We start from the raw sequence: 72,089 nt of genomic DNA on the forward strand, positions 1-72,089 counted from the left end.
CCCCCCCTTAGAGCCTTGTGCGGAACTTGCTCCAAAAAAATTTCGTTTCTTTGCTTTTGGAGAATGTTCCACCACATTTGCCTTAAACTCCGTTGGATGCTTACCAGCCCTGCTTTTCAGAATTGCGGTTGTCCTCTTCAATCCTCAAACGCACAATCAATTCTTCTAAAGACATTTCTTTGCATTTATGTTTGAGGTAGTTCTTAAATTCCTTCCAGTCTTGTGGTAATTTTTCAATTAAGGTAGCAACTTGAAAGGATTCACTGAGAGACATGCCTTTTGCATGAATTTCATGCAGAATGAGTTGGAGATCTTGAACTTGGCTGATCACAGTCTTAGAATCAACCATCACAAAGGCCAAGAATTTTCCAATCACAAATTTCTTTGAGCCAGCATCTTCTATTTTGTACGTTTTCTCCAAAGACTCCCAAAGTTCCTTTGTTGTTTTGATAGGACTGTAAACGTTGTATAATGTGTTGTCAAGTCCGTTCAAGATGTAGTTCCGACAAAGGAAATCAGCATGTTTCCAAGCATCAACTGCAGCAACCACTTGCCGGTCAGTTTCATCCTCATTCAGAGTAGGAGCATTCTCACGAAAAAAACGAGTCAGGTTCAGAGTTGTAAGATAAAACAACATTTTTTGTTACCATCTTTTAAAATCAGTTCTTGAGAACTTCTCTGGCTTCTCACCGTGATTGACTGGCCCAGTCACAATAGGAAGGGTTGGAGCAATTGCAGCCACCACACTAGTACTTGTTTGAGCATTAGTTTGACCAGTTTCACTAGCCATGAATTCTAAATTATAAAATAAAATTAGAATTAGAATTAGAATTTTACACTGCACAAAAAATTTAAACCAAAACCACAGAATTAAATTTTGTAAAATAAAATAAATAAGAATTGTAACTTTTATTTTCAATTAATTTGAAAATAAAATAAAATTTTATTTAACCAAATTAATTCCACACAGAAAATTAATTTTTTGTAACACTTCAATAATTAAAATACTAAAACAGAATATTAATTAATGAACACTCAGAAATAATTTCTGAAAACCAAAATTCCACAAATAAATATTCTGAATTGTTAATGACACCAGTATATTACTACTAGTTGTCAAAGAAAATAGATAGCATATTACTACTATCTGTCAAACAGTATGTTACTACTATTTGTTTTCCAACCAGAATATTATTTTGTAAAATCACAGAAAATAATTTTTGTAAAAAGAAGAAAAAGGAAAGGAAACAAATGAAAAATTCTGTATAAACAGAATAATTCTAATCGGTCTTCAGATTGTTGGAACAATCTTTTGTGTATAATAAATAAATTGAAACAAATCAAACAAATAAATAAATTACATACCGAATTTATTTTATTGAACCGAATAAATATTTAAGGATCAAGTCGAGTGTGTGACACTTTATCCTTAAGACAGATTCGCCAAGCTACAGTGCTTACGGATAAGTGGCGTCTATCTCCTAGGATACAATGGTCTTCACAAATTGTAGTAGCACTCCAAACAACTTGTACGGCGAACAAAACCTTGTGTTCTATACTCTCTTTAATTTTCTTAAAAACTAATATAAAGAGAATTTATGCAAAGGTACAAAATCTGGATAGCAAAATGAAATTTTCAGATTGTTTTGGATGCCAAAAACAACTGGAACAGCCTTCTATTTATAGGCAAAACAAGCAGACCCGAACAGGTACCAAATAGAAGTGAACATATGCAAATTCAAACTGTATAAATACAGTTTGAATTTCAAGCAGATCTGACCATTTCAACAGATAACTGCACAACAGTTAAATCTGTTCTGCGCAGTTTGAATCTGTCCGGGTGCAACAGATTTGAAAACTGTTTGGACAGTTTAATCTATTCAAAAAAAAATGGACTGATTAAACTGTTGTGGAATTGAACTGAAAGAGGCACAATTTTTGGACACAAAATTTGAATTCAAATTTGAATTAATTTCCCGCAATAATTTTTTGGAAAAAATTCAAACAGATTTTCTCTAAAAAATTAATGTTAGAACCAACCCGACCCAAAACCCACACCCGGCACGGCTTGGCTTGTCGAACGAACGGCGGCGGTGGGCGCGCGTGTGTGGTGGTTTGAGCCAAGATTCATTTTGTCCATAACTCCTCCCTTCTATAAACTTGGGGTGCCCCTTAGGGCCCAATCCAAGGTTGTACACTTAGAGCTTATATACTCACAAAAGCTTTCTTAAAGTTTCAATGTGAGACAAGCCTTACAAGGAAACCCACATTTAATTCTTTAAATGTCCATTCCACGAACCCAAAAACGACATCAAGTTTCCATTCACTCATAAATGGTTTTGACGAACCGTCTTCACCGTGTGACTTGCCGTGCAGCAAGGAACACGTTACCTCTTTGGACCCACCTCAAAAGACGTGTGGACCCCACACAATTTTGGGCTCAAAGTTGGCCCAAAATAAGCCTATAAAAAATCAATTTTCCAACGATACCCGGCAACGACATGTTTGTCGAATTATCCATACTTCATAGTCTCAAGATAATTCTAAATGAGGATTTTTATATTTTTATATATTTTTTTACAAAGTATATATTATTTAAAATTTATTTTTTTTATTGTTGAGATAAAAAATTATTTATTAAATACTTAAATTTATTTTTTTTTATATTTAGAGAACATATCGATTTATAAGGTATAGTTTTAGGTGTAAAATGAAATTTCAGATGAATTTTAATGCCACGTCAGCATATTCAATCTAATTATAGACAGAATGTGATGGTAGAGATCAAATTAACCAAAATTTTAAAAATTTAAATGAAAAATTAATATTAATTAAAATTTGAGAGTCCAATTAAAAAATACGTGAAAATTTAAAAGGAAAACGTGTTTGGAAGGGTTTTGGAATTATAGTTCTACCTCTACATTCTAGTATGATGTTTGGTTTGAATTTTGGAAAATTAATTCCAACCCTCCTTTTGAAAACTTGTTCCAGGCAAGTTTTTAAATTTTGAAATTTGACCTATTGGTCATTCGGCCAGTTGACTTGAATAGTGCGATGATTTATATATATATATATATATATATATTTTTGATAAAACACTACTTTTGAAATTTTTAAAATTTTTTATGAGCTTTTAATAGATTTTTGAGTTGTGTGTTTGGTTATGAGTTGTAAGTTTTTGTATCAAATATTATATGTCATATCAAAAATTCTTCACTCAATTCAAAACTCTTTTAAAAACTCATTCGCCAAACAAATTTTCCACACTCAAATCATAATTCCAATATTCACAAACTCAAAATATAACTCCTATTCTCAAATCATATTTAGAAAACTCTACCAAACGCTACCGAAATTTCCTCTTTGTTTTATCTTTACCTTTACTTTTGGCATTGCAATTTTGCTTTCAATGTTTCCTTTTGGATCCAAACTCAAGAAGCCACTTGCTCCTTCTGCTTCTTCACTCGAAAAGATCTTTGTTTTCAATTATTTTTTTTTGATCGACACCACCACCAACTGATTTCAAGATTCTCTGCTCAGTCAACATTTTTTTTTCTTGCAAAACACCCACAAAGTCTTTTCTGATTGAACTCCGTATTCAGAACACAAAACTTGAGAGATGCGAAAGAGGAAGACAAAGAAAGAAAGAGAGGAAAAGAGAGAGAAAGATAGAGAGATGCAAATAGACAGAGGGATTTGGGAGGGAGATGGGTGAAAATTATTTTGTCTTGGAGAAACTGAATCAGCTAATGATCAGTAAGGTGTGCAATTTGACCGCGGATCAAATAGATCATATTGACTCCTTTTACAATCGGCTAAGATTCCTAGCAATCATTCTCAAGGATATGGACAAGAAGCAACAACATCATGAGCTGAACCATGAAGCTAAAAACCTGCCGATGCAAATTTATTATGTGATCTGCAAAACAAGACAACTCATCCATTTTTTTATGTTGAAATTCCAGGGCAAAGGGACAGCAACAACAACGGTGATAACTTTTTGATATTTTAATTGACATAAATATCATGGAAGAGATTAAGACGATCGAGGCAAAAGTGGTGCAGTTTTATGACTAGATAAATCAGATCAACTCCTCTTACATAATGATGAAAAGTCTTTCCATCATGGAGTCCATGAAAAAGCAACATACTAGAGGGAAGAAGCAGCTACAAATGATATCAATTGTTGGGATGCCTGGACTCAGTAAGACAACTTTAGCCAGAAAACTGTACAATGATCCTTACATTACACACTACTTTCATATTCGTGCATGGACCTATGCTTCTCAATTACCCAGAAAAACAGATATGTTGTTAGACATTTTACGTTCTGTTAATGTCGTCTTTACTGATGAATTTAAAAACATGACCAATGAGAAGCTAGGTGAAAAATTGTACAAGCAATTAAAAGGCAAGAGATATCTCATTGTCATTGATGATTTATGGGATATTGGTGTCTGGGTCGATCTTAAAATGTATTTCCCCAATGACAACAATGAAAGTAGAGTTATGTTAATTAGTCGCCTCAAAGAGGTGGTTATGCATGCCTTACCTGATTGCCATCCTCATTGTTTGCTTTTTCTCACTGAAGAAGAGAGTTGGGAGTTATTACAACAAAAGGTGTTTCAAAATGAAAGTTGCCCTCCAGAACTGATTGAAATCGGGAAGCAAATAATGAAAAATTGTGGAGGGCTTCCACTTGCAATTGTTGTAACAGAAGGATTTCTTGCAAGGGACAACAAGGCACAAGAGTCGTGGAAACAACTTGCCCAAAGTGTAAGCTCATACATTATTAGTGATCCAAATCAGTACTTGGACACACTAGCACTGAGTTATAATCATTTGCCTCGTCAATTGAAACCATGCTTTCTCTATTTAGGAGCATTTGCAGAAGACGAAGAAATCCCGGTGTAGAAGATAATTTGGTTATGGATAGCTGGGGGGTTTATACAAAAAATTGGCAGAAAAGCTTAGAGGAAGTAGCAAAGGATTACTTAATGGATCTAATTCAGAGAAGTCTAGTAATTGTTGCTAAAAAAAGGTTTGATGGTCGACTTAAAGCATGTCGTATGCATGATTTGTTGTGTGATTCATGCTTGAAGAAAGCCAGGGAAATTAGTTTCCTACAGTGGATTCACAATTATGAAGATGCTTGTCCTCCTTTTTCAAGTAATTACAAAGCAAATAACCAATGTTGCCTGCTTATCTATTTTGACTTCTTGGAATGTTAGAATAATATATTATTATTTAGGTTATTATTTTGTAATTTTTCTATGCCTTACGGCTCCCTTGTAATTATTGATCTTCATTAATATAAATAGGGGATGATATCCTAATCATTCCCTAATCTTGACATTCTCTAAATTTATCACGGTATTAGAGCCTAACCCTAAAACCTAAATCCATACACCACACAGCCACCATACCTTTCTAGCTCTGTCGCTTACTACTGAAGGGCTCCTTGGCCCACACGCTAGCTACTGAACCTACTGGAGAACAGCCTAGCCCCTTTCAATCACTGTCGCAGGTGCCCATACACTTGGTGGTCCTACCGACAGACCTTCTGGTCTGAGATGACCAGTGAGGCAGGGTCATTTTGCCTTGCCGACTGCCACTGGCAGTCTCTCGGCCCCTGTCGACAGGACCAAGGCATTCTCTGGCTTCCTTAGACTTCAGCTATTGTCGTGGCCTCTGTCAGTGTCGTCTCTCTTGGCTGAGTTGTATTCCTATTTGTTTGACTCCTGCTTCTGTCGTTGGGTATGTGATGAAGTAGTGACCTTTGTTTGACCTCTGTTCCTATTTATCCTCTGTTTGTTTGTTTTTCCTTCTTAAAAAAATTAAAAAAAAAAGAAAGTGTAAAGCTGGTGAGTGTTTAATTCTTTAATATTCTTAGTGGTCATCGTGCTTACAATTCCTCCACCATCTTTCGGGTTTGTGATTGGCACTAGTTTTGTTGAGGGTTAGTTAGTATAGTATCCATGGCAGATTCCACTAGTGTTTCGACACCTGAGAGTTCTATTATACCTACAACTATGACTGATAACCCCAATCCTAGTATTAAAATCACCACCTCTCTATTCAATGGTCAGAATTATCTAGTGTGGTCGCAGGGTTTGACTATTTTTTTGAAAAGCAGAAGGAAGATAGGATATGTTGATGGCAGAATACATGCACCCACCACTATGGACCAGAGTTATGATCAATAGGAGATCACCAACTCCCTAATTATGGGTTGGTTGATACATTCTATAGTCCCGGAGATTGGAGAGGGCTATCTATCTATGGACACTACATAGGATATCTGGGAGACAGTGGCTACTACTTATTCCCGCAAAGGGAATTTCTCACAGGCATTTGAGTTGCGCCGCTCTATTGAGAGCTCTATTCAGGGGGAGCAAACTGTTCTTTAGTACTTCACCTTCCTCACCCACGACTGGAAATGCCTTGATCACTTGCAGGACTATAAGCCTGTTTGCATTGTTGATTCAGTCAGGTATAGCAAGTTCATTACATAGGAAAGAGTCTTCAAGTTTCTGGCCAGTCTTAATATGGAGTATGATCCGATTCGGAGTCGGGTTTTGGGTATGGACACTCTTCCTTCACTTTAGGAGGCATTCGCCTATGTACAGAATAAAGAGAGTCGCCGGTCTGCTATACTGTCCCTTGTCTCTACTGACCGCTTCGCATTACTGTCTACCCCTAGAGATGGCCTCAGCCTGACTCCCATCCCTCTGTATGCCGCCAAGGAGTCTGTATTCTGTGATTATTGTCGTAAACCATGGCATACTCGTGAGACGTGTTGGAAGCTTCATAGGCCTCTATCCAGGGGTCGAGGTGATCGATCTGGTTCTAGAGGAGGTCACTCAAGCCAGTCTAGAGGACGGGGCTCTCATCCACGGGCTCATCAATCTAGTGCAATTGATACGCTTGATTCTACTTCTGTTTCCGTTGGGTAGCCTTCTGATGGTTTATCTGGCATGACTACCCTTGAGCTTGAGGATGTTCTGCGTCAATTGCTAGACCACTGGTCTTCTACTGCTCTCAGTACATCTTCCTCGTCGTTTGCCCGCTTAGGTAACTTAGCCTCTTCTCTATGTGTTTTCCTGTCTCATAAGTCTTTGCCCTGGATTATTGATTCTAGTGCCTCAGATCATATGTCTGGCTTCTTTGACCTTTTCTCTGCCAATAAGCCCTCTTCAGGTTAGGTCAAAATTAGGATTGCCGACGGTATTGTTTCCTCCATTTCTGGAAAAGGTTTAGTCCATGTCATTCCTACCATACTTCTATCTTCTGTACTCCATCTTCCTAATTTTTCTGTTAACCTGTTATCATTGAGTCATAGTACACAAGATTTGAATTGTGGTGTGATGTTTTTTTCCTGATCATTGTCTGTTTCAAGACCTTGTCACGAGAAGGACGATTGGCAGTAGTAGTGTAGAAAATGGTCTCTACTTCTTGGATCAACCGGACAAGCTTGCTCATTCTTCCACCACGAGTCTTACTACTTAAGATGATTTATGGCTCTGGCATCGGCGTCTTGGGCATCATTCTTTTTATTTACTTAAGTATTTATTTCCATCTGGTTTTGCAAACAATAATGTGTTTGAATTTCTTTGTGAGTCTTGTCAACTTAGAAAACAACACAGAGCTTCTTTTGCTCCCAGTTTTAATAAAAGTTTAGTTCCTTTTTTATTAATACATTCTGATATCTGGGGTCCATCTCATGTTCTGTTTGTGAAAGGTTATCGATGGTTTGTTACATTTATTGATGATTTTTCTCATACTACTTGGGTGTATCTCGTGAAAGACAAGAGTAGGTTTTCTCTATGTTTCGCAATTTTCATAAAATGATTTGTACTTAGTTTGGGGCTACTGTTAAAATCTTTCGTTTTGATAATGGGAGGGAATACATAGATTCTGGGTTAAGGCAATTGTAGCTCGACTTTTCATGCCCCATTTCGGAAGACGAAGAAGCCCTATAGTTCGAACTTCTACGGTTCTGAATCTGATGTCATAAGTGCAATATGAAATAGATAAACACAAAAGAGTCCAAATTCGGCAAATCTTTTTGGAAAATCAATTTTGAATCAAAATGCCAAAACTGGACTGCTTTGCCAGATAAAGAGTCGTCACCTAAATAATTTTTTAGGAATTTAGGGAACCCGAGACTTGTGCCAAAGGCCACGTGTACGTCATCACCAAGAGTTGTTTCGGCTCGGGAACTTATGTACGAGGGGGAAAGGTCATAAATTGAGCACCCCCGCTCTCCCGATCAAAGATTGGCCTCTACTAATAATAATGTGATTCTTATCCACATTATATGCTCTTGTTCCGATTATTAAACTATCATTACTATGTGAGCGCACAAGTATAGACTAATTAGCAAAAATTGGAACATTTTGATTTCATGTATGTTTGAAAATTGTTTTGAATGTGCCACTTGAAAAAGTGGGCTTAAATGTGCATTAATCAACAATATTCCAATTCAAGCAATTAGCCTTTATCCACAGGCATTCAAATAGTTTATCATTTAAACACTTAGCCCCACGGCGAACATGCTTTACATGGCAACAACCACACTCATGCAATATGCTAAAGCAAGTAAAGGCTCACCTAATACTCCAAGCCAAAACAAACAAAAGAGTTAGAAAAAATGCATGATCGTAACTATACAATATGACTAATGCATCATATGCGATATGCAATTACTAGGCTTGGCTACTAATGTGGCATATGAAACAACTTGATAGCATGCAGTTTCAACACATATTCAAAGAAGTATTAAACTAACAATGCAAGTTAGAATGATAAACTGAGCCATAGGTGTATGCAAGACAAATGAATGCAAACATGAAAGATGCTAAACAAAACATGATGTCCTAATCTAACCATCATAAGCAGATAAATAAAATGGACAAAGACATAGGGTTGGAAGACATACACATTATTACAATTGATGCCCTCACGAAGGAGGGTCCGAATAAACTAACTACCTAAGTTAATTAACTAGCTATTACAAACCCAAATGAATAAATTAACTAAGCTACTTAACTAATTATTATAACAACAAACTAATAAACTATTCTAGCTAATTCACTAATTATTACAAGACAGAATTAAATAACTAGTCTAGCTAACTAATTGTTTACAACACGTTAGAAAATTAACTAGTTACAACTAATTAATCACAAAAAATATCTAAACTAAGAAACTAAACTAAACGACCTCAGTAAGCGAGGAATGCTCATGCGTGCGCACGGATTTCCACCCGAAAAGGCCACTGTTTTGCTGCCAGGAAGCCTCTGTTTTACAGTAGAATACTTGCACTGTTTTCCACCTCAAGACCAACTTTGTTCTGTGTCAAAAGTACATTGTTGGGTTTTGCACAGGTGGCCGGCCGACTAGAAGTGATGGCCTGCCGTCCACAAATGATGGCTTGCCGGCCACTGCTGCCTGGTTCTTCTTGCTGTAACAGAGAGAAAACAGAGCAAGCACAGGGTATTCTCAAGGGTTGTTTGCACAACTCACCCCTCCTTATCATCAAATAGCTCAAAGGAGTAACGGATGCAATTTCATTGCATGATGGCTTGTGCGCCAAAGTGCGCAAGTTCAATGAATGCAACAAAAGAAGACTCTCAGAACCACCTCCTTATCATGAATGATTAAAGGAAGTAGCTGACAATGAATCTTGAGCCGTTTTCATCACTGACAAGTATGAAACGACTCAAGACTCAAGGATTCAATTAACGTCCGATTGAACCCTACCAAGTTATTTGCTGCCAGGAAATAGCTGGCACAAAATATCTGCAAGAATCTAGATTCCAGGAACAAATGGCCGGTAGGCCACAAAAAGTGGGTTACAGGCCACCAAAAGTGGCCAGCAGCCAAAAAATTGGTTTTTTGACCAGACTTCAAATGGGCATATCTCCCTCATCCGGACTCGGTTTTAGATCATTCTTCAGTCTAAATTAAAGCCCCAAAAGTTTAATTTTCAATGGTAGCAGCCTCGCATTGAAATTCTAAATTTGTAAAAAGATATTTTTATTTTAGTGAAGGCTACTCAGTTTTGTCCTAACTGGATTGATACCTAACTTCTCCTCAACTAGTTTTCTTCCATCCCCTCTTATTTTCTTCAACTCTAAACCTCTAAATAAGATGTTTTTAAAGATTTTTCAAAGAGTTCACCTCCCTTCCATTTATTTCCACTTTGTTCTTGCTCGGTTTATTGAAAAGTACAATTTTTAACGAAATGCGAGTCTCGGAACATCGTAAAAACATTTGAAAAAATATTTTGAAAAAGCGGGTTTTAAGGTCTAAAATAGTTTTGGTCTAAAATGGGGTGTAAGGTTAGGATTAGAAGCTCTTCTTGCTAAAGAAATCGAACATCTGTATTGCATAACTTTCATCATCAAATGATCAATCAGTGGTGCCCAAGTCTTATGGGCGGTCAAAAATGGGGAGTCTACAGTTGTCCCTTTTTGATAGAACTCGAAGTCATGAAATGACGTGAGTGAATGTCAAAGCCCGAAGATGACCTATTTTGACAAGGCCGTAAGACTTGGGTAAACAAACAAAATGAAAATGCAATTGGTTGAACTAGAGGGTTGCCTATGTATCCTTTTGTAAGGAATCAAACCAGCATAGTTCAGGGGCAGAAATGCAAAAAATGATACACAATGCAACAAAACAATGTGAATGATATACAATGTAATGAAATAATCAAACCATAAGCAGTGCTTGCCACACAAATATCATAAAGGAATGGAGATGCAAATCAAACTACGTTTTACACAAAAAAAGGTGTTGGAACCCTCAAACCAAAATTCCTGTGGAATAGGCGTGTGCACATGCAGAACTATGTGTTTCGCAAAAAGAATACAAGTAATTGGGCGGTGTGATATCAGTGAGGAATGATCTGTTGGGGAAGGATGTTGATCCTAAATGCTAAATGCAACAAGACAAAGTATAATGCAATGGATGCAATGAATGCAGGTGATAAAATTGTATGATGTAATGGATGTAATGGATGTAATGGATAATGAATAAGGTGACATACTCCAACCACACTGGAATTGTGAGAGGAAGAAGAACAAATCCCAAACACACTGAAATCGTGTGAGGAAGGAAACACTCAAACCACGCTGAAATCGTGAGAAGAGGTCCTACCGCTCAGGGTCGCATCTCATGCGTCCTGAGATAAATTCCAAACACGCTAAAATTGTGTGAGGAAATGAACATTCTAACCACGCTGAAATTGTGAGAAGAGGTTAGGAGAAAACTTCTCAGGGTCGCGCTCCACACGTCCTGATAAACATTCCAAACACAATGAAATCGTGTGAGGAAGGGAGAACATTCTAACCACGCTAAAATCATGAGAAGAGGTCCTGAGAAAATCGCTCAGGCTCGCGCTCTACGGGTCCTAAGAAACATTCCAAACACGCTAAACTAAAATTGTGTGAGGAAAGGAACACTCTAATCACGCTGAAATCGTGAGAAGAGGTCCTGAGAAAACCACTCAAGCTTGTGCTCTACGCGTCCGGAGAAACATTCCAAACACACTGAAATCGTGTGAGGAAATGAACACTCTAACCACGTTGAAATCGTGAGAAGAGGTTCAGAGAAAATCGCTCAGGCTCGCGTTCCACGCGTCTGGAGAACCATTCCAAACACGCTGAAATCGTGAGAAGAGATCCTGAGAAAATCGCTTAGGCTTGCGCTTCACGCGTCCTGAGATAAATTCCAAACACGCTGAAATCGTGTATGGAAAGGAACACTCTAACCACGCTAAAACCGTAAGAAAAGGTCCTGAGATGATACGATAGATGCAAAGAGTATGATGAGGTTTGTGTGCGATAAATGCACATGATATGTGTGACAAGCAATGAACTGGATAATGCTAAGAAAATGCAGTAAACAAACAATGCGGCACTTTAGAAAGCACCTCATAAGGTGAGTGGCGTTGAACTGCTCTACTCAGATGGGAATCTCCCCTTTGTGTTCTTCGAACTCTTACCTTCAACTCACAGTTCAAAGGTTCTCAAATACTGGCAAGGGGTAAAATCTGCATGCAGAAACCACAGATGCCGATCATGCTCACGACTTTCCTTATTCTCCAACGGGGTGGCAGCCTAGGTTGATTCAGTATCCAGAATTGAGGCGCAAACATGCTATCTCAATCTATGGGGTTACCATACAGATTTGAAGCCGAGGATACACCCCTGGGTATTCAAACTAGACTTTAGTCTCAGAAATTCCAAACCTTTGTGTTCTAGGCATCGCCATTCGAACTCTAGTTTCCACCGTCATAGTGGATCTCCTACGAACTCATTGCAAACACATCTAGGATGCCTCTGGTGGGAAATGGTGCTTAGGGAGGGCACTTTGATCACCATTCTGACTTGAAGCAAGCTTGAGCTTGAGGTTGAGGTACACTCATACCGCAGAGAAATGGCAAGGCCTGAGAAGGTGCATTGGGAATGCAATCTTGGAAATTGCTGAAGTTGAAACAAACTCAAATGCTCTAATTTTCTCTCTTTTTTTTTCTCTTTGTAGTCTGGAACCTATGTAGCTTCAGATAGACCCTTGTTCTACTGCTCCCCTTTTTTGATCGAGGTTGGACCTTTCAGTTTATGAAAGAAAGAATTCTGTTTTGTAGATCATGTTGGAATGACACAGCACTCTGAGCACAAAATGATTTATTTTTGAATTTGAACCTAAGAATGAGTTCTTAACTGGGTAGTGAGTCCACGATTGACCATAGTCAAAACGACTCAACAAAGGAAAAACAAAGTAAAACAACCTAAACATATCTATTCATAGAAATAAAAAACAACCAAAAACATGACTCACAACAAGAATCGAGACAAACAAAACAACAGCCACAACACTTGGATGTTTTCCACCGGTGGAATCACCTCTCAGTTCACGGAGAGCCCACTGCTTCTCCAGGTATTGTTTCCCATTCTTTCTCATTTGTGATTCTCACATCACTTTGGCACTCAATCTTTATTTTCGCTGAAAAGCCCTTACTTTTTCTCTCAGTGCACATCTCTCTATTCTTTAATCTCTCTTATTTTTTTATCCCTTCCTAGGTGTGGTTGATGGACCCTATGAGGGGGGGTCGGATTTCCTGCTCCATTTCTAATTCATGCTTCGCACTTGGCTCGATACCTCGCTGCTTAGAGAATGAGAAAGCTTTCAGCCCCTGCTGCTAGCTTCAGTTGTGCCCTTTCGATGAGTGCATTGACAACGGGGAAAAGACAGAAAACCTACTTCAACTATGCCCCCAGTTTGTTATTTTGACCCTTTTTTTTTTGGCTTTCTGCTAAAACAATTTTGACCAACATGAGAGTTAGATTAACATACTTGTTCGACTTTCTGTTTTGAAATCATGTAAGTCAAGCTATAAGCATTGAAAATTTCCCCTTTTTGGGTTCAAGAAATGGTCTAGTTTTGGAAAAATGGAATAATTTCGAGAAAAGTAGTCAACTTTACTAAAAATCCTCAAAAACTATGTTGCAAATGACCACTACCCGAGTAGCGAGGAATTAACTCTCGAGATGCACAGCCTCAAATCTGAACTTGATTTGCCTTGCAGCTGAATCTTTTAATGGCATGGGACACCTGATGAAGATAAGCCAATTGGACATGGATAGGATAGCCGAGTTGAACAAGGATAAGGCAATCAACATGGATAAGACAAATAGATTGAAAATGGTTGGGGCTGAACTGTAGGATGAAGTTGCCTACGTATTCCAAAGATGGCAATCAGGCCTTACGTAGTTCTGGGTTAAGGTGCACTCAGGTATTAACACTCTCCTTTTGCGCTCTAACTTTTGCCAAAGCCGCCATTTCGGGTTTTCAACCTTGTGAGCTCCATTGTTCTTTTCTTTTCTTTGCTTTTCTTCTTTGTTTTCATTTTTTCAATTTTGTTCTTTTTTTTTTTATTTTATTTTTTCTTTTGCTGTAACTTTTGCCTGGGTTGCCCCTTCGAGTTTTCGGCCCAGCAAGCCTCTCAAGGATAGAAAAGTTTAACTTGTCCATGTTGATTGGCCGTAGGATCTCTAAGCCATCTGAATCCACGAGAATGGCTGCTGTTCCTGACTAAATAGTCTTGATGATGTAAGCGCCTATCCAATTGAGTCTGAATTTGCCCCTAGTGTCGTGGATAGGAACTCGGTTGTTTTTCAGCAAAATTTTCTTCTTTTTAGATTATGGAATTGGGCTTTCTTGCCAACCTCCATTGCTTTGAGAAATGACCTAGTTTTGAATCTTCAAGCATAGTTGACCTTTTTACCCCTAGTTCAAGGGCTGTGTCTAATCCAGCTATGCAAGCTTCCTTTGATGACATATGACCTTCTTGCCCCTAGTTCAAAGGTTGCTTCTAATCCGATTATGCAAGCCTCATTTTTTGGTTGACCATGCAAGCCTCATATTTTGGTTGATCGTTGAACATTCTGAATCAAAGTTTGAAAGCAAAAGAGATTGAGTCTTGAGGCTGAGAGTGATCCTATGCTGTACAATCTCAAGATCAATTCTAGGCATATCTTCGTGGGACCACGCAAAAATGTTTTTGAAATCTTTTAATAAAGGGAATGTAGAACCAATTTGGATCAAGCTAGGATCCTTCTCAATACTCACATTAACAACACATGATTTTATTCATTAAGGGCTTAGCACGCCTCTCTTCCTCTCAGTTGATCAAATTTTGCAAATCCCGAGGAATTCCTCCCTCTTTGTTTTCACCACAGTGTTAGAAAAGTTTTGAAAAACTTTGGTCAATGCAATGATTTAAAGACACAGAGAAGTAGGTGAACATTACTACTATTTCATTCAGATCTTCTGGCTCAACTGGATCAATGGTAGAAACAAACTCAAAAGAAAGAGTGAAAAGACAAATAAAACAAACAGGGAAGTGATGTCCGAGTTAACACGCCCGAAATCACCTAACCCTGACACAATAAGACTGACTCAATACAACAAGACTAACTCAAAATAACAAAATTGACTCAATACCCAAGTCAGAAAGAAAAAACAACATTTTCAATGTGCCATAAAACAGTGTGTGCCATCCACTACATCTGGAGTAAAATGAGCGCCATTAGCAGGTGGTTTATCCCCTGACCACAAAACTAGCCACATTATCCCCCAAGTTCATCGATCCAGCACCGATAGACTTTGTAGAACCCGGTAGAGTGATGACCTTACTGTCAATCAGATTTTGAACTTCATGGTGAAGAGGAAAACAACAGTCAGTGTCATGACTAGTTTGTTGATGGAAAGCGCAGTACTTTGCATTATACTTTCCTGGAAGGGGATCAGAGAGAGGCCGAGGGTTAAGGGGTTTGAGATGGCCTTGTCCCATGAGGATTTAGAGAGCTTTGGACAAGGTCATGTAAAGGGGATTGAAGGTGCGGTTGCTAATCCTGAAGGGATTGACAGAGGGGTTAGCAGGTGTTGATTGATAATCTCTTACGAGTGTAGGATTAGAGCTGAAAGAGATGTTTCTAGTATGATATCTCTTTCCCTGGCTTGCCCTTTAATTCAAAATGCTCACATCCTGAGCGACAAAAGTGTCATCCACAGCCTTTTGCAACAATTGTAAGCACTTGCTATTTGTTCAACTCTTTGCCCTTCAAAGCCTCAATAGCCCACTAAAGATGTGCATAAGAATCAATACTTGCCTTGGCCTTGTTCTTGTCCCTTGTCTCCACTTTGCCAAGGGACTAGGTTGCTATATCGGAGCGAACCCCAGTTGTTGTTGACATGTGGTCACCTAGACTTGAAACGGCTTCGGGTTGGCCCTTTTCAATTGCAGCTCACCCCAAGATTGGGGAGCCTTCTGGCGTGAAATTTCTAGCATGTGATATGGTTAATGATGGAGCCAAAATCCCAAAGGTTAAATCTGCCACAATTCTCTACAAATCTTCAATCATGCTCATTAGCTCAGAAGTAGTGGGTTCATGGGTTTGAGATGATTGGGGTTCAAGTGCATCCATCATACACAAGTCTGTGATTTCTGGAATGAACACCTCGGGCTTGGGTAAATGGGCCGGGGTGATGTATATGCTGGGATTGTATGTGGATGGTAGAGTATGGACTAGGTTGAGGTGTGGAGGTACTAGGTTAGTGGTGGCCTGAGGTCTTTTTGGTGGAGCTATGATCTCTTCGTCAATAAGATCCTGAATCTTATGACGGAGACGGATGCAACAGTTTATACCATGACCGTGTTGTTGATGATAAGCACAGTATTTAGCTTGGTCATATCTCGGTGGAAGAGGATTTGGGAGGGGTTGGGGTTCTAGGAGCTCTAGGAACCCTTTTTCTAGCAGCGTTGTCAAGGCTTAAGAGAGACTCATGTAAAATGAATGGAAATTTCAGGCTTGGGGTCGAGTTGAAGTGGTTGGTTTGGGACTAGTGACAGTGCTTACTTCTGAGCATTTTGCAGTTGTGCTACCACTGGTAGTAGCATTGGAACTGTGAACATCATTCTTCTTCAAAGGCTCATTATCTTCAACAATGATCCCTTACCTGATGGCATGCTCGATTTGAACCCCTATTTCATGAAGCTCCGTGAATATAAATAGAGGTAGAACAATCATCTTCTGCAGCAACTTGCCATGTAGATTCTGCACAACCATTCTTATCTGATCCTTCTCAGAAGGTCTCGTGGTCATTATTGAGGCTTTGGCCCTCCGTCTCATCACAAACTCAGAGAAACCTTATTTCGGCTCTTGGCACGTCGCCTCGAGATCACGAGTTGTGACCTCGATTTGAGTGTTGTAAGAGTATTGAGCCATGAAGGACTCGGCTAAATCATTCCAATTCTATTTTACTGAATATTCCAACTTGGCGTACTAGATGGCCACTATGCTCGACATATTCTGACCAAAGAGGTATAGCTTCTGCATCCTTATCAAACCAATCGATCGCAAGATGTCTGAAAATAGCCGTAGGTGAACCATTGGATCCCCGGATCCATCAAAACAGTCAATGTGTGGCATCTTGAACCGCTCGGGTAATGTCATTGTCGACTCAGTGTAGCCATCTTCTATGTCTGGGATAGAGTTGACCCCTTATGCTCTCTCAAACAATTTTTCCAGTTTGTTAACCTTGAGTGCAGTTAGATCAACCTCGAACTTGAACGGGGCCTCGGTCTGATAAACCGAGGATTTAGATGCTTATGTTGGGATTGGTTCTGCTTGGATTGGGAAAATCGAAACATCCTCGATTTGTGGATCTTGCCTAGTGGCAACATCAACTGTGGTACCGGGCACAGGGATAGCTACAGTGGGTACACGTGACGCAGAGGCCGCTGCTGGCTGCAGTTGTTGTTGCTGTAGCCTAGTTATGACCTCGGCCTGACGGGTTGCATCATGTTGGAGGAAGTCAACTGTTTTCTGTAGATGGAGTAATAATTCCTCCTAATTTGTCGGAGGCTGAGCCATGATAAGGGTAGATACCCGAGATAAGATAAACGAAGGTACTCTAACTGGTGAATGTCGGAACAGTGGAACTGGTGAACCCTGTCTAACCCCTTTTCGTCTCGTCACTGGTGAAAGTGAAGCGAACACTGGCTGCCTTTGAACTAAATTTCTGACCTGATAAAGTCTATCAACACGAGTCCAGAGTACCTGGGGAATATCAGAGCCTTCTGAAGCTATGGTTCCAGGACTACCTTGCAAAAGAGAAAACAGACAGCAAATCAGCCTAATTTCACTAGAACATATATGATCACAACTAAAAATGTATTCCCTACTAAATTCTACCTCACAATCTAATACCAACTGTACCACTGATACGAAGCACCCCTGTATAGTTTTACTGTCAAGCACATACTAGTTAAGAGAGAACCAAAACACCCCTATGATGGGGGAGGGTTACCCTGTCCTAGTTTTTGTCATGAACTAGGATTTACTATTTCAATCAAACGGTTTCACAAAATCCTACATACAGGTGAGTATCCTGTCCTAGTTTGGAACAATCACTATGGCTTTACTATATGTAGCTAGGCCAAATAGTCAAAGGGGTACTTCAACAAGACTACCTAATATACCTCTCACACCTAACATCGAGAAGTGAAAGGAGGATCAAATGGTATAGCGGTAGTCCAGATCTGAGGGTTGTGTTCCCAACATGGCAGAGCCCATGACCGGTCAACCTTTTGGCAAGCTGTTAAGCAAGCCTCTGGCAAACCGTCTCGGAATAGCAGTTGGCAAACACAGTGCCTTAAACACACCAATGCAAATGCAATGCAAAGAATATATAAGTGTAGATAAAATTTCACGTCATGAATTTCAAGTCAAGTTCTCTAAATCCCCAGCAGAGTTGCCAAAAACTATAGCTCGACTTTTCATGCCCCCTTTTCGAAACACAAAGAAACCCTACAGTTCGGACTCCCGTAGTTCTGAATCTGATCTTACAAGTGTAATGTGAAATAGATAAACATAAAGGAGTTCAAATCCAGCAAATCTTTTTGGAAAATCAATTTTGAATAAAAATGTCAAAAATGGACTGCTTTTCCAAATACAGAGTCGTCACCTAAATATTTTTTTGAGAATTTAGGGAACTCGAGACTCGTGCCAAAGGCCACGTGTCCGTCATCACCAAGAGTTGTCTCGACTCAGGAACTTAGGTACGAGGGGGAAAGGTCATGAATTGAGCTCCCTCGCTCGCTCGATCAAATATTGGCCTCTACTAATTGTAATGTGATTCTTATCCACATTATATGCTCTTGTTTCGATTATTAAACTATCATTACTATGTGATGCACACAAGTATAGACTAATTATCAAAAATTGGAACATTTTGATTTCATGTATGTTTGAAAATTGTTTTGAATGTGCCACTTGAAAAAGTGGGCTTAAATGCGCATTAATCAACAATATTCCAGTTCAAGTAATTAGTCTTCATCCACAGACATTCAAACAGTTTATCATTTAAGCACTTAGCCTCATGGCGAACGTGTTTTACATGGCAACAACCACATTCATGCAATATGCTAAAGCGAGTAAAAGCTCACCTAGTACTCGAAGCAAAAATAAACAAAAGAGTTAGAAAAAATGCATGATCCTAACTATACAATATGACTAATGCATCACATGCGATATGCAATTACTAAGCTTGGCTACTAATGTGGCATATGAAACAACTTGATAGCATGCAGTTTCAACACGTATTCAAGGAAGTATTAAACTAACAATGCAAGTTAGAATGATAAACCGAGCCATCGGTGTATGCAAGACAAATGGATGCAAACATGAAAGATGCTAAACAAAACATGATATCCTAATCTAACCATCATAAGCAGATAAATAAAAGGGAGAAAGACGTGGGGTTGGAAGACATACACATTATTACAATTGATGCCTTCACGAAGGAGGGTCCGAATAAACTAACTAGCTAAGCTAATTAACTAGCTATTACAAACCCAAATGAATAAATTAGCTAAGCTACTTAACTAATTATTACAACAGCAAATTAATAAACTATTCTAGCTAATTAACTAATTATTACAAGACAAAAGTAAATAAATAGTCTAGCTAACTAATTATTTACAACACGTTACAAAATTAACTAGTTACAACTAATTAATCATAAAAAATATCTAAACTAAGAAATTAAACTAAACGACCTTGGTAAGCGAGGAATGCTCATGCGTGCGCAAGGATTTCCACCCGAATTTTGCTGCCAGGAAGCCTCTGTTGCACAGTAGAATACTTGCACTGTTTTCCACCTCAAGACTAACTCTGTTCTGCTTCAAAAGTACACTGCTGGGTTTTGCACAGGTGGCCGGCCGGCTAGAAGTGATGGCCTGTCGTCCACAAATGATGGCCTGCTGACCACTGTTACCTGGTTCTTCCTACTGCAACAAAGAGCAAACAGAGCAAGCCTAGGGTATTCTTAAGGGTTGTTTGCACAACTCACCCCTCCTTACCATCAAACAGCTCAAAGGAGTGACAAAATTTGATTCACAAACCATTAATGGATGCAATTTCATTGCATGATGGCTTGTGCACAAAAGTGTGCAAGTTCAATGAATGCAACAAAACAAGACTCTCAAAACCACCTCTCTATCATGAATGATCAAAGGAAGTAGCTGACAATGAATCTTGAGCCCTTTTCATCACTGACAAGTATGAAACGACTCAAGACTCAAGGGTTCAATTAACGTCCAATTAAACCCTACCAAGTTATTATCTTGCACCTTTTTTAGCCTCAAGTTTATTATTTCATTTTAGTTACCATCCATTCTTTAATCAATTGAGTCCAAAGTGAGTTAAGTCCTCTAATGGAGAGAAGTACCAAACCAAGAGTTGGCTTAAGGCATAAGAGAGATATTATGCTGTTGATAATGAATCCCTAAAAGGGATTAAACCATTAAGTATGACAACCTCAATCTCAAGCTTAAAAGAACAATAGGTTTGAAATAACTCTCAAAGCCTAGCGAAGGCCAAGAAAGGTGGGAAGTTGCATAGATGATTAAAGGTGATCACAAATATGGAAAGCCATAAATAAACACTATCAACTCAAATAAGATGGTGTCTAATGCCTAAAACACCAAACTTATGAGGACAAACCTCTAAATAAGATGTTTTTAAATATTTTTTAAAGAGTTCACCCCCCTTCCATTTATTTCCACTTTGTTCTTGCTCGATTTGCCGAAAAGTACGATTTTTAATGAAATGTGTGCCTCGGAACATCGCAAAAAAATTTTGAAAAATATTTTGAAAGAAAGGGTTTTAAGGTCTATAATAGTTTTGGTCTAAACTGCAGTGTAAGGTTAGGATTAGAAGCTCTTCTTGCTGAAGAAATCGAACATTTATATAGCATAACTTTCATTATCGAATGATCAATTAGTGGCGTCCAAGTCTTATGAGCAGTCAAAAATGAGGTGTTTACATGATTTAAATGTATTAAAAAAATAAGGATAAATAACACTCATTAGTGAGTCTTTTTACACTTTTGACATAATTATACAACTTCTCTTGAAATTTTAATTCACATAACAATTAGATAATTTTTCATTAGTAATTCGTTAGTCATATAAATAGAGAAAAAAATAAAATAATAGTATCATCTATTTTCAACTAAAATATATATATTTATCTTTATTTATTTGAGTGTCTACCTGTCATCTGCTTTAGTATCAGTAGCTTTAGCCATAATAAAAATAAAACACTGTAATTATGTCAAAAATATAGAGACGAATTATATTTTTTTAAACTTCAAGGGAGATGAGTGTAATTTATCCAAAATATAAAAATAAAATAGCATTCAACTTGTAATACTATTGTAGTTAGTGCCACCAGTGCTGAAAGGAAATTGAGAAAAAGAGAGTTATAAACATGCTACCCACTAAACTACAACTGAATCATTGCTCCAAAACACAAAATCTGATTCAGAGAAATTTACAAATCATAAATATACTGCACACTAAATTCCTTTCTCTGTCAAATTCAATTACTAATTTATTATTATATTTTCCATCAAGACAAATAAAAAGACCTTCAATCACAGAGAATTAATTACAAAAAAAATACCTTTCAAACAAAAATCTCTAACAATGAAATCGAAAACAACGAACACCTCCACTGGAAATGAGTGATTAGAATCACGAATAATGTTATCCCTCAAATCAAAATCATGATCTCAAAACAAAAATGAAATCAAAATCAGAGAGAATTCTACAAAATCAACTCGAATAAAGCTTCCAAAACAAAAGGTTCAACAAAATCATAATTGAAATCGGAATCAGAATCAGAATCAGAATTGAAATTGGAATTGGAAACGGAAACGAAATCGGAATCTCAAACCAAAATCCTAGCGCAATCTCTGTTGAAACAGGATACAAAATTTTCACAAATATTTCAAATTATCGAGGGTAAATTAGGTATTTTACACTTATAAAGGACCTAAACTACTAAAATAATAACAGTAAGAGCATGTTTGTTTTGAAGGATAACGGTGTGAGATTGGACTATTAGTCCCATCGGACTAATAGTGCATTGTTTGTTTGAAAATTTTGCTCCGGACTATTAGTCCCACAAATATGGGACTATCATATCCCATGAGGGAGAGTGGGATAAAACCCATGGGATTGGTATCCCATGGGATTGTTTTGTGAATTGCCTATTTTACCCTCCATGCTATTACTTAGTGAACAATTAGAAAAGGGTAAAATAGTCTTTTGAACATTTATAAATTATTTTTTTAGTGTTGTTAATTTAAAATAATATATTAAATAAAAAAATTTAATTATAAATTATAGATTAAATTTATTTAAAAATAATAAATTATAAATTATGGCCTTATAAATTAAATTTTTTTAGTGTTGTTGAAAATTTAATTTATACATTAAATAAAATTATTTTTTATTGTAGTTAATTTAAAATTATATATTAAATAAAAAATAAAAAATATAAATTATAAATTTAATTTAATAGAAAATAATAAATTAAAAATTATGGCCTTATAAATTAAATTTTTTTAGTGTTGTTAAATTATAAATTATAGATTACAAATTTAAAATTACATATTAAATAAAAATTATAAATTACAAGGGTAAAACAGTCTTTTGAACATTTATCTTTATCCAGTCCGTCTAACCAAACATTGGATTCACTAAAAATAGTCCAACTCAGACATCTAATCTTATGACTAAACAAACATAGGATACAAATTCAATCCAACCAAATAGTCCAGGGACAATGTATCTCAGGACTAACAGTCTGATAAATTACAATTCTCTTTTATCCAATCTATCCAAATAAACACACCCTAAAAGATGTTAAGTGGAAGGGTTGAATCTCTCCTACTATCAAAACTATATGGAGGATGTTTCACCAATCTTCCCTCTTCATTACCAGTGTAGTTATTACTTAGAAACATCACATCAACATACATACTAAATTGACAATTCAAAAATATGAAATAATTACTTGTGAATTTCCGCATAATAAATTTGGGAGTTTTGTGAAACTGTGTCCTCTATCCATTCTAGCACAATTGAGTAATTATCCTATCTTTAGAAAATTTCACGTTGGCAGTGTGCCCAACCAATAGCAAATATATAAGAAAAATAATGAAAAAATGACATGATTTCATTGGATGGACACATAGCCACGTAATCTCCCCGATCCATAGGACAATTTCTACAACTATAGGCCTTCATTATGTTGAAAATATATGTTGTGAATGAAAATTTAAAAACAATGAAAATTTAAAAATGAAAAAAGAAAATTTAAAATTAATGCATTTTTGTGTTAAAATTTTTATTTTTTTTTCATAAATTAAAAATAATTGAAGATTTTTTTTAATTGGTGAAATTTTTTTAAAAAAATTCAGTATGAAAATATATTATTTTTAAATTCACATTTTCTATGTTGGACAAATAATTTGAAGCGGGATGAATATTATACAAATTGCACCAAAAATTATATGCGCAATTATAGGCCTTGGTTATTAATTTAGTAAGTTGATGTGATGTAAACAAAATTATACCAAATAAACAAATTGCAGAAAGAGTGCTTCTAAAAAAAAATTGTACGAACACTCCCAGTGGATTACAAAAAAAAAAAAAAAAAATGCGATTCATATGGGTCCAGTTGACTCCAAAGTCAGGCATACGGTAGAGGTTGTTTTGAACTGGGGCATATGGTAGAGGTTGGTGCAATAAACAAATTTATAGGAATAGTTTCTCTTTTGGAAAAATTAAAAAGATAAATAAATTAAGATTTGAACTTTTTCACAAATTTTTTTTGAGTTTTTTTAATTTTATTTATTTATGTTTAATTTAAACCATCTATCTATTTTTATAATGTAAAATTATCAAAAATATATATTCTATTCATTAAACTTAATAAAAACAAGTATTTTAGATGTTTTCCATATATCTACGGTGAATTTAAATAAGAAAAATATTTTTTTTCCGACAAATTTACTTAATAAAAATGGGTAGATATATTTTTTTATTTTTTTTGTAATTTCTTGATTTTCTTTCTGTACATGACAGGAAATACTGTATACCATATGTACCTTATAACTAAAAAAAATGACATAATTTAAATTTTCTAAGTCATAACTAAAAAAAGAAAAAAAAAATCATAAGAGGATCTCCAACGGTACTAGGCATTTTACCTATTTAAATATTACTATAAAATATATATTTTATTTTGCCTATTAACTATTTCATGTTTCTACTTCAACCATACTCTTTATTTTAGCTATTCATCTAAACACTATTAATTCAGCAACAAAGATGGAGGGAAATAATCCTAATGATTAAATATATTATGCCTAGCCTTGAAGGCTAGCTACATGTAGTTAATGAATGTGAGTTGAGCTAAAATGTCTAATCATATGTCTAGTGCATTGGAGTTGAAAAAAATGAGTTATACTAGGTATTTTGACTAACAAGCATCATATACCTAGTGGGTTGGAGATGCTAAACACAACATGAAACATAAATAAAGAACTCATAAGTTATAATTAAAATAAGGAGAATTTTTTTTAAGATCCTTGATATTAAAATTTTATAAGATAAATAATATATAATATTTTCATAATAGTTAAGGTTTCTCAACATTTTCACAGAGAAAATTCGATTCAGAGAAATTTCATCCGACTTAGAGAAATTTCAATCCCGACATAGAGAAATTTCTCTGATTTCACAGAAAATTTTTAAAATTTCTCTAGTATGATCACAGAATATTTTTATCGAGAGACCTTAATTAATAAAAAACATATTTTGGACATTTTTTACTACACAAAGTTGAATAGGATGTTTCACTAATTTTCTCTTAAAATAATGTTGTAACAAAAAAAAAAAAAAAAAGTGATCATAATAAAAAAAAATATAACATAACAAAAAAGTACATATGATATACTCTATTAAAAAATGTATATTAAAATTTTCCATACACGACACAGTTTAAAATTTTACGAAAATTATAAAAATTGACACCCACACCAAATAGTCGGTGAATTGGAGAACTTAAATTATTGATCTTTATAATTACATTGATACCAATGGCTAAACTGATTACTCCAAAGTCGGTCAACGGAGAAATTAAATTACATTGACGAGAAGGTTTGGTGATCGTACAGCTCTTCGCTTTTGTTTCCGCTTTACTTTTGGCTTTGCAATTGTGCTTTCAATTTTTCCTTTTGGATCCAAAATCAAGAACCCAGTTGTCCCTTCTGCTTCTTCATCCTGAAAGATCTTTCTTTTCTGTTTTTTGGGATCAATACCCATTTCAAGATTCTCTGTTCAATCACCAGTTTTCCGGCAAAACTCCCAGTCTCTTAGCTTGTCATCCCAGAAAACTCACCCCCTTTTCCTTAGAAACCATTTTGTTTGAGACTCATCTCTAAGTAATTATTTCATTTTTATCTTCATCCGATTGAGGCCGCCCATCTATAGGGAGCAGAACCATGGTCGAGGCAGAAATCACAGTGGGCTTTGACACCGAGGTATTGGCCATAAAAGAGCAACTTGCTGGAGGGAAGGAGCAGCTAGAATTCGTGTCAATTGTTGGGATGCCTGGACTCGGAAAGACAACTTTAGCCAAAAAGCTGTATAATGATCCTTATATCACATACCACTTTCATATTCGTGCATGGACCTATGTTTCTCAAGTACCAAGAAAAACAGAAATGTTGTTAAACATTTTACATTCTCTTAACGTCCTTTCTGGTGAAGATAATGACATGAGTAATGAAAAGTTAGGCGAAATGTTGTACAGGAATTTGAAGGGCAAGAGATATCTCATCGTCATTGATGATATATGGGATATTGGTGCCTGGGTTGATCTTAAAATGTATTTACCAAATGACAAAAATGAAAGTAGGGTCTTGTTTAGTAGCCGGCTCAAAGTGGTGGTTATGCATGCCTCGCCTGATAGCCATATTCATAGTCTGCGTTTTCTAACTGAAGAAGAAAGTTGGGAATTATTTCAATGGAAGGTGTTTCAGAATGAAAGTTTCCCTCTACAACTGGTCGAAATTGGGAAGCAAATAATGGAAAAATATGAAGGGCTTCCACTTGCAATTATTGTAATAGCAGGACTTCTTGAAAAGAACAAGAAAACAGAAGAGTGGTGGAAACATGTTGCCCAAAGAGTAAGCTCCTTCATTGTTAGTGATCCAAACCAACACTTGGACACAAGAGCATTGAGTTACAATCACTTGCCTTGTCACTTGAAACCATGCTTTCTCTATTTAGGAGCATTTCCAGAAGACCAAGAGATTTCGGTGCAGAAGTTAATTTGGTTATGGGTAGCAAGGGGATTTATACAGAACATTGGGGAGAGAAGCTTGGAAGAAGTAGCAGAGGATTACTTAATGGATCTAATTCAAAGAAGTCTGGTAATCGTTACTTGAAAAAGGTTTGATGGTCGAATTAAAACGTGTCGTATGCATGATCTTTTGCGTGATTTATGCTTGAAGAAAGCTAGGGAAATTAATTTCTTACACTGAATTCACAATTACGAAGACGCTTATCTTTCTTCTTTAAGTAATTACAAAGCAAATAAGCAATGTTGCTTGTGCATCAATTCTAACTAATTTTGATTAAACTATTATTTTGCATAAATAATTGGGATTAACATTGAAAATGTGAAATTGGAAGGTTACGGGTATAGATGGTGAAATTAGATATGTATTAGCTTATACTTTTGGAAGTTGTGAATAAACTATTTATCTTGAGATTGAATATCTGTTTAGATATAAATGTATTAGGCTATCGGTGGAGGATAGTTATGATTGTTGTAGAAATTCCATGAGGATTAGGCGATTTAATGCTAATCAAATGTTGGTTGTCATTACATATGACTATGTTTATAAATACATTGTATATGTATGTTTATTTGGGAGGAGAAAGAGGATGGACTCCGCTGAAAGCAAGTTGGCCAGAGTGTCCTGGGTGAAAGACCCGAAATCATATATATATATATATATATATATATGGGTGCCGATTCCCGCGGACGAAATATTAGTAAAATGGCATATTTGAGAAAATATATATGGGTGCCGATTTCTTCGGACGAAATATCCGTAAAATGGTAGATTTGAAGTGTTTATTTGTGTTTTGCATAATTAGATAACCATTGAGTTGTAGTCTCATTTTGGTTGTTGAAAGATAATGAATTTAACTCATGAATTGAGTAGTGTATATGAACTGAAAATGAATTGTAAATGAATTGAAGGAAATTGAGATAAGATTGGTCTTAGTTGCATACAGATATGCAGGCCTTGTGGATACTTCCATATCGGTATTGTTTATGTACGTGGTATTTATACCTTTACTAAACCTCATAAATTGTGTTAGATTGTTTCTACTGGACTATTGGCTCACCCTATACGGGAATATCATTTTCAGGTGCAGGTGAAATGTTTCCTCTAAGGCAATAGCATGGATGGACTTTCGGGAAGCAAGAGCTTCTTATTTATGCTTTATGTGTGTATGTTTGTTATTTGTAAAGACAAGGGCTTAAGATGTAACGAGCGAGACTCTATTTGTGTGTAACCAAGCAATGACTTGGAAAGTTGTAAGCCTACATGGCATATAACTGGTTGTTAAACAGTGAACTCTGAAATAGGAAAGTATGTTGTTTCTCATATTTATTTCGCATATGAGTTATCTTTATTGTATTATTTTGGAGGCGTTATATTCAACAATGCTCAAACACAACTTCGTTCGGATCAAAAGGAAGCCCACAACGTGCTCTACCTTTTTAACAAAGTGGCACGAGTGAAGAGCTCAATGGATCTAGGTGTATTTGTGGAGAGAAGTAGATTTTTAGAGAGAGGGAGTGTAGATCTAGGGTTCTTAGGATGTTTAGAGAGAGAGAGACATGAGAAAGTGACTAAAAAATGGCCCTCTACGAACTGATATACGCATGTATCACTTGAGCACAAGAAGTGTCACTCGAGCGTCTAGACACAAAACATGGGACCGCTCGAGCGCAGTAATTAACGCTCGAGTGAAGAATATAAACTCCCAGAAGTTTTGCAGACAGAAGACCACCGCTTGAGCTCAACAAATGGCTGCTCGAGCCAACATCGCTCAAGTGCAAGAAGTGTCGCTTGAGCGAAGAATGCCAACTCCCAATATCTCTACAGACCTGCAAAAGTATTGAGAGTTTAAACTTACTGCTCGAGCGCAAGAAGTGACGCTCGAGCAAAGAAGCAAAAATCTGGGCAACAACAATTTGGACCAACAAGCTACCAACCTGTTCCAAAGACAACCAAAACACTTCAACAACCAAACTCAAGGAGGAAAAAGTGAAACCAGACAAGAACAACTATTTGAGACAGTGAAACTCGGATCCAAAACATCCACGGATCGGGTCTAGACCAAAATCGCTATAGGCCTTGTGAAGGCTTAAGTCGGCCCTGGACATAATTACACAATTTTTCTTAAAGTTTTAATTCACATAACAGTTTGTTCATTTATTATCAATAGTGCATTAGTCATATGAATGGAAGAAAAAATGCACACAACAATAAATCTCATTTTCATGTCTTATGAACCAATCATGTTACCCATAAGGCAACCCAAGAGGGGGAGTAAATTAGGTTTCTAAATAAATTGCTAAATTAAAATTTAACCCAAATAAAAAATAAATAAAAATACTCAACAATATAAAATAAAGTAATGAATGAGTAAAAGGAAGAGAAAGCAAACTCAGTGATTTATACTAGTTCGGCTTAACCCCAAACCTCCATCCACTCTCCAAGTATTCTCCTCTGGAATTTCTCCACTATTCTTCAAATAGTAATACACCGCTAGTTTCGCAAGTGCTAGTGAACTTTTAGATATTATTTTCAAATCTATTTGAAAGATGAACAGTGAAATCCATTTAAATATTATTTGCATAGTAATCTTTCTATTAAAATAAAATATGATGCATAGTAAAATCTATTTAAATAATATTCAAATTGAAATGCATCATATATATACAAGCATATAGCACATCAGATAATATTTTGTGTTAAATAATATGAAGTATATATCATATAAAATCATAATACATCTAATGCATTTTAGATATCATCAAAATCAAACAACATAGTTAACAATCTCTCCTTTTTTGATGATGGCAATATATGCATGAATTTGACTCAAAATTTCACATTAATAAATGCAACATTAAAACATACAACAATCATAATACATGCATTTATGTACATCATATATTTTTCCCCTTTTGTAACAAATTCTTTCTAAAAAATTCATATATAAATCATATTTAAATCATATTTCTTCTCCCCCTTTGACATCATCAAAATTGATTTACAAATTATTTATAGAGAATGAAAATTTTCAGTTTCCAAAACAAAAATCATATAAATACATTTGATTAATTTTTCAGAGATATAGCAAATAATCTAATTTGACAAAACAAATTAATTTTTCTTATTTTTTCCATGATCATTATCGAGATTTGTTATCGTCGGCAGTAAAAAAATGATGCAATGGTGCTGAAGGTGTTGACTAACAAAATATTTGAGTGGATATGCATCGATTATTGTATCTATGGTGTATATAAAAAGTGACATAGATAATGCCCAAAGATATGAATCCTTCAAGTGTTCTTAGTAACTACGAGTCCTAGTGTATTTGTTAATCGTAATGGTACAAAGACTATTAATAAAACTATGGCTCTTAGTACTCAAGCAATGACTGCGGTTTTCAATATGGTTCGATGACTACAAATAAGAATCCAACAGAATCAATGATTAAAAGAAGAGATGATTTATTTAAAATTACAACTTGCTAGTTAGCATTAAAAAAAAAATGATAAGACCAATAAAACCAATTTCTTCATACTAGGTAGAAGCAGTTGGTATAAAAGAAAAAAGAGTTTGTAGCAAATATACCACTACAAGAAATTGCACTTTTGGCAACTACTTTTGGCGACGACGTCAATTTTTCATCGCCAAAAGTATATTTTTGGCGACACAGTGATCAATTTCGTTGGTAAAAGTATACTTTTACCAACGCAATTTGCTACCGTTGCTAAAAAAGCATAACATTCTTTTAGCGCCAAAATTTTTGGTTGGCGCCAAAATTTCAAAACTTTTAGCTACGACGCTTATGTTTTAGCAACACAATGAGTTGCTATTAGTGTGCATACTTTTGGCGACGACAAGTTGGTGTGGGCAAAGAGTTAACCATTTAGCGACAATAATACTATTCGTTGGTAAAAGTTTTGGTAGTGAAATGAAGTGATTTAGTTATTTGTATTTTTATTATAATTTTTCAATTTTTTAAAAATATTCTAATTATTGAATTGTAAAATTAAAGTGACCATCGAATTAGATCACAAAAAGAATCCATCAAACCCAAAAACACTCTTAAGTTTAGATGGCTAATTTGAGATAATCTAAACTTTTTTAAAGAATCTGGTTAAATTATTAATTTCAATATGTTTGGTTTTATTTTCAGAAACTTATTTTAGAATTTTTTTTTCCTAAAAAACTAAAAAAAAAAGTTGGTGAAAAAATAAAAAAAATACTTATTATTTTTGTATAATTTTATTTTTTAGGAAGTCATAAATAATTTTTTAAATTTTGAAAGTATAATTTTGATTTTTAGTGTTCAAATTAGTTTAATTTTTTTTATTTATTTATAGTAATCTTTTAAAAGATCAATTAAGTTTTCAAATGGCATTTTATTGTTGTTATAATTGAAAAGATAAACCTACCGAAAAGATGAAAACCAAAATCCCTAAAATATTGGCACGAACATTCCCCGGTTTGGGTTCCTTGTTCTCCTCTGATCATGGACGGGTTCCTTATTCCCCGCTGATTTGGGTTCCCTTATTCTTCTCTCAGTTCTTAGGGTTTTTGAAGCAAATCAATTTCAAAGAAAACTGAAGGTAGTTCTCTCTCTCTCTCTCTCTCTCTCGATCGATTTATTATATAAATATATATACTGATTATAGTTGCTGTTTATTTTGATATGAAGGATCAAAGACTATTTATTGATCTCAGGTCCCATAGAGAGAAGAAAGAGATTCCAGGTCCCATAGAATTTTGAAGGATTTGTTGTTGCCGTTTGCTGCTGCCGTGCGAGAGCGTCGGTGCTTCAGTCTACCCCTACAGGTTTGTTCCCTTTTTGCTTTGTATCTCACTTCCCCTGATTCTCTCTCTCAATTTCTTAACTGAAGCTATGTATGTCTATTTTCACTTTGCCTATTTTGTAACTGAAGCTATGTATGCCTATTTTCACTTTGTCTATTCTGTAACTGAAGCTATGTATGTCTATTTTCACTTTGTCTAATAGCACTCCTCAAATCAATTTGATTGTCCTGTGAAAAAGTTATTACTAGTAGTTGAACTCCTCTATGACCCTGTTTCCCTAATACACAATCACATGTTATTGGAAATTAACTTCTTATTAGTGAAATTTTCCTTTCATACATTAGCTTTCAGTCTTGGTGTGTTTTTTATTTTTTTATTTTTTTTGGTTACACTGGTTAACCACTGGGTTAATGCCAATGGTTGGTTCAGTTGATTCAAGTAACAGCAACGCCAAATAGTTTGGTATCACTAATAAAATGATATCAACCAACATTTTTGCATCTTTAAAAATGGTTTCTAATAGTATTTTCTGCACTTTCTGCATCCTGAAATGGTTTCGCAGCAATGTTGTTCTGCATTTACTGCATTGGTAAGATATGTTCCATTGTATTATCTACATTTTCTATGTCATAATAAAAATAAATAAATAAATAAAATTTTTGCATCCTTAAGTTGTTTCTGCAGTATTTTTTTTCCTGCAATTTTTACTTCATCAAATATTTTGGAAAAAAGCCTTCTGCATCCTTTAAGTGGTTTCTGCAGAAATTTTTTTCTTGCAATTTTTACTTCATTAAAATGTTTTTGGCTGCATTTTATTTACCATGCAGAAGCAATTTTTTGCATGATTGTGATTTATATTTTTTCCAAATAATAAGGATCTGTTTGAATATATGTAGATTTGAAATACATAGATTGAATTAAATAGTTTTTGTGGAGGCAGAAATTGTCCCACATATATTAATCAAGAGATCAATGAAGAATTGAATCACACTGTTTTGAATTTACAAAAGAATAAACAGTTAGTGCCTCTCCACCTGCGGTTGCCACCCGGAAGGCACTCCGACGATCAAGTTAGATAGCATATATCTAAATGAAACTGAATAAGTAAATAGAATGGTTTAAGCATACCCTGAAGTTGAAGACTATATCCTTTTATATAGTCTAACCTGCCACTCATTTTGTCTAATGAGATTAAGTCACCAATTTGGTCCAATGAAAACAAGCCACTTGTATGGCCCAAAACTCATCTGATATATGTATGTCATGGCAACTTGGGAAGTTGGCAAGTTGCATTGCAAGTTGTTTATTTTATTATCTTAATCCTTATTCCATGTAGGTATTGGGTGGGTCCACATCACATGAGTTAATTTTTATCCCTCCATAGTTTTAATGATGAATTTAAAATCTATACTATTATATAAAGCAAAGGCTTCATTTGATGTCTTAACTAGCAAAGAAGGCTCTTACCCCTTAAGTGACACAGAATATATAATAATTTTTTTTTTGTTTTATTTTTATTATTTAAATTGCATGTGCATCGCGGATGCTAGCCGTTACTAATTATATAAAAATAGTTATTTGAAATCATGCTAAAACTTCTCTTCTTAAAAGATTCTGCTAAAATACTTTTCTTTACCTCAATTTATCTTTTTCTATAGTTTTTTTTTTCCCCTTATAATAATCAACTGTATAATAATTTTAATTTCAATCGAACACATATATCCTAACCGACCCTAAATTCCTGCAAAATCAGTTGAAGAATAAACTTCACAATGCGGTCAAATCTTGTTTTTTGATGGAAGAATTCTTGAATCATATTAAGGAGATGTCAGATCACCTAGCTTTGGCTGCTTTACTTCACCAATGGATGATGAAGATTTGGTCCTCATTACACTCAATGGTCTTCCATATAACAATTCAAGCCAAACTGAATCATATAGGCTTGATAGAATAAGCATGGTGATTTTGTTGATTCATATTCTTTATTGTTTTCTTTTATTCTTCCCGTCCCTTCCCTTTCAAGATGGTTCCACAAAATTCATATGTTGAAATATATTCACATACTATAAATTTTATAAAAAAAAAATTTAAATTAAAATTATTTTTTATAATATTTTTAAAACTAATATTAAAAAATATTATTTTTAAAAATATTATCGCAATGTCACATTATCAACCATATTAGAGTGTAGGTGCATATGTGGCATTCTATGAAAAAGAGTAATATATATATATATATATATATAGCATTTTTTGTTTTGAAAAATGGTTAAATTAGTTTGAATGACTAGCTAAAATAAAGAGTATGGTTGGAACACACTAGCTAAACTAATTAGGTAAAATAAAGAGTGTCATTTTTTTATACTTTAGCTAGTGAAAAATAAAGAGTGTGGTTGGAGATGCTCTAAGAGTGTAAATCTTATGATCAAGTTGCATGACAGGAAGTAAATGCATAGGTTCATTAGTAGAAAATTTAGATGCAGTAGCTAGATGTAATTTGTGCTAGGGCTTTTTAGGAGAGCTGAAAACCCCTTTTAGATAAACATAGAAGTTTCATCAAAGAGGGGGTATTGATTGGTGTAGTGGTAAATGCTTGAGTTCCCGTGTATGAAAATATGGGTTGGAATTGAAAAATGTAGTCCCTTCCCACAAATATTACAGAGGTTAGGCCTGTAGCCACTCTTAGTCCTTCCCTATGCCCTTAATTTGTAGGAGCCCATTAGGTAATGTCCTTTAAGAATGATATTGGAATGAATTGGAATAGTACATTGCCATGCCAACTGCCTTTTACCATTTAACAGACATTAAAAATATATATATATATTTTTTTTGTTGATAAATGTAAAAAACACTTAACTTAATACATAATACATGCAGATATAATAGAATTTTAAAGGATTTGTTGGTCGAAACGTTGATACAAAATTAAAAAAGCCTATAGGTAGATGCACCTTTATTGACGATGATGTGTCACTCTACACTTATATTAACTACTTTGTCTTCATGTTTAAAGAATAAAAAAATAAATAATAATAATAATAAATAAAAGGTTGTGTCCTGTTGGTATTAACTACTATTTTATGATCAGATATGGACAGGAGTTGGATGTTAATTTCTGATAGATTCAGTCAGCCATATGTAGATGGGGTGAACTCATTTATTGAATTTGCAAAGGTTCATTTGGGTGAGGGTAGGGAGATTAAGTGCCCATGCATCAACTGTTGTAACTTTTATAAGCATGAGTATGATATTGTGAAGGCTCATTTGCTCATAAGTGGGATGATAGTATCATACACCACTTGGTTAGAACACGGTGAACTTCCAGAACACAATAACCTTGATGAAAGCAATGGTGAGAATGACGAGGATGAAGATGAATATGATGAACTGATAGAGGATTATCAGAGGGGGAATTTTATGGAGGGTGATACTCTAGAAAGAGAGGATGTACGACATTTTGATAAATTGTTAGATGCTTCCCAATGTTGCTTGTACCCAGGTTGCAAAACCTCGGATACTTTGTTATCATTCGTTATTCAGATGCTACATGTGAAGGTAGAAAATAGGTGGAGCAATAAGTCTTTTGACAAGGTTTTGGAGATACAAAGGCGATTCCTACCAGAAGGCCACGTGGTGCCAGGGTCAATTTATGAGTGCAAGAAGTTACTACGTGACTTGGGCTTGGGGTACGAACCCATCGATGCATGTAAACATGATTGTGTACTATTCTGGAAGGAGAATGCTCACTTGGAAAAATGTCCCACATGTCAAGCATCTAGGTACAGAGTAAATGATAGCAAGGGTAAGAAGATTCCTCACAAGATATTGCGTTACTTTCCATTGACACCTAGGTTGAGAAGATTGTACATGTCTAGGAAGACGGCAAAAGACATGAGATGGCATAGTGATAAGCGTGTGGATGATGGTGTAGGGAGGCATCCGGCTGATTGTAAAGAGTGGAAGGAATTTGATTTGCATTATCCAGAGTTTGCCCAGGAGACTCGCAATGTTAGGTTGGGCCTAGCCACCGATGGGTTCAACCCTTTTGGGAACATGAGCACTTCCTATAGCATGTGGCCTGTCATACTCATGCCCTATAACCTCCCACCTTGGAGATATATGAAGGCCTCTTTTTTTATGATGTCTTTACTTATTCCTGGACGTAATCAACCAGGGACTGATATTGATGTCTACCTAAGGCCATTGATTGATGAGTTGAAGGAGTTGTGGGAGAATGGCGTGATGACTTTCGATGCCTCCACTAAACAGACCTTCCGGATGCATGCAGCTGTAATGTGGACCATAAATGACTTCCCTGCATATGGTGACTTATCCGGATGGAGAACTAAAGGTTATTTGTCTTGCCCTCCTTGTAATGATAATCCGTTGTCACGCGGGTTGATCAGTAAGATTGGGTGGGTGGGTCATCAAGCTTACTTGCCTGATAACCACCTTTGGAGGAAAGACAAGAAGTTTGATGGTTTAATTGAGCTTAGAAAGAAATCTTTGGACTTACTGGTGGAAAAAGTAATGGCTCAATTGGATCAATTGCGGGAAGTCAAGTTTGGAAAGGATCCTACCAACAAGAAAAGACCACGAGAGTCTAAAGAATTGAATTGGACAAAGAAAAGCATAATGTGGGAGCTACCGTATTGGAAGAAATTAAACCTCCGACACAATCTTGATGTCATGCACATTGAGAAGAATATTTGTGAAAACTTTTACGGGACGATGTTGGCCATAGATGGGAAAAACAAGGACACGTACAAAGCACGTGATGATTTGCAAGAAATGGGCATAAGGCAAGAATTGCATCTACAGAGGAAAGATAACGGATCTGTTGTAAAGCCTCGGGCAGCCTACACATTGGATTCTCGACAAATAGATGGTTTTTGTGAATTCTTGAAGTCTATTAGTTATCCCGATGGCTATGCAGCAAACATCTCAAGATGTGTGACTTCTAAAAATGGAAGATTATCGGGCATGAAAAGCCATGATTGTCATGTCCTACTTCAGCGACTTCTACCAATTGGCATGCGTGGTTTTGTGAACAAGGAGATCTGTACAACACTATTTGAGTTGGGCAACTTCTTCCAAGAACTGTGCTAAAAAACATTAAGGCAGACTGATTTGGAAAAAATGGAGGAACGAATTGTGCTCATACTTTGCAAGTTGGAGAAAATTTTTCCTCCAGCTTTCTTTGACGTGATGGTCCATTTGGCTGTTCACTTGCCTCGTGAGGCCATGTTTGCTGGACCGGTGCAATATCGATGGATGTACCCAATCGAAAGGTAATCATTATGAATATATGGTTATTTATTAATTTGTTATAACTAAACTATTGTGCAAAAATCCACCCATAAAAGACTATTGTTTAATAAGTAATTTTCTTGCATCAAGAAGCATAATTTTCATTGACAATTTTTGTTGAAGGTTTCTCGGAACTTTGAAAGGGTATGTCAGTAATAGAGCACGTCCAGAAGGTTCTATCGCTGAGGCTTACATTGTCAAAGAGTGTCTTACTTTTTGTTCAATGTACTTAAAAGGGATTGATAAACTTGAACGAAATGATAATGGTGGTGAACGTGGTCCCGGGATGGAGGTCTTCACCCAAAATGCTCGTCTATTCTCACCTATCACAAGGGCTCTTGAACCTTCGCAAAATGAACGAGAAATGGCTCACTGGTTTGTGTTGTACAATAGCTCTGAGGTGGAGCCATATATTGAGTATGTATTTAAGTTTAATTACGTTTATGCATAATCGTTCCATTTTGTTTCGAACTCTCAAAGTTAATTACGTATATCACATTTCCTTGGGTAGGGAGCAGAAGAATATTTTACATAATCTACAAGGACGTGACATAACTCGGGTACAACGAGAAGAATTTCCAAAATGGTTCAAAAATCGTGTAAGATATACTAAAGAAAATAACTGAATACAATTGTTGAAACTTTCAATTCACATTAACTTAGTACACTTGTCATATGGTGTTTTATGTAGATGAATGATTTGCGAACGAAAGGGTCACCTGAAGCAACTGACGAATTGTGGTCATTAGCAAATGGTCCTGGATCGGTAATTGACTTTTATTCTGGGTGCATCTACAATGGAATTCGATTCCATACTAGAAACCGTGAAAATCGTTGTACCTGCCAAAATAGTGGGTTGGTCGTAGAAGGGGACCATAATGGGAACCAAATTAATTTTTACGGCTATTTGTGCAAAATATGGGAATTGAAATACTTGCATGGGGGTACAGTGGTTTTGTTCCAATGTGAATGGTATGACACCGGTCACAAGAATAGAATATACTCCGATGAACAAGTCACAAGTATTGATGTTACAAGACTTTGGTATAAAGATGACCAATTTGTTCTACCTAGTCAGGTAAGACAAGTATTCTACGTCAATGATACCAGCAAAGGCAAAAATTGGAGGTAATACAAATAAGTTTATAAACATATAAAACAATAATTTGGGCCAACATAATTTTTAGGGATAAAAAATAAATACGAATTGCCCCATATGGTTTAGAAAATTACAAATATTTCTGTATCAGAATTTTTCATTTAACAGAATTAATTGAAAAAAGTAAAATTTCTAACTGTTCATCTATACAATAATAAAATTATCTAAATTATTAATTGAAATAAAATTTTAATATTGTTAAAAACTGTTAATTAGCTTGATAATTTATTAATAAGAGAACTATCTTTTATGAAATTAAAAATCTTAAAAGATATAATATAATTTTTAGAATTATATGAGATAATTTATAATTTAAGTAAAACACAGCTGTGCTTATAATTTATCCTATTTGTTTTGAAATAATAAAATGTGAGGGAGCAGAACGTGTAGGGCAGTTGAGATTTAATAATTTTTTTTTTAAATATATAATTTACAGGTGAGAAAAGCTTTAAGAGCTTCACTTAACAGGTTCTGTTGCAAGATTTTACTTTGATTTCCTATTTCTTTTCTTGACTGACTGAAAAATACCCAATTGTGTCTTTACACAAATATGGTGAGGTTCAAGAAAAACCCATATATTACATCAAATTGTATATAGTTCTCTTTAATCTGCATGGCCTATTACACAATTTGATGAAGTTACACCAAAACCCATTAAAAATTCACAGCAAGAACCTCACACACAACCTTCAAAGTCTTCAAAAAGTTTCAAAACAACAAATCCACAGAAGAACAGAACCACAATAACTGATGCCATTAACAAAACTCAGAGAAAAATGCACAAAACCCAATACCATAAAAACTAAAATTGAATCAAATAATTCAAAGAAAATGCAAAGAACTCGCCAAATGTCCACAATTCAAAGTGGTGGGAAAAGGGAATGAATACCTTGGAAGAAGGCTCAAAGATAGACCCAAAAATTCCAAAAGATGATGAAGCAGAGGACTCCTTGGAACTGAAAAGATCAGAAGTGAATGAGGAAGATGAAGGAGAACCCATTTGCTTATTCGCGTCCATATTTCTCTATCTTCATCTCTCTCTCTCTCTCTCTAAAATTCTCTTTGTATACCCACAAATGAGAGTAATGGAAGAGAGAGAGTCAAATATGTAGAACAACAACCATCAAAGAACACCCAGAAGGAACGAAACAGTCGACAAATTTTGCTAAGAAACAAACAGAAAGTGCAGACGAAAAAACATGAAGAAGAAACGGAGAGAGAGATCGCTGATGTGTTTGTGTTTTTGTGTGTGAGAGAGACGGAAATCAAAACCGTTTCTCACCAATTGAGTATTGGGTAGTTGATTAAGGAAGAAAGTGGAAAACGTGGGATCTATTTTTTTTTTTTTCAAATTACTTAAATTCCACGTGGCAGCATATGGTAGAGGCTTCAATAGACCAAATTCAAGCCTCACTTCTAAGCTAGGCTTCATGACACCAAAGTTGGTGTTGGCTTTTAATTCAATTAAAAGCGAGCCCAGCAATCCAAATTTTGATATGCAGGAAAAAATGCGAGCCCAGCAATCCAAAATTTTGGCAGGCATTAATTCAATTACAGATGATGGGTTGGTTGGGAGGAGGAAGTATAAGGAGGCTGCGGAACTTGCTGCAGAGTCACTGCAGGGAATTCTGCGCACTTCTGACACTGTTGCTAAATTTCAGGTTTTATTAACATGATATCAGCCCTAACCATTTGTCTTCAGAAGGTGTAAATGTCAAGGCCCTCATTTACTCTTTATGCTTTGCAGAGTGTTCCAGTGCAAGCTGGGCAAACACCTCCTTTGCTGCAGTACTTTGGAACTCTTTTAACTAGGGGAAAGCTCAATGCTTTTGAGTCATTGGAACTATCTCGTCTTTTTGTAAATCAGAACGAAAAGAATCTTTTGGAGAATTGGTTGGCAGAGGACAAACTTGAATGTAGCGAGGAGCTTGGAGATCTTGTGAAGGTTTGATTTGGAGGATTGAACTTTTCATGATGTTTATTGTGCTATAGTTCTTATACAAAACTTTTCTGTAATCCTTTATTTTTAATCTCTCTGTTTCAAATTTACTCATTGTTTAAACTATACTTACAAAAATTTACCTGAATTGAAAATAATTTCCCAAAGTTGCTTGTTCTATATTATTTATCAGATCTGTTCTATTGGAATTTCTGATGTAATGAATCCTGTTTCTATTGCAGACAATGGATAATGACCTTGCACTGAAATTTAACATTAAAGCAAGAGTGACTCCAAAAGTTGTTACTGCGTTTGCTTAGAAGAGGGAGTTTGACAAAATTCTCATACACTCAAAGCAGGTGACATGCTTATGCAATTACAATCATTCAAATATGTTCTGTTTTGTGGATTTGCAGAGTTCTTGCCCAAGTTGCATACTTTGGTTCTCACTAACAATCAACTAACGAATTTGGTTGAGATTGATCCTCTTGCATCACTCCCTAAGCTGTAGTTTCTCAGTCTTCTTGATATGGAAGCAGTGTCAGTATGTCATTTTCTTCACTGTCATCAATCTGATGTCATTTTCTTGCCTTATTTTGTAGACAATGGAAAGGGCCAGATCTCAAGAGACTGGTATTTTTAAGAAGAAGCCAGCTGATTTGATGCAAATCTTCAAGGTAACTTGAGGTTAAAAAGTAAACACATCCTTGTTATTGAATGATGATAGAGTGTGTGAATAACTACTATTCGATGATCTAATGTTCGAATGATTAGTGGGCTAATAATAATATTCCATAATCTAATGTTAAAATGATTTCACAAAACATTGGAGAATTTTGGACATTCTCTTTCTGCCCTGCTGTACAATTTGTTGGGACTGGGAAGCGATGAACCTGCAATCAATAAGGTTTCCATAAACAGACCAACTCTGTTAGTGGTCATGATGTTTTTTAAATTCCCGCAGAAGATGCTTAGTTATGTGTTTGATATGCCATGTACATGATAATGAGCAGTGATATGTGGAATAGCGATATAGTACATGAGATGAAGAGTCTAACTATGCTGTGGATCTTGAAATTACCTTTCTCACTCAATAGTTCAAGAGTCCTATTATTAATATGTCAAATTGAACTGATTAAGAATTTTGTTCACTTTAAAAAAAGTGTCCCCCAGTCCTTGCACCAATCTTATAAATCTAAGGGCACAATTCTGCTATTAGAGAGCTCATCAGTTATCTGAGTCAGTCATCTTTTCTCTGTGAAGTGACTGCATTGGCTCCCAATTGGGATTGCAAGGGGCACTGAAATGGGAATGATGTCCATTTGAAAAGATGAATGATCTACCATATGACTTCTCTATGATTTTTGACAGGATGTACAATCTAAAGTAAGTGATGTTGTACTTGGAAAGGAAAAACCAGTTGAAGAATCGAATCCTGAATATGAGAAACTGAAACATTATATCTTTGAGCTTGAAGATCACTTAGCTGAAGCTCAGAAGCATGCATATCGCCTAGTAAAGAGACACAGAGGTATTTAAGGACTTTATTTTTTTTGGTTCTGTGGTGTGCCAGTTTTTCAAACTTACTTTAAATCATATTTTGTGGATTGTCTTCATTTATTCCGCTTTCTTCTTTGTTTGTTCTAATATTTGAATAAAATCAAATAAAATTCATTCATAATTTTTTATTGTGTTTCCACAGAATTGGGGCAATCCCTGTCAGATTTTGGGAAGGCAGTCAAACTTCTTGGCACTTGTGAAGGAGATGCTCTTGGAAAGGTATTCTCTGAGCTTGGGGCAAAATCAGAGATTTTGTCAATTAAGCTGCAGAAGGAGGTAAGCCTCATCAATGGATCATCCCTTGACATTAAATTGACATGCTGTTTGGAATTTTTCTTCTAACAGATTTGGATTTACATGTTGTTTTACCTAACTGATACTAAATTGACATGCTGTTTTGGAGTGTGGCCTTGAGGTTGGTGATATTGTTGTCTATTGCTGTGGATTGGCCTCGAGTTCTCTGGGCTTATAAGAAGGCTGCCCTGTTGCTGGGTGGGCTCTGAGTTATCACTTTTAGTTGCTGCTAAATGGAGCAAGGATCATGACATGGCAGCAGGTTCAATATTGCATTAGGAATGGGAGCTGAGCTATGCATATGTCAGTATGTTTAATTAGATGTATTCTTTATATGGAAGCAGTGTTCACTGGAATCTGTGTCAATGGCTGAGGGTGGTCTGAGCATGGTTGCTGCTGTGATGGTCTCTGGTGTGCTATGTTGTTGGTAAGTTTGCTACTGTTTTTTGAGTGTTTTAATTCTTAGCTGCTCAGCTATGCTCAGGTAGTGGTCTGTTTGTGCTACTCTATTATACTTTTTATGTCATAAATTCGTCAAAACTCTCGTCAAAATACACCCTTGACATAACTAGAGTATCTTGTGAAATTCATATTTTATTTGTTCCTCAATATTTAGTCTCTAGACATATCCCATTTTATTGGTACTTCACTTCAGCACTTCCCCGCTCGTTGCTTGCTTCATATCCTCTCTTTTTGGTAAGTCTAGAAACTGATATAAAAAGCTGTTTCTTGCCTTGCTAAGCATCTCATTCTCGTGTATATGCTAGTTGTTCAGTCACAGTGTGATGAGATATGCTTGCTGCTTGGATTGGATGTCTACATTTTTCAGATTCTTCTCTATTGTCATGGTTAACAACTCTGGAGTGCAGTGTAGTGGGTATTATATCTTACTAGAAAAGTGGTCCCGAGAAATGTCTTTTCTTTTGAGCTCAGTAAAGTACTGATGGTCATTTCGCCTGCTAATCATATTACATGTTTTTGTAGTTGATATATATGTCTCTAAGGGAATGCCAGAGGTTTTGAATGGCAAAATAATGGTAAGATTATATATCTCATATCCTATTTCTTCCTCACATAAGTAGAGGATCATTTTGCTTTTGTTTTGCTATTTTATAACTGGCTGAAGCTGATATTTCTATAATACGCAGATTATTGCATCAGGACAGTTGGATGCCATTACAAGGGCACGCCCTATTCTCTCTGGTACAATCTACTTATGTCACTACTCTGCAACACTTGCATGAGGATTCAGTTTTTTGATCACTACTTTTAAATTTTCTATTTCATCTCTAAGACAAACTATTGTGTTTTTCAAACAGCTATGAGTGAGAAACTTTATGTTTTTGAGGGGGCACTTGGTGCTGGAAGGTGGGCTTTCTTCACAATCTTACCAATTTCTTTGTCATGTTTAGATTTTAGAACAATTTGAATTGTGTTGTTGAGACAAATTTTCATATAAAATTGGTGACAATTAAATTTAGGGTAAAAGATGAAGACAAGAAGAGAGAGAGAGAGAGAGAGAGAGAGAGAGATAGAAATACAGGAAAAGGCTAATGAGAGACACCAAAAGTAGGCACATGTTCTCTTCTTATACACACATATGTTTGCATTTTGTCTATCATCGATTGAACCAACCCAATTTGTATCACTAAATGCTTTCAATTTTAAGTGATCATGGTTAGAGCACAGGATCCATTTCACAAGAGCTGACTTGAGATACCTCTAAATGAACGATCAGGCACAAAAATTTTGGCATGATCAAGCAACTCAGATTATTATGTTCTTCCTCTTCCATGATTATGTCTTATGTTATTTTATTTTGCAGTATGTAACTCTAAATTAAGTTAATAAAGTTTGATTAAGTAGCATGTACTTGTTATTTTGAAATGATAGTTGAAATGGGAGAATAAATGGAGGGAGCAAAGTCATCATTGGAGCAACATTGCTAATATATAGCATTTTGTCTCTTTTTATTGCTAAATTATAACAATATTCAACATGTAGCTATTGAACCATTGGAGACTAGAAAATTCACAAGACAGCACTAGGAAACCATAGGAGATTTTTTTTACTTGACAGGAATACAAGAACTGATAGGCTGCTTCTTAGTAGTGATATGGCTTTGATAACATGTAAATATTGGAAACAAAAAGTGGAATTAAAATTTGGTTAAAAAAAAAAAACTAATGGCTTTGCGCAGAAAACAACACCTGTCCTAATATTACACTAGTGATTGTGTAAACCAAGTCAAATCTAATTTACTATAAACTTACAACTAAATGATTCTTGAATATTCCAATACAAATTTAAGTAATTTCATATCTTTGAACAATGCTTTTCAAATGATAATTTAATTGTGTCTTGGTTGTGCCACTTGATAGTAAATTTGTTTGTGCTAGGTGTTTAACCCAATTTAACAGGGATTGGCATAGGGGAATGGCCCTTTTTCTTTGTTTATTTATGTTAGGTGTTCTAATATCATATTAGATGATGTTATTGTTAATGTCTACTTTTCTTTTTTAAATTGCAGCAAAATTAAAATGGTAATAGAGCTGCTTGAGGGCATTCATTTTGTTTCTTCTGTGGAGGCCATTTCTCTTGGTGCCCAAGCTGGTATTCATCCATGGATAATTTATGACATTATTTCTAATGCTGCTGGAAATTCATGGTAAATTATTGTTCACAATTCTTTACTGAGGATTATGTTGTGTGTTTAAAATTTAAATATTTATAGTCCTGAAGCATTCCTTATAAGCATTCTGATCTGAAATTGCCAATTCTAGATCAGGCACAACCTTGATAGATGAGACTGCTAATAATCTGATTTGCACCATGGGCACCAGTTGAGACCATGGCACTGATTGGCACTTTCTGTTTCGGACAATGAACTGATTTTGTAGAACCCATGCCTTTAAAGAAATTAGCTGCAAAATTTATTGAACACTGAAAGCCCTTTTTGTTATGTGCTTACATGTATACACATACATGGGAACATCTGTTTACTTTCAAAGATCTGTGCATTTTTATACTAACTCAATAGGTATTCAAGGCTTTGGTGGTTGGTGTTGGTATATGTAAATGCCGTAGTTAGTTTTTTTTTTTCATGACATTCCTGGAATTTGCTAGCGTTTTCTTAAGCAGATACTGTGTTACCTTGCTACTAGACATCCTTCCGTTGGATTCAATTTTACAGGGTTTTTAAGAATCAAGTTCCCCAGTTGCTAAGGGATAATCAAACCAAACATCTCCTGAATACTTTGTTCAAAATTTGGTAAGTCTTCTCATGTTGTAAGTTTCTTAGTGTTGTTCAAGTGTATTATGAGTAATTTCTTTTCTTCTTGACTTTGAAGTTAAGTTCAATGGGGATTTTGGGTGAATTAAATGCTAACTGCAGTTTTATAATTCCATTCAAATTATGCTTCCTTTCTTGTGGTGGATTTAGCATTTAGGACATTTACTTGAGGACCATCTGCTAAATGCATACTAAAATTTTAGACTTGAACACCACTCGGTAATCATTTCTTCATCAATGAATTTGGACACATTGAGACTTTCAATAATGATTTTTGAGATATTGATACTGTAAGGTAGACCTCAATTCAGAATCACATTCTTAAATGGGTCTCTTATCCACTTATTTTTTTAAGAACTCATTATTGATAAAATAAAGTAATGTACGAAATAGGTTCACATTAAGAAAACTTATGTTTTTATGAAGTAGAAAATAGAAAAGACTTATTTGGCTAGGCATTGAAGTGTAGAAGTGCTAATGTGAGAAAAAAATAAGCTGGTTATCTTAAATACTAAAATCCTATTTAGCTTAATCACTTTATTGGAAAGACCTTAAGTGGACAGCTTTGTCATTCTAATCTAAACAAATTCTTGTTCAAATCTTTGAACTCTTATTCAATAGAGATCTCTTTGTGAACTGCAAAGCTAAAACTAAACCAAACCAAACTAAGCCTTGTGTCCCCAATCAAGTGGCGTCAGTTACATGAATCATTTTCCTCTATTTCGCTCTATCAAGGGCTGGATGAGTCAATTATGCCTGATGGGTTTTTGTCCAACTTGAAGGGTATTGTTTTGGATATGGCCAAATCATGTACATTTCCTCTTCCACTTCTGGCAGTTGCTTTTCAACATCTAATAGCAGGTATGTATTTGCATGATTTACAGTTTCTCACAACCATAATCTGTAAGTGGCAGCTATTAATGTTTTGGAGCAACCTGATACTCACTTTGTTAATTTCCAATTGTCCTTTCACAGGCTCCTCTCATGGTCATGGAAATGATGGTGATGACACATTGATCAAGGTTGTTCTCATGAACTAATTTCTTTTATATAAAAGTTATATTATGTGGCTTTTTTACTTGCTTTGAGGTTATGTAAATATTAACATGCCATTTGCTAAGTAGACACACCTGTTCTTGCACAGGCTTGGGAGAAAGTATATGGGGTGAACATTACCAATGCTGTCAATATGGTACAAACTTATTTATGAAAAAAAATATTAATAAAATGTCATTCCGAGTCAAGTCTGCTGCATCAGATGGTCAATTAGGTATCATATATTACACTGCAGAACAACATCTGCTGTCTCTCCTAAAGTTTGTGCTGACTAAAAGGCATTCTACTGGTGGTCTTTTATTTCTTTGTAGTTGAGGTAATAATGCCATTGTCGTATATCTATTATAGATGTAGTGTAATAAGTTGCTTGTTGCTTTGATAATTGTTTCAGATATGTTGAAAATTTGCTGCCGAAGTCTGGATACGACTTGTATTGCTCATCAATAAATTGCATCTCTAGATTATGCTGGTCCATTTTCTCTTAGAAGTGGGAGTTGTTTCCTGACTACAGATAACTATATATCAGTTATAGAATAAATAGAAAACTTATGTTTAGTAAAATTTACCCAAATCTATATGTCGTTTTCAATCTATAAGTTTAGTAAAAACATATAAGATTTACCCAAATCTATAAGTTATTTTTTTTATAACCTTTTTTATAAGTTCAGTAAAAAAAAAAAAAAAGGGTGGCTTCAACTAGATCATCATTTATTATGAATGAAAAATGAAGTACAATTCAGAAATTGAAATAGTTTCACAAACACACAACCAAATCGATTTCAATTAACCCATTGTGGTGTACTTGAATTGAGTGTTTTTATATAACTCACTCTCCTAGTGTAAACATGACAGCCAGTGAATTAGTTTGAATTTTTACGTAACTTAACTTCTGTTAACCTGATGGCTTAAAAGTTACTAAGAATTGTATAGTTTTGAGGGCTGTTTGAACAATTGATGCAGCTTGTTTGGTGGATACTTTTGTGGCATGATGCTGTGTTGCGTTGAATCTGGTGCTGATTGGCTCTGTTCTGTGTGCTCTGCCTCTGATGCAGCTTGTGATTGATGCGATCTGTTTGTCCTGATTTCTGATTTGGTTGAGTTGTTTTGTTGCTGGTTTTGTTTGATTTGTTTTCTGACTGTTTTAGTAAATGAGGTAAACTGCTGCGTCAATTCTGATTTGGTTATATGATTTTGTTTGGGTTGCCAAGTTGAAATGGTTTTCTGAACTGGTGATGATCTGTGTTGAATCAGTTTGCTGATCTGCTATTCTTTTGGTGCTGCTGTGATGTTGCTGCTGTTGTTGAGATGCTGTGATGTTGCTGCTGTTGTTGAGATGTTGTGGTGATGCTGCTGTGATGGTGTTTGTTACGATAAGGTGCTGCTGTGTTGTTGTTGGATGTTTGCTGGTGTTGCTGGTGTTGTTGATGTTTGGAAGGGTGCATGACTTTTTGTCCAATCTGTAATAGATCAGGTTTTCATTAATGGGGGTTGTCATTAGGTGTAAGTTCGGGCAACTGCTGGTGTTTTGGCTGGAAGGGTATGGAGGGGGTATTTTGTGTGATTTCATATCCATGTTATTAGTTTGTTATAGTGGTGCTTGAGGGATGCCTCTTGTAAATTTGTAAATTTTTTAAAAAATTATAAATGAGTTTCAATTATTTTTGCCGTTGCAAATTTGTCGTTGTTAAAAAGTGAAGCTTTCTCGACAAATAACTAGTCGGTAAATGTGTAGCTAAAAGTTTATTTTTGCCCACTCATATTGTGTTGGTAAAAGTGTATTTTTTGCCAATGCCAATTTGTCGTTGCCAAAACTAAAGCTTTATCGACAACCAAATCGTTGGCAAATGGCGACATTTACCGATGTAAATGTGTCGCTAAAAGTTACTTTTCCCCACTCATATTGTGTTGGTAGAAGTGTATTTTTTGCCAATGTCAATTTGTCATTGCCAAAAGTAAAGCTTTAGCGACAAACAAATCGTCAGCAAATGGCAACATTTGCCGACGTAAATGTGTCGCCAAAAGTTTACTTTTGCCAACGCATATGTTGTTGCTAAAAGTATATTTTTTGCCCATGCAAATTTGTGTCGCGAAAAGTGCCACACAATCATCCTATTTGAATGACTTTTACCAACGCAAGGTAAATTGCCGACGATGGATGGAGGCTTTTAGCGACGACTATGTTCGTCGCTAAAGGCATTACTTTTACCAACGCAATCATAATTTCGTCGGCAAAAACTTTTGCCAACTCACTTTTGCCTACGGGTTGCCAACGTAGCTTTGTGTGTCGGCAAAACTCTTTGCCAACGAATTTTCCCTTTTAGCAACATATTTTGTTGCGTTGCGAAAAATGCAATTTCTTGTAGTGTACCCATAAAAGAAAATTACACATTGCAAAAACAAATTTAGCATTTTGATAGGGCAACGATGCTGGTGGATCTGAGGATTGATGACGACGATGAAGATCAGTGATGATGGTGTAGATCTGCGATGATGGTGAGAATCGAAAATGATGGTGAAGATCGGTAATGAATTTTGTGTGGATCGGAGATGGATTTTGGTGGATGGTGGTGGTGATAGAGGTGGTGTCCGAGAATGAGAGGAAGCTAGAGTGGGCGAGAGAGAGAGAGAGAGAATTTATAAAGACAATGATCCCATAAAAATGTTGTAGTTTATTTTTCATTAAGATTACTACTACTCTATTTTTATTGTTACTTTAAGAAAATATCCAATCATAACACAAGTCATCATGGAAAATGCATTTTAAAAGATGTAATCATATCAGGTCACGCATTTGACAAGAAGTATTGTCACGACCCCATTCCGCCCCTAGTAGAATGGTGCCGTGATGGCCAGTAATCCGAGATTACCGAAGACCAACTTTCAAAAATTCACACACAATCAGAGTATTACATATGGGGCTAACATGTGCGGAAGCAATATGTACAAATCTAATTAGTCCATAAGAGCTGTGCATAAGTCAAATGAAATGGCATACATCTTTACATAGCTTTACAACTTGAATTTAAGCAAAATAAAATACATATAACATCTTAACAAAAGGGCTTCTCAAGCCGACATATACAAAATACATGAACTATAACTAAGAAGCAAAATCTTCAAGATTGCCGACATCCTCACTGTCGACATAACATGTATACAAAACACACATCTCGGCGTAGCCGACTTCTTGCTTGTTACCTACATATATACATAGGGAGGGTGAGCTTGGATACTCAGTGAATGGTATAAGTAATAAAGGTTTTAAATGAATGATAACCGAGATCTTTGCAAAACATACATATCATAGCTTATACAAAACATGGGATGAAACAAGTTCATCAATCTTGATCTTACAAAACTTACTTACTTTGGATGTTAATAACATCTACATAATACTTGGGGTGATGACATTCCTGACAAAACAGCCCCACCCGTTCATAGACCGTCGGTGGCAAGACAAGATGTGCAGTTGCATTATAGTCCCCTGGCACTAAGGACTTTCAAGACAAGATGTGCAGTTGCATTATAGTCCCCTGGCACTAAGGACTTTCAAGAATGTCATCAAAACGAGATAATACTTGATACACAAAATAGGGGTAATCATTCATGCTTGATCAAATACTTTTCAAAACAAAGCAAAGCAAAGCTTATCAAAACATGATAACATAGCTTTATTAAAAATACCACTCACTTAGTTCTTGGGACGTCGGGATCAAGGCAAAGGTCCAAGTCCTACAAACACATGGCAAAGTCTACTGAATGTACTTCTCAAAACAAGTCTTACATGCATGCAATTGATATCGGAGAAAACATGCTGGAAGTCAAAACACTGTTTTACATGTCAGGAAGACATGCTGGGTACCAACCAGGTCTTTGCCGAGGTCCCACACCCCTTGGCCGAGGTGTGGTTACCAAGGCTTCGGCGTGCGGCTGCATGCCGAGGTGCGCACAAGACAAACTAAAGATGTAAGTGATCATGCAAGGTAGGCCAAGGTGAGATACGATGCTTGGCCTAAGTGTGAGGTCTAGATAAGAGTGATCTCGGCGACTACACTTAGGGAAGTGAGGTCTGGAGATCTGGGTTTCCACCCGTGAAGAACATGAAGAACATGAACATGAAGAACATGAAAAACGTGAATGCTCAATCACAACTTGTTATTACAAAATCTGAGATTTCATGCTATGAATTCAAAAACATGGACCTGGGTACCCATACTTGAAGATCTTGGGAAAACAAACACAAAAACATGGATCTTCATGCAAGCTTTTGGATCAAATCATGACTTTTCTTCAAGAACATATGAATATCATATTCTCTTTCTAAAACCGAACTTCAAAACAATGCATGGCTCATGAAACATGCTAGATCATGCAATGCGATAACATGAACATACAGAACAACATGAGCAGATCAAGAATCTAACCTTAAAATACGGATCTAACGGTTCGATCTCTAGGGATCAAGCTTGGAATCTACTCTCACTCAAGAACTCTTCTTCCTCTCTTCCTAGAGCTTCTATCTCCTCAAGAATAAAGACATACAACAAATGATACCTTTCTAGGTCTGCCGGCTGACTTAACACTCAGCTCGGACATGTGGCAACGGCTGGTTGGTTCTCCACAAAAAGGCGATAGATTGACAAGACAAGACTATGACAAAGTGTACTCAACAAGCTAGACGGCAAGGGCACTCCGGCAAGTAACAATTCGGCTAAGGACAAAGCTTTGGCAAGTAAGGTGACAATGATCTCGGCTAGGAAGGACAACACTTGGCCCAGCTGTGCCACACCTCGGCCTAGATGTACCACACCTCGGTCTAGGTCATTCCAGTCCCGGAACAAGATCACTAGGTGCAAGGATCAAAGATCTAGGACGCCTAGATGATAACATCTCGGCCTAGATGATGCACATCTCGGCCTAGATGATGACATCTCGGCCAATATGCCTAGGTGATGGTAGAGGTCAACCAAAGTGGTTCCAAGATGGTCCTAGGGGTAAGAGGTTCACAGGTGTGACCTAGGCTTGGCATGACCTAAGCTTGACATAGCAGGGAAGGAACAAAGCATGCAAGCAACACTTAAGCAAAACAAGACAAGATTCATGAATGCAAACTTAACAAGACATGGTTATGTGAATGCACATGAATATGACTAAGACATGAATGTGGGTCCTTACAAGTATACAATCAAATTTTCAAAATTTTCAAGACATATCAAATTTTAAAAATAGTGTAAATATCACATAGGAGTACTCACCATACCAAGTTCAGTTACAATATAGTAAAATTGTTCTTCATTAAGAGTTTTGATAAATATGTCAGCTAATTGACGATGTCTAGGCACAAATTCAAGTTCAATGTCACCTTTAAGTACATGATCTCTTAGAACATGATGCATTATTTTAATGTGTTTAGTGCATGAGAGCTGAATAGGATTTTTAGAAAGATTAATGGTACTTGTGTTGTCACATTTCATAGGAAAAATAAGAAAAATTATTATATTTTTTCGTCAAATCAGATTATTTGTTATATCTCAAAAAAATTGATCAAACATGTTTATATGACTTTTGTTTTGGGAACTGAAAAAATAATTCATATATTAATTTTGATGATATCAAAGGAGAGAAGAAATATGATTTATATATGAATTTTTTGCAAAGAATTTGTTACAAAGGGGGAGAAAATATAATGCTAATAAATGCTTGTATTATGATTGTTGTATATTTTTTTAAAGTCGCAATAGAAATTGTTGGCTATGTATTTTGTACATGCCAATCGTAGCTTGACACATGGCACATGAAGGGCAATTTGGAGAGTTAATACAGGTCTCCAGTCAAAAACAGACACGTGGCAGTTCATATTGGTAATAATGGATCTACGTAGCACTAAAATAACTAGAAGGTGCAAGATGACGTGGCCTAACGGTTAATCACAAATTCAAATTTGAATTCAGAAAGGAAGCCTAACTGAAGGAACGGCGTAGTGGAAGCTGATTATGTAAAGCCATGACTAGAGATCGTGGAAGTGCACTTCGACGGTTGGAAGCCCATTTAGACGATTAACTTTAGGAAGTATAAATAGAGGAGAAGACCCCAGAATGCAGGACCTAGACTCAGATCCAAAAACCAGTTTATTTACTTCTTATTTCCTTCCAGTTTTTACATTTCCAGTTCTTTACATTTTTAGCACTTCAATTCCTGTACTACACCGCTTTTCCTAGGAGTAGTTTCAAGTAGTCATTGCTGTAAACCTTCTCAAAGCTGGGTCATTTCATTGTAAATTCATATTTGCTCAATGAAATTCAGTTTTTGAATTGTTCTATACTTGTTATTTCTTATAAATTTCTCCTAAAACAAGCCACCAATAAAAGTCCTCTTCATTGAGGCTGAAAGATCTTCAACACAATGGTCTGATAATTGGTTTGGCAATAAAATTCTTTTAGAACTGATTGATCCTTACGGGCACGCTTAAATTTACACTATTAACCTCAAAAGCCAAAAAAGCCAACATATATTTTTGGCACGCCCAGTGGGACTTTAAAAATGACTAGACGTAGAGCAAAAGGAAAAAAATGAACGCCTGGAAGAGGATGTGGAAGGAGAGGTAGAAATACCTAACCTAGAGGATAATGTAATTGATGCACCAATTCCACCAAATCCTCCGTAAATTGTTGAACATACCAGCACTTCAAAATATACAACGCATGTCCAACATACTAGACAGGGCCATGAAACTGGACCTTCAACTATCCCTTCTACCCAACCAATAAATCCATGGGGAGGTTTAGTAGATGCTATGGAACAACAACTAATGTATACAATAAAAAGATGGGCAACGTGCTTTTTGGATCGAATGAACTCTCATTAACCAACTGTTGTAAGACAGGCTGAAGAGAACAAGAATTCTCTTCAGCATAGATTGGCTCAAGACAAACAACCTATGCAAAATAATGGACAAACTAATGGTCAGACTAGTAATCAAAACCGTAAGAGAATGTCACCTGTGCCTCAGTCATGGTACGAAGCTCCTTTGAGACCACTAGCAAACCAAAATGTACTATTGCCCACTAGCAAAACCATAAAAATTGGTAGATCTGGACTAGCACAAGGGAATGGTATAAGGATGTTTCCAAATCCTATGTTTGAAGCCATACCTGGCACATGGGCTTTCACTAATCCTATGTTTGAAATTGCACCCAGGGGGTTGAAAGGATTTCCTGCGGTTGGAAGAGAAACAGCACCTGTTCCTCCTCCTGTAGCACCTTTCGTAAGGCCTTTCCCAGGATAGATTCCAAGAGGTTAGCCATACCTCCAGTAGCAACCAGTACAACAAGGGCAGTCAGCCTTGAATGTACCTATATATGGACCAAGAGGCCCTCAAGCACATAGAGTTGCTCCAAACCCTATGTTTGTTCCTCCAGTAGTGGTTCAACCAGCACAAAATATGGTTCCAAGGGACCAAATTGCAGATATAGTTAGAGAAATGTGTGGACCTATGGCTCGGGGGTCCAGACACCAGTGTACAAAAAACCTTACCCAGAGTGAGTGGATAGGGTACATGAGTATCCAAGGGGGGTTTAGAATACCATTTTTTTTTCCTTTTTCATAGGAATGGAAACCAGTTAACAGTGGAACACATTGCAAGGTTTACAGGCCAGTGTGGTGAGTTTGCTAACAATGACTACATGAAACTGAGATGTTTTCCAAACTCTTTAACTGGAGCAGCCTTCGTATGGTATATAAACCTTACACCTGGCTCTATCCAAACTTGGCAACAAATGGAGGAGGTTTTTCATGCCCAATTTTTCCAAATAGCACCTAAGGTTTCCATGAAAAACTTGGCAAAATTGAGCCAAAGGCCTAATGAGAAGGCTGCTCAATTTATTGCCAGATTTAAAAGGGCACGAATCAAATGTAGGGTCATACTACCTGAGCCTGAATTTGTGAGATTGGCTCAAAATGAGTTAGAGTTTAGGCTTTGAAAGAAGTTTGATTCAACTGAGTTTCGAGACTTAGTAGAATTAACCTGTAAGATGTCCAGATATGAAACTTTACTTGAGGAGGAACAAGATCGAAGTAATGCATCATATAAGACCTATTATAGGGACCCTAACTATGAAATTGATGCAGTAGAGATCGTAGGAAAAGAACCTATGACCTGTGAAGCATTAATTCAGAAAGACAGTATAATGGACCAGTAGTTTAAAAAGAAAGACTTTCCTAGGAAGTATTCTTTTGATTTAATAAAAGCAGATAACATTTTTGATCATTTGCTTGCAGCAAATTTCCTAAAGTTACCAAAGGGAGTTAAGATCCCTACCCCTGAAGAACTTAAAGGAAAACTGTACTGTAAATGGCACAATTCTTGGTCTCATTGAACTAAAAACTATATTGTTTTCCGAGACAGGATCCAAGAACAGATTCGAAAGGGGAGGCTGAAGTTTCCAGTCAAGATTGAGAAAGCTATGGAAATTGACACCAACTTGTTTCCAGAGATTGGGGAGGCTACAGCCAATGTTGGCATGCCAGATTTCCAAAACTTATCCTTGAAGGAATTGGAGAAAGTCACTATGCAAATGCATGTGGCTAGCCAGGCTGCCTTCAAAAAGGACTCCAAAAGTTCACCAGCAAGTGGACAAAACTCTACAAGCCAAAGGGATGGCTCTAGTGAAGAGAACTGGATGATGACTCCCTCGAGGTAGCTGTTGTGCAGAGGATGTGTCCTAAATGCATGATGAGTTACAAATGGCTGAAGGGGCTCCCAATTGATGGGAAGTAGTATTATAAAGATGTACAGAAGGATTGAAAATCAGCTAGCACTTATAACAGAAGGCCATATCTAACCCTAAGGTAGCATTCATCTTTGGCTAGTCCACCAAACACCAGGATGCAATTAAAGGGTAAAAGGCCTCTGTATGAAACAAGGCCACCCAATTATTACAGGGTAGACAACCAGCCTGAAAGGAAGCATGGATTTAGTGCAAGGCGTTGTTGGACCAGGATTGATGATTGGCCCCCAAGGACTGCTTCGAAGATTACTTCAAAGAGTGGGACAGCAGATCCAACAGCCAGACCAGTGGGCTCATGGCTCCCAGGGGTTCCAGATTGGTTTGTCATGCAAAATAAACCTAAGGAAATGCCTACCCAAAGAAAGGTTTTTGGAGACAAAGGAAGAATGATCAAACCTCCTTTGGTGGCTCCAAACAGTTGGGTGTTATTAAAGAACCAAAAAACAAGGGAGCCAGAAGTGGTTCTTATGATTTCCGGGTCTCAAAAGAGGAAGATCCAACAAAGATACACCTAGTATCAGAGGGATCTGAAAGAGAGTGGAGAGATCACTTCCATGGTACAAGCAAAAGACCAGATAGACGAAGGGATAGGTTCGAAGCCTATCCCTAAGGTTAAGAGGAGTGCCAGCATAGAGCAATTAACTAAAGTTCATACTGAACTAAGAGCCAAAGAAAAATCCAGTTTAGTAGGCCTCGAGAAGGCCTTAATGGAAAGTGACGTTGAGACGGATGAAGGGACTGAGTTAGGCCAGGAGGGAATATTGGCTGAAGATGAAATGTTTGAGGCCTTCATGGTTAAACAGACCTTTCTGGTCGATAAGCCAATAGAAATAGATCATCAACAGGCTGCTTCGAAAGAACTTGTTAGCACAAAGGCACCGGAATGCAGCATGGAAGATGCTTCTAAAATAGCAGAACAAGTTACTTTGGAAGGGAAACAAGTACCGCTAGTAATTCAGTTTGGCTCATTCCCTCTAGTGCTAGTGAATATGGTATATATGCTGCCATAGGAGTTTCAGGCTAACCAAGAAGGCTAGGAAGATGACCCCATTCCAGTTTCTAGTGAAGATTCACAGGATAGCATAGTTCAGGATGAGTTAGAAGTGGACAAGCCAATGAAAACTGATGAAGAAAGTAAGGAGGTGAGCATCAATCTCTTATACCCCTTCGAGTACCCCCACAATATCCATGACCCAGCATGTTAAGTCCATGTACATCAAGGCTTACTTCGATGAAATACAAATGAACAGGGTGTTAGTGGACAATGGTGCAGCAGTAAACTTGCTTCCAAGGTCCTCGTTGACCAAGTTGGGGAAGAGAAACCCTAGGTTGATCACAACCAGCACAACCATTGCTGGTTTTGATGGGGATAAGCAAATGGCTTAGGGCATTTTGGCCATTAACTTGAGTGTGGGAACCAGAGATTACATGACAGCATTCTTTGTTATAGACAGTAATGCCAAGTATAATGCTTTGCTTGGTAGGGATTGGATACACTCCAACAAGTGTGTGCCTTCTGTAGACGCGCCCGTGGGTCCCATGCTACAGTTCGGACTCGAATTGTCACGGTTCTTAAGCTGAACCAAAGAGTCCAAATTCGGCAAATCGTTTTGAGAAAACAGATTTTTAGAAAAGAAGTGCCAAACATGGACTGCTTTGCCAGATACAGAGTCACCACCTAAATATTTTATTTTGGGGGAATTTAGGAAACCCTGACTCGGTGCGAAAGGCCACGTGTCCGTCATCACCAAAGTTGCCTCAGCTCGGGAACTTGGGTACGATTGGGGAAGGTCAGCTATGAGCACCTCTGCTCGTCCGATCAAAGATCGGCCTCTACTAACCATGATATCTTGTTTTGAAAACATTATATGCTTTTATTCCGGTTATTAGCCTAGAATTACTATGTTATGTGCACAGCAAACAAGTATAGACCAAATCGCCTAAATTGGAACAAAACATTTCATGTTTGTTTTGAAAATGGTTTGCTACTCGCAAGTAAGCCAAGTAAGATGGTTTTGCGGCTATCTAGTGGGCTTAAAACTCACAGTTTTAGTGCATTATTCCAATTTAGGTAATTCAACCTCCATCCACAGGCACTCAAGCAGTTATATCACATAAGCAGCTAGCCTCATGGTAAGTATGCTGTCATGGCAACACTCACACACATGCAAGGATGCTAAAGCATGAGAACTTACCGAGTACTCCGAGCCAAAACAGAAACTAGTTAGTAATCATATGCATGATCCTAGTTCATGTTAAGATGGCTAATGCAACGCATGCAAAATGCAACTAAGATGGGCTCGGCTAATCTACAATGACATGTGAAATACTACAACTAACACATATTCAATTTGGAATTGGAATACAAATGCAGTTAGAATGATGCGCCGAGCCCAGTGCATGCAAAACGAATGAATGGATGCAAACGTGCTATCATACTGTATGCTAATTGAAACATGCCCTAGACTAACCATCGAAAGCTAGTAAATAAAAGGGAAGAAAGACGTGGGGTTGGGAGACATACACACACTCACGCACACTTATTACACAATTGCCCTCACTCGGAGGGTCCGAATAAATATTACAGTCCGAGTAAATAATACTAAATTAATTATTATAGAATTTCTAATTAATTAACAAATTAAATGTAGAAATAAGGTGGCCACAGCCCCCGACTCGGAATGCGTGAATAATGCATGCTTGACTCGTCTCGCTCGGAAACTCGCTGCCATGGCACTGTTGCCTCTGTTTACACTGCCTTGCCCCTCTGAAAATTCTGAAAGTCCCCAGAACTGCTCCTTGAGTGTTGTGGAATGTTACCGGCCAAAAGAATATGCTACCGGCCATGGGAATACTCTCATCGGCTAAATATTGTGCTCTCGGCCAAACATTCTTTGCCGGTCGGCACTCAATACTGTCGGCCGGCCAAATCTTCCTGCTGAAACCTACAGTTGACAGCAGCAGAGGGCAAGCAGTGTATGGCATGGAATTTTCAAGCAAATGTATGCATGGACACACTCCCTATCATGCAATGAACTCCAGGGAGCATGGCCCTCGATCCTTAGGCCATCAATTGTGTATTTCGATGCATGATGGCCTAAGAGGCCAAGTTTGCAACTTGATGTAAATGCATGCAACAAACAAATGGGTGCCAATACCCTATCATATTGAGATCAAGGACATCAACGACCGAGGATTGAGACGTGTTACGTCACCTTGAGTACGAACACTCCTCAATCTTCGCGTTTGGTTTGACACCCCAAACCAAGCAATGTAATGATGCCAATCATGCAAAATAAGCATGCAAACTAATGAGCCTAAGACTAAGGCATGAAAGGCAGCTTTCAAGGGCACTCACAAGATGACAAACATGGATGCTAGGCTAACATATTAAGCTCTGAAAATGCATAGAGGAAGATGCCAAATCAACCATGTCATGCAAGCAAGGCATGCAACAATGATCCAAACTTGAAGCCAACCAAGAGGGGTCAAACCATGGCCATGTTAATCAAACCCCGATGGACCAAAATGACCTAAAACAGTCCTAGAGGACTCCAAAACAGGGCTGGAATATGCATGGGATAGGGCCAAAAACATGTTACGAAATGGGCATCAAAACAAAGGCATTCAAGGTCACCAAAAGGGCATTACTCTACACCTCGCCCCACCAAACATGGCATGGACTTTCCAACAAAAAATAGAGTTTTAATGCATCAAAATACACCCTAAAACCTACATGAATGGTGGCCCAAGGACTCAAACACATAGGCATGCACAAGGACTCAAACATGGAGCATAAGACCACATCTCTTCAAGGCATTGAAAGGATAACAAATGCAAGCATGTAAGCACAAAACATGGTCTGAAATGACATAGTAAGTGAGTCCAAATCACTAAAATAGCCAAGGTAATGCATGCCAATGACTCACACACCCGATGCCAACATGCTAGAATGCAAAGAGACTATACAAAGCATGAAAGGCATGACCAAATCAACACCCAACAGACCTTAAGCATGGCAAAATATGACCAAAAACTTCACAAAGCTAGGCAAAAAAATGCAAGCATGATGGTCTAATGGCAAGATGCATTTCTAGGCAAAATGGGGGAATACAAAGCAAGTGTATTATGCATGCAAAGGGTCAACAAAACAACATGGGATAGAGGTATAATATGACCAAAAAACACCCAAAAACCTCTGAAATGGAGCCAAATACAACTAGGCATGCATGCTACCTTTATAAGCCTTAAACACAAGCAAAAGAGACACAAGGGGAGAGGGGTGTCCCTCCCCTATGCATGACCTCAAAACCCCTTCACCACTATTGAAAATCCCCTGGATTTCAGTGGTGAGAAGGCCAATACACAAAAGTTCCAAGGCTTAACAAAGAAGGCTCAAAATGAGGCCAAACAAGGCCTAAGAGGGGGTGGACGACCCCCAACACCAAAATGACCTTAATGAAACATATTAAGCATGCAAATATGAAACTTTTTCAGTTTATAGCTAAAGCTTAAATCAGCTTTCAAGTATGGCTAAGATATGGATCAAAATAAAGCCTTAAAAGGGGGATGAAGCATACAAGGGTGTAGATGACCTCTAACAGAAAAATATCCTTAAACAAACTTCAAGAGGAGCTCAAAATAAGACCTTTTCCAGTTTATGACAAAGCTCAAAAATGCTTGCAAGTATGGCTAAGCTATGGAGCAAGATAAACCTTAAAAAGGGAGATGAGTGTGTTACCCATGTAGCCAAGAACTCCAGCAGCCTTTGGTCCCAAAAACTAGTCCCTTAGCCTCTGAAAACAAGCTCCAAGATGCTTGGATGGATGATGGAGAGGTTAGGTTATGAGGTGTGGGGTAATGGAGCCAAGAACCTTACACTTTGAAGCTAGAAGGGAGAGATACAAAGGGAGAGAGTGTGTGTATGCCTCTGGAATTTCAGAACCCTAGAAAAGGAGAGGGGAGCCTTCCTTTATAGAGCCAAGGGACCAAAGCTTCTCTTAGAAGCTTCAAACCAAGAGCAAAGATGTATGGAGGATCCAGTCTGTGCCCTCCAGCTGGCACAGCTGGCATCCATTCAATCTGTAGAATACATCGGAAGGTCGTCGGCTAGCAAAATTGGTCAGCCGGCTACTTTAACTGGTCAGTCGGCCATCTATTTGGTCGGTCGGCAGGAAAAATCTGCTCTGCAGGTCCAACTTCAAACGGGCATAACTTCTTCATATGAACTCCTTTTCAGGTCATTCTTGTGTCAACATTGAAGCCCCGGAAGTAAGCTTTCCAATGGCACCAGCCTTGCATCAAAATTCCAATTGTGCAAAACGTTATGCTTGTTTTGGTGAAGGATGCTCAGTTTCGGTCCAACCAGGATGATGCCCAACTTCAACCAATCATATCTCCTCCCTCCGGACTCGGATTTAAGAGATTCTTGAATGAAAAATAAAGCCTTGAAAGTCTTCTTTCCAACGGTGGTGGCCTCATAGCTTAATTCCAAGTGTATAGACAGATAAGCTTGATTTAGCGAGGACTGCTCGTCCCTCTCTTAGCAATTTTTGCCTATCTTCTTCTCCAACTTGGTTTCTTCTCTCTTCCCCTCCTTTCTTCAACTTCAAACCCTTGAGCAAGGTGTTTTGAAATATTTTTCACAGATTTCATCTCTCTTTCATTCATTTCCACTTTGTCCTTGCTTAGTTTACCGAAAAGCGCAACGTTTGACAAAATACGAGCCTCAGAACATCGCAGAAATTTTATTTCAAAAATGTTTTGAAAGAGAGGGTTTTAAGGTCTAAAAACCATTCAAAATAGCTTTGGTCCAAAATGGGGTGTGAAGTTGAGATTTGTCTCTCCCCTTGTCGAAGAAATTGAACCTTTTCCTTGCACACCTTTTACCATCAAGTAAACCATTAGTAACGCCCAAGTCTTAAGGGCGGTCAAAAATGGGGTGTCTACACCTTCCTCTTTACATCCGAAGATGATGATAGCTCTGTGCAATGGGAAAATAGAGAAAATCAATGCAGATCCCTAGCCTTTTATTGCTTGTGATGATTTTGCTGAGGCCAAGCTCTGCACTGAAGGAGTCGTACCACTTAGTGTACTGAGGAAGCCTGATGGAACAACAGAAGTGGTGGCTGATAAGGAAGTAGCATATCTAAAGTGCAGGAGAGTGCTAATGAAGTGTTTGTCACCAAATATGACAATGATGCCTAGTTGTAGGCAAGAAGATTAGGACCAAAAAGCTAGACCCTTGGCCTTAATCAAGTTTTCAGTATTGGACGTAAAGTCAATAGTCCAGAGGATGCAAGAACAAGAGAGGGAAGCCATGGTAATTGGCCATAACTAGGAACAACAAAAGGCCAGGCCTTTGGCCCTCGATAAGTACTGTGTATTGGATATTGATACAAAAGTCCAAGAAATATAGGAAGAAGAAGCCTTATGGACAGATTTTGTTTATGAGGAAGAAGGCAAAGATGTTGAACCAGAGGAGGTGAAAGCAGAACAAAATGAAGAAGTTGGTTCAAAGATAGAAGAAGTCAAAGGGGAAGCATTAGTAAGTGCTCAAATAGAAGACCCTTTGGAAGAAGTCAACTTATGAGAAGGTTCTTTGAGCAGCCCACCTACATCAGTGCTTGGCTAAGTCCCAGTGATAGAAACCAGTTGTTGATAGTCCTAAAGCAATATAAGGATTTTTTTGCGTGGTCTTATAATGAAGTACTTGGACTGGACAGGTCATTAGTGGAACATAGGCTCCCCATGAAGCCTAATTTCAAGCCACACAAGCAGAAACTGAGACGGATGAGCCTTGAAGTGGTTCAAAAGGTGAAAGAGGAGATTGTTAGGCTCCTTAAGGCAGGCTTCATTAGAACAACCAGGTATATTGAATGACTGTCTAATATTGTGCCTGTGGTTAAAAAGAATGGCAAGATAAGGGTATGTATCGATTTTAGAAATTTGAATTTGGTAACTCCAAGAGATGAATACCTCATGCCTATAGTTGATCTATTGGTGGACAATTCAGTAGGGCACAAGATTTTGTCTAAGATGGATGGACATTCTGGTTACAACCAGATCTGCATTATAGATAAAGATGTCCACAAGGCAGCATTTTGGTGTCCTAGGAATATTGGCACATTTGAATGGGTTAAAATGCCATTTGGTTTAAAGAATGCTAGAGCAACGTATCAAAGAGCAATGAACATTATCTTTCATGATCTCATTGGAGGATACCTTGAGTGTTACATTGATAATATTGTTATAAAGTCCCAGTCTATGGAGGAACACCTGGTTCACTTGACAGCAGCTTTCGAAAGAATGAGAAAGTTCAAGTTGAAGCTTAATCCTCTCAAATGTGCTTTTAGTGTATCAGTTGGAAACTTTTTGGGGTAAGTAGTGCACAAGAAGGGAATACAGATTGATCTGAATAAAGCCAAAGCCATCATTGAGGCCAAACCTCCATCAAGTAAGAAAGAATTACAACAATTCTTTGATCAGGTTAATTTCCGTCAAAGATTTATTTCTAATACTGTAGGGAAAGCTAAAGTATCTTCTTCTTTGTTAAAACTAAAAAATGAAGAAGAGTTTGTATGGATAGTTGAGCATCAAGCTACTTTTGAAGGAATCAAAGCCTACTTGGCTAAACCTCCAGTGTTGATGCCACCAAGGAAGGATAAACCCTTGAAGTTATATATTGTTGCAGCAGAAGATTCATTAGGAGTTTTTTTGGCTCAGGACAATGAAGAATGCAAGGAACAAACAGTTTATTACCTTAGTAGGTTTTTAAATTATTGTGAATGTAAATACTCAGTTGTAGAAAAGTTGTGCCTAGCATTGTACTTTATAACACTGAAATTATGATACTATCTTTTGCCTACTATTGTCTTGGTAATTGCAATCACAGACTTGGTTAAATACATGTTATCTAGACCTATGCTAAGAGGAAGATTAGCAAATGGATATTAGCTCTATCAGAGTTTCATCTAGAATATATCCCTCAAAAGGCAGTAAAAGGACAGGTTTTGGCTAACTTTTTGGTAGATCATCCATGTCAAACAGAAAGCCAAGAGATAATGGACCTTGGTATGGTCAACGTTGAACCATGACAAATGTGGTTCGATGGATCAAAAGCCAATGGTCTAGTTGGAATTGGTGTTGTAATTAAATCACCACAAGGGGTAGAAATCACACATGGTTTCAGAGTTGATGAAACTTCTTGTTCCAATGACCAAGCTGAGTGTGAAGCTTTAATAACGAGACTTGAGATACTTATTGGATTACAGGCTCATGCAGTTGATATATTTGGGGACTCTCAATTAGTAATCAACCAAGTAAAGGGAATTTTCAAATGTCAAAGTGCAAGCATGTTTCCATATTATGTTGCTACAGTGCATTTGCTTTCTCAGTTTCAAATAGACAATGTGACTTATATCCCAAGATTCATGAATCACAAGGCCAATGATGTAGCCCAGAAGGCCTCGAATTTCAGAAGAAAGGGTGACACCCAAGTGGACATAAGTCAAGCAACATATCAGAAATTAATACCACATTTGGCTAAAAGGGATATCATGGTAGAAGTTAACCAGAGTAACTTAGAATAGCATGATTGGAGACATCCAATCATTCAATATTTAGCTGGCCCTTCTTCTAAGGCCAGCAGAAAGAGTAAATTACAGTCCATGCAATATATAGTGTATGGCAATGCTCTTTACAAAAGGGAAGCAGATGGATTGCTGTTGGAATGTTTAGGGTCAAAAGGAGCACTGACTGTTATGGCTAAGGTGCATGAAGGTATTTGTAGTGCACATCAGCCTGGTGTGAAAATGAGATGGTTGCTTCGAAGGCATTCCTACTATTGGCCAACCATCTAAAAGGATTGCATAGAGTATGCAAAAGGATGTCAAGCATGCCAAAAGCATGGCATGATAAGACAAGTGGCAATAGCTGATTTGCATGAAATAGTGAAGCCATGGCCATTTGGAGGACGGGCAATGGATATGATAGGAAAAATATATCCACCTTCTTTGAAGCATCATTGTTTCATTCTAGCAGCCACATATTACTTTACTAAATTTGTCGAAGCTAAGCCTTATAAGGTTGTGGATCAGATTGAGGTTATTGGATTAATTAGAGAATTAATCCATAGGTTTGGCATGTCTCAGACCATAGCTATAGATAATGGGACTGTGTTTGATGGAAAGATGGTGAAGTCTTTTGCAGCAGAATTTTGAATTAGTCTTATCAATTCCACTCCCTATTATGCACAAGCAAATAGTCAAGCAGAATCATCTAACAAGTCCTTGAAAAAAGGAATACAAAGAGTTGTGGAAGATAATCCTAGGGATTGACACAACTTGTTGTTAGATGTATTGTGGGCTTATAGGACTTCTCCAAGGTCAAGTACAGGGATCACTCCTTATGCCTTAGTATATGGGCATGATGCAGTACTGCCTGTGGAGATTAACATTAAGTCCTTAAGGGTAAAATGTCAAGACCAGTTAAGTACTGAGCAATACCATTAAAGCATGTTCTTGGAATTAGAGAATGTACATGAAGTTAGAATTTTGGCATTAAATAATATCCTCTTCCAAAAGAAGAAGGCAGCCAAGAGTTATAATAAAAAAGTCAAGCACATTAGCTTTGATGAAGGTGACTAGGTATGGAAGACAATACTTCCAGTAGGCATTAAGAGCCATAAATTTGGCAAATGGTCACCTAATTGGGAAGGGCCATATCAAGTTCATAGAGTCCTGCCTGGGGGAGCCTACCATCTGAGAAATTTAAATGGTTATGTGCCTCGCAAGAAAATTAATGGCAGATACTTGAAGTCTTATTTTCTAACTGTGTGGAAGACACAAGGAGTGTGAGAAATGCTAAGTAAGAGTAAATGAAAGAGCATAAAACACTCAAATAATAAATAAGGATTTCATTTTATAATGAACTAAATACATTCAGCTACAAATTGGTCCAAAAATTAGTACAATGTTTTAGTTGTTTCCTTACAATTGATTCTTTACTCCTAAGGGATGGGAACAACTGAATGGCTGTAGCCATGTCTCGCCTTTTGTCAGCCAATCCTTGGTTAGTAATTTGCAGCTTTTGGGCATTCTGATCCAAGGCTAGATTGACTACTACTAGCTCCTCTTCTAGTTGGGCTTTCTCCTCCAAGAGTTGGGTTCAAAACTGAGAGGCATAGGAATATTGTCCCTTCAATTCGAACACTTCAACATGTTTATGGGAGACAAACTCATTGTCCTTCAACAATTTTTCTTCTGCAGCCTTGGCCATATGGCAGATATTAATATAAAAATCTATGGTGGCTGCTACCTGGGTTAAGTGGCTTGAGAAGGCTATGTTGGATTGCTCGAAAACTTTGCAGCATTTGAGGAAACCATTTTTAATGATAGGCTTCTGTAAGGCTTCAAATGGAATCCTTGAGAATAATCGCATCAGCTCCAAGCAAGTGCCTAAGTCCACCCAAGGTAAGGAAGCTTCAGTGCTAGTGGAAGAGCTCTCAACAATCTCCAAAGGGAGTCAACAAGGATCAATGGCTCAGTCTCACTGCTTAACATTCAAACTGGTGAAGATATGTCAAATAAGCTGGCTAGTTGAGCCTAAAAAATGTCTACCTCTTCCTCTGACATTAGCAATATAGAGGAGTCACCGAATGAAGGAGGAGATAGAAACATGAGGATAGGAGAAGGAGTGGAAGTTTCCCTAGTAGTATCAATGGTCCCGGCCACCAACAAGTCCAGAAAAGAGGGGCTGGAGGTGGATGGTAGTGAAGGGATGGGTGAGCTGCCAATGTCTTCCTTGCGAGTACTAGTTACCACTAAAGATAAAGTGACATCTGGGATTCTCTCATGTGATAAAGGGGCAACTAAGACTATAGAAAGAGTAAGATAAGATGAGATGAAAGATAGATGGGGTAGATATGGAGTTAAGCCTGGGCATAAGGAAGGTGGGATGCTTTGCTTCAAAGAAGAAGGCATGGAGAGTATAAACTGGGAAGTGGAAGCATCATCTGAATGGGCTCTATACTTATTGGCACTTCAGTATGAGCCTTCCTTGTTCCTTTTGAGGCTGAAGAAGCCAATGTCCAAGGGGAAATGACTGCTACTACATAACAGAAAATAGGAAGAAAATGTTAACTTTTTGTTAAGTCCTGGAGAGGGGATCAAAAGGAATTAAGGAAAAATTACCAGCTTCAGAGGTTATAATGGTGATTGAAGAGCTACGAAGGGCATAGAGCTCAGCGGCTTATTTCTTCCTTGCAGACTCCTTGTGTATTGCTTCAGCAGCAGTATCCTCTTCTCTTTGCATTTGTTGCTGCCTCCTTTTCTCAGACCTCTAGAAAACAATAATTTATTTGGAATGCTCTTACTTCACTGCCCTGGCAGCTACCTCACAAGTATGGTCCTAGGAAAAATCAGAAGGAGAAACTGTCATTTTCTTTCTCCTCTTAAGTGGAGCTTCTTTTTCCTTTGCTGCTTCCTCCTCTTCTGCAGGAGTTTCAAGTACCTCTTCTACAAAATCAAACAAGAATTTCCTTTTCCTCTGTTGTTGCTGCTTGCCATTAAGAATGCTCAAAGCTTGAGCTCTCTCAAGGGAGGCTTCCTATGGAGCTCGTGCACCAAGAATAGAAGCTGTAAGTAAATAAGCAAGGCATCATAAAGGAAAGAGAAAGGGAAAATAGAAATTCATACCTTTCTTCAAAGTAGCTTTGGTGACTCTTGGAGGAGGTGGTGAGGCAGCAGGAGCAGACACAAAGACAGCAGAAGTAAGAGTTGGAATGACAGGGATAGTGAAGGCAATAGTAGTGGTCCCAGTCTTTTTGGACTTAGCTTGAGAGGGCACATCTAGCCCTACCAACAGATCCTGAGGAGAGATAGCTAAAAGCACCTCCATATTAGCTGTCCACCAATTCTGGTACCTCCTCAATGTAGTGCTGTGTGAGATGAAATGAGTGAACTTAAATTCGACCAAGTCATGTATCAACTTAGAAGTTGCCTCATCCAGCTTGGTTCTTGGCACCTTCAGCTCTCTAGTTGCAAGATTGGTGTTAGTTTGGCTACAGAGAGGCACAAAATTCCTTGAGTAAGCCCAAATTGCCTAGCAAATTAGGCAGAGTAATAGGGTTCAGCAATGCACTTATAAGCACGAAAGTTCAAGGTACCAATGTAGAGCTCCCTTGGAATCAATATCAAGGCCCACATATCCCTGTGTATGGGGTTGGAGTAGGTGCTATCAGCTAGGAAAGTCCTCAGCCATGTTGGCCCTGTGTTAGCCGCAAAGGAGCAGAAGAATGTGGAAGGGGCAGAAGCTGGATGTTGATGGAAGAAAGGTAATAAGCAAAGCTAGAAGGGTAGAGTGAAACTCTGGCATACTTCATTCCATAAGTGGGAGGGCCTTACACCAAGAATCTTAAGCACCTGGAATGTAAGTCAGTGAAATAAGCAAAAAGCCAGAGTTGTAACACCTAGAGTGGTCCTCCTTGGTTGGCATCAAGGGGTTTCTCACAAAATTGAGGGCAAGCTCTATATACATGACCCAGTATATAAGGAGCTAAGGATATCTTCTTACCCGAAGCGAGAGCCTTAGCAAGAGGGGCAAATTCAGGCTTAATCCTCTGTGAGGAGGTACAAAATAAAAATTTGCAGAGCCAATATAAGATAGAATACAAGAACTCCCGATCGGTCACAGGACCTTCCTTTTTATTCTCAGACTTTACAAAATCACTAAAGGAAGAAGTCAGAAGGAGAATAGAGAAATGAACATTAAGATCAGGATAATGAGGACCGAAGGGAGTACTAGCGGGTGATAACCCTAGAAGATGGCACATGTCAAGGACAGTGAGGGCCACCATGCCACACCAAAATTGAAAAAAATTGAAAGTTGGGTTCCAAAAACAAAGAGCAACAGGTATGAGAAAAGGGTCTTCAGGAATAGAAAACCTGGCTAGTCGAAGGGCGTCAAGGAGACAAAGTTCTTGGATGTCCAACATGCTGGAAGGAATAACTCGGGCGTACCATTCCTTCAATTCCGGCCTCAATGTAGGCTAGTAGTGATAGGGACGGTTCATCTTCTAGCTTCCCCAATCAAGGCCACCCTCGTAAAGGAGGCATTGATCCTCTAAGCGTGGATACAAAGCAGGGAGTTGGGTGGGAGCTTCTCTGAAAATGGGACCAAGAACAAACTCCCCTTGACCATGGCGTTGGGGAATAAAAATGAGCCCATCGATAGCACACCGTTCACCGGCCTTGTATTTGTCACATTCTTCGTTAATGATTCTTCTCAATGCCACAGATGGGCTCACACACTCGACAACTGGTATTTTGGAAGAAGAAGCCATTAGTAATGAATTGAAAGAAGAAAGTGAGTGGAAGGGCAAAGAGCTGCGGATAGGAGCAATAGGAGTGAAAGAGAAACTTAGGACAAGCATGTAGATAAAGCATGAGAAGAGGTTTCTGTCCAAAGTTACCTATTTAATATAACAGGTTAAATAGACCTAGGTTCTAACCCATGTGTGATTAAGGCTTTTATTTTAAATCCCTGAGAACACAAGAAAGAAAACTGTCTCTGAGCCAGTATGTAGATACCTTATGAAGGAGGGAAACACATTTCAAATACCTAGCTTGGCTTCGAAAAGTGTTAGTTGGCTTTGAAGCTAGTTTTCAAATACTTAGCTTAGCTTTGAAAACAAATAGTTAGCTTCAAAGCCAGTCTTATACCTTGAATTCCAGCATAATTAAGATTTGTTCACTTCAAGAATCCTGGAGGTGTGCTTTTAGACTTTCCAACAAAGGAAGTTTCCTTCGAAGGGATCTTTGTAATGACCTATGGTTAGAATATTGTTCTTGCCTATTCTTTTAGCATAGATAAGCACTATGGAACCAGTTCTTGGTTAAGCAGTATAGAAAGTCCAAAGGCCAAAGGACTTATCTTATACTTTTGATTATATAAGACCCTTCGAAGGCAAATATGGCCATTCTTAAAAGAAATTTCATGCTTCGAAATACCTGAGCTAGGCCTCAAAGCAAGATTGGTTAGTTCAAAGCTGTTGTTCACATAGATTATATTAACCATACGATCAGAGTGTGAAAACCTAAGAAAAATACCATTACTCCTATGAGGAATTTTATGATTCAAAGCATTTGAAACCAAGCATCCAAGCAAGTTGGTGGCTTCGAAGCTGTTGTTCACAGATTACATAGACAGAGTAAGGAGTAAGGTCATATTCGCCACTTATTCAATCATTCAATTGGTATATAAAACCAGATCATGATAGATGAGATTGGAAGAACCCAGTTTTATTGATATGCAGTATTTACATTGGGAAAACCTACTTGGTTATATTCTCAATTTCATATAAATAAGGAATGGACAAAGTCATAAGATCATGAAATTTTGTCCAGTAAAATTCAATAAATACGTACTCTTTTCCTAGCCTATCTTCTATCCTATCTAAATTTGGTTTATCTAACTGATGAGCCCTTAGTTGGAAGAAGAGATGCTGGGCCTTCATTTCAAACTTTGTTTGTTTAAGAGCCTTCTCTGTTTCATCCATTCCTCCTTCTCCGTGTGCATCGCCCATAATGGCGTCTTCTCCATACTCTGAATCTTGGTTCTTAAAGTCTTCATATTCTTCAAGAAGATTCTCTGCTTCATACTGAATTTGAATACGAGCAGAAGAGGTGTTCTCTAACAACTTAAAGATAGTAGAAGCATTTGTGTGCCAGTTGAGTACAAGAGGAAGGTCATCCAGGAAAGTATGAAGCTTTGCTTGGGCTATAACGTTAAGGATATGGCTTCAAGAGATAATATCACAAGATCACAATAAGTTCTTCTGAGGAATGTCATCTCGAAGGACCTCAAAGGATAAATGAGAGAAAACGACAAGTAGAGTCTGAGCTCTGTACTGTTGGTAAGAAGTAGGAAGAACTAGAGCATGGTAGGGAGCAAAATACTAGCTCTTGAAAAGGGTGAGTTTTAGTTCTTCAACCCAGTTAGGATTGGAGGGCAGGGAAGGAGCAATTGGGTCCTCCCCAAATGAAGATGGGAACTCAAGGTTGTTCACGCATTCTAGCCAATCAGAAGAGCAGAGTATTTCTTTTTTGGCTAGGAGTGCAAGACTGATCCCCAAGGCCTCAACAGAATGTGGAGTACTTCGCACTATTCTGGACGGCAAGGTGGAAGTATACCATGTCGAAAGCAAGTTGTCTTCAAGGTTGCGAAAACGGCCGAGGGGAACGCATGGATATACTACAGAATTGTGCATAGAGGGATGAATTATAGTGGGGTCAGCAAATTCAGGAAATCGATGGTAGATTCATTCCCTAGTTTGAGGTTAAGTGGATGTAGGCCAAGCATCCTAGCCAGTATTTCCAGAAGACGATGAAGCAACCTCATTCCATGTAGAGAGTTTTGGAGTCGATGAAGAACTTTCAAGATGCATTTGTGCAAATGTTTGGTCCAGCTTTCATAACTTGTATAAATGAGGGCGGATAAATGTGGCCAATGAATGCATGAAGGTTCTTTCGAGGTCGGTCATCATTGTCAAATACCTCCTCATATAGCTGATTAATGTAAGATAAGGCTTGGTTGGCCATTGGGGATGTATCAATCTCTTCGTATTCACAAATAATGAAGGAAATGTTCAAAATGTAAGGAAGGATTTAATGAAGTTCAGTGCTTCATTCCTAAAGAGACAGTTATACTTAAGCCAAGTCCATGCACGTCCTAAAACGTGGATAAAGCATACTGATCCACTAATACCACCAAGTATTGGGTGTATTAGTGCGGGGGGTAATGTTGGCTATGTATTTTGTACATATCAATCGTAGCTTGACACATGGCACGTGAAGAGCAATTTGGAGAGTTAATACAGATCTCCAGTCAAAAATAGACACGTGGCAGTTCATATTGGTAATAGTAGATCTGCGTAGCACTGGAATAGCTAGAAGGTGCAAGATGACGTGGCCTAACGGTTACTCACAAATTCAAATTCAAATTCAGTAGGGAAGCCTAACTGAAGGAACGACGTAGTGGAAGTTGATTATGCAAAGCCATGACCATTGATCGTGGAAGTGCACTTCGATGGTTGGAAGCCCATTTCGACGGTTACCTTTGGGAAGTATAAATAGAGGAGAAGACCCCAAAATGTAGGACCTAGACTCAGATCCAGAAACTAGTTTATTTACTTCTTATTTCCTTCCAGATTTTACATTTCCAGTTTTTTACATTTTCAGCATTTCAATTCCTGTACTACACTTTATTTCCTAGGAATAGTTTCAAGTAGTCGTTGCTGTAAACCTTCTCAAGGCTTGGTCATTTCATTGTAAGTTCCTATTTACTCAATGAAATTCAATTTTTGCATTGTTTTGCACTTGTTATTTCTTATAAATTTCTCTTAAAACAAGCCACCAGTAAAAGTCCTCTCCATTGAGGTTGAAAGAACTTCAACACAATCGTCTGATAATTAGTTTGGCAATTAAAATTCTGTAAGGACTGATTAATCCTTGCTAGCACACTTAAATTTACACTATTAACCTTCGAAAGCCAAAAAAGCCTACAGAAATAGAGTAGTAGTAATCTTAATGAAAAATAAACTCCAATATTTTTATGGTATCATTTTCTTTATAAATTCTCTCTCCCTCTCCATCCCCCTCCCTCCCTTTCTCTCTCTCTCTGTCTCTCTCACACCTACTCTTCATCCCTCTAGCTCTCGCTCTCTCTCCTTCTCATTCTTTGACACCACCTCCATCACCATCATCATCCACCAAAATCCATCTCCGTTCCACCAAATCCATCTTCGATTCACATAAATCCATATCTGATCCACACAAAATCCATTACCGATCTTTGCCATTATTTTCGTTCCTCACTATCATCGTAGATCTACACCATCATCACAAATCATCACCATCATCACCAATTTTCATCGTCGTCATCGATCCTCACATCCACCAGTATCGTTTCCTTATCAAAATGCTAAACTAGTTTTTGCAATGTGTAATTTTTCTTTTATGGTTATATTTGCTACAAAATCTTTTTTCTTTTATACCAACTGCTTTTACCTGGTATGAAGAAATTAGTTTTATTTGTCTTTTCTTTTTTTATACTAATGCCCTCTCTGTAATTGTGTTTGGCCGGATCTTGATGGCCCTTAGTATTATAAATTTGTAATCTATTTTTTTAAAATTTATATTATATGTATAATTTTTAGATAAATAGATTATCAATTTATAATACCAAAGGCCATCATGATCCGACCAAACACAATTACAGTGAGGGCATTAGCATAAAAAGAGAAAAGACAAATAAAACCAATTTCTTCATATTAGGTAGAAGTAGTTGGTATAAAAGAAAAAAGGAGTTTGTAGCAAATATAATTATAAAAGAAAAATCACTCACAAAAACTTTCTTTTACAAGAAAAATAAGAGCAAGGGATAAAAAATACTTTTATAATTTTGCTGAAACTCTCAATAAATTTTTTCACAAAAAATATAACTCAATAAAAGGACACAACACAATATTAAATAAGAGCAAGGGATAAAAAATGCTTTTATAATTTTACTGAAACTCTCAATAAATTTTTTCACAAAAAATATAAC

At 37.1% G+C, this 72,089-nt stretch overlaps 3 protein-coding genes and 1 pseudogene across 3 annotated transcripts; all 4 read left to right on the plus strand.

The window, feature by feature from the left end:
* Positions 1-25,434: 25,434 nt before the first annotated feature.
* LOC114265260 (putative disease resistance RPP13-like protein 3 pseudogene) lies at positions 25,435-26,382 on the plus strand (annotated as a pseudogene).
* Positions 26,383-34,179: 7,797 nt separating this feature from the next.
* LOC145802219 (uncharacterized) lies at positions 34,180-36,198 on the plus strand. Its single transcript, XM_082894897.1, has one exon. It carries the CDS (start codon positions 34,180-34,182, stop codon positions 36,196-36,198), a length of 2,019 nt encoding a protein of 672 aa, XP_082751023.1.
* Positions 36,199-39,066: 2,868 nt separating this feature from the next.
* On the plus strand, positions 39,067-47,373 carry LOC114287974 (uncharacterized). Its single transcript, XM_082894898.1, has 12 exons — positions 39,067-39,219; positions 39,306-39,503; positions 39,740-39,796; positions 40,100-40,174; positions 40,869-41,028; positions 41,200-41,333; positions 41,461-41,778; positions 43,882-44,019; positions 45,426-45,504; positions 45,619-45,665; positions 46,660-46,852; positions 46,951-47,373. Exons 1-7 carry the CDS (start codon positions 39,067-39,069, stop codon positions 41,527-41,529), a joined length of 846 nt encoding a protein of 281 aa, XP_082751024.1. The 3' UTR covers positions 41,530-41,778; positions 43,882-44,019; positions 45,426-45,504; positions 45,619-45,665; positions 46,660-46,852; positions 46,951-47,373.
* LOC145789149 (uncharacterized) lies at positions 41,717-45,683 on the plus strand. The gene is made up of 8 exons (XM_082894899.1): positions 41,717-41,762; positions 42,336-42,388; positions 42,500-42,554; positions 42,671-42,719; positions 43,882-44,019; positions 44,478-44,545; positions 45,379-45,504; positions 45,619-45,683. The coding sequence occupies exons 1-8, from the start codon at positions 41,717-41,719 to the stop codon at positions 45,681-45,683; spliced, it is 600 nt and encodes a 199-aa protein (XP_082751025.1).
* Positions 47,374-72,089: the final 24,716 nt, after the last annotated feature.

Source organism: Camellia sinensis, chromosome 11, assembly GCF_055761805.1.
Source record: "Camellia sinensis isolate YWXY chromosome 11, ASM5576180v1, whole genome shotgun sequence".
NCBI lineage: Eukaryota > Viridiplantae > Streptophyta > Magnoliopsida > Ericales > Theaceae > Camellia > Camellia sinensis.

Excerpts from the sequence above, each read along its gene's own strand:
- LOC145802219 (XM_082894897.1), top strand. The coding sequence starts at position 34,180 with ATGGACAGGAGTTGGATGTTAATTTCTGATAGATTCAGTCAGCCATAT.
- LOC114287974 (XM_082894898.1), top strand. The coding sequence starts at position 39,067 with ATGCGAGCCCAGCAATCCAAAATTTTGGCAGGCATTAATTCAATTACA. Across the intron at positions 40,175-40,868 it reads ATTTGATGCAAATCTTCAAG|GATGTACAATCTAAAGTAAG; the intron begins GTAACTTGAGGT and ends GATTTTTGACAG. Across the intron at positions 41,334-41,460 it reads CAATTAAGCTGCAGAAGGAG|TGTGGCCTTGAGGTTGGTGA; the intron begins GTAAGCCTCATC and ends GCTGTTTTGGAG.
- LOC145789149 (XM_082894899.1), top strand. The coding sequence starts at position 41,717 with ATGGCTGAGGGTGGTCTGAGCATGGTTGCTGCTGTGATGGTCTCTG. Across the intron at positions 41,763-42,335 it reads TGCTGCTGTGATGGTCTCTG|TTGATATATATGTCTCTAAG; the intron begins GTGTGCTATGTT and ends ATGTTTTTGTAG. Across the intron at positions 42,720-43,881 it reads GGGGCACTTGGTGCTGGAAG|CAAAATTAAAATGGTAATAG; the intron begins GTGGGCTTTCTT and ends TTTAAATTGCAG.